General features: G+C 37.4%; 4 protein-coding genes across 5 annotated transcripts; 3 read left to right on the top strand and 1 right to left on the bottom strand.

The window, feature by feature from the left end:
* The first annotated feature begins 3079 nt into the window (after positions 1-3079).
* Positions 3080-3469, top strand: LOC132314738 (uncharacterized). Its single transcript, XM_059813561.1, has one exon. It carries the CDS (start codon positions 3080-3082, stop codon positions 3467-3469), a length of 390 nt encoding a protein of 129 aa, XP_059669544.1.
* Positions 3470-17413: 13944 nt separating this feature from the next.
* On the top strand, positions 17414-21986 carry LOC132313494 (uncharacterized). Its single transcript, XM_059812284.1, has 2 exons — positions 17414-17653; positions 17867-21986. Exon 2 carries the CDS (start codon positions 18038-18040, stop codon positions 21845-21847), a length of 3810 nt encoding a protein of 1269 aa, XP_059668267.1. The 5' UTR covers positions 17414-17653; positions 17867-18037; the 3' UTR covers positions 21848-21986.
* Positions 21987-24012: 2026 nt separating this feature from the next.
* Positions 24013-38498, top strand: LOC132313495 (protein sym-1). Of its 2 annotated transcripts, none has more exons than XM_059812286.1 (8): positions 24013-24755; positions 25776-25863; positions 29198-29292; positions 30044-30116; positions 30235-30327; positions 30461-30547; positions 33923-34003; positions 37945-38173. In XM_059812286.1, the coding sequence occupies exons 1-7, from the start codon at positions 24376-24378 to the stop codon at positions 34001-34003; spliced, it is 897 nt and encodes a 298-aa protein (XP_059668269.1). In that variant the 5' UTR covers positions 24013-24375; the 3' UTR covers positions 37945-38173. The 2 variants fall into 2 exon arrangements, with proteins under 2 accessions (XP_059668269.1, XP_059668268.1); XM_059812285.1 differs by lacking the exon at positions 37945-38173 and adding an exon at positions 38180-38498 and having other exon boundaries at positions 24018-24755.
* Positions 38499-39877: 1379 nt separating this feature from the next.
* On the bottom strand, positions 39878-40987 carry LOC132313496 (calmodulin-binding protein 25). The gene has a single exon (XM_059812287.1). The coding sequence runs from the start codon at positions 40715-40717 to the stop codon at positions 40124-40126; it is 594 nt and encodes a 197-aa protein (XP_059668270.1). The 5' UTR covers positions 40718-40987; the 3' UTR covers positions 39878-40123.
* Between the last annotated feature and the right edge of the window lie 13700 nt (positions 40988-54687).

Genomic DNA, 54687 nt, shown 5'->3' on the forward strand with positions numbered 1-54687 from the left:
TTATTGGAATGGATTAGTTCAAAACACTAAGTCCTACCCAAATTTGGATTAAGGTATGAATTAACCATAAATGTTAAGTCCATCACCTACTTGTGTCATGTCAATCAAATAAAGTGAATGACCTACTATGGTTTCAGGATGAATTTGTGCTACATATATCAGACCACTATACAGATGGATGATATTTTGTATTAGGAGTACGGACTTTATATATTTATTTTATGTGCCATGGTATGAGCTTGAGTCTCAAGACCATGGTTAGGGCGTGTATATCGCCTGGGATGGATAACTGGACATAGGTGTTGTTCCCTGGTAGGTCTAGGTAGTCATGCCCACCTTAGGGTGCGTATTTGCATGTTGCCTTCTATTCAGGCTGAGACAGACCTATTGGACTAGCGAGCGTCCTATTAATGTGCACTATATACATATATGGACTACTTTAGATATGGTTGAGTCTTTCTAGGATGTATCTGCGTATCGGATTACTGTTTGGATTGTAGTAGATCAGGACTTGCATGTGGGCCTGACCCATTCCTTTATTTTTCAGGTGTTCGTCAGTTCTAAGGTTAGAGCTTGGACGTGCAGAGCAGATACAGATATTCATTCCTCCAACTATGTAGGAATCTTCTTTATGTTAGCTGTAGAATTTATTTCTATGATTTAAACTCCTATTTGAGAATTTTATAAGGGGTCCAATAGATGGATTCCCGAGTTGTATAATTACAGAGGTTTTGAAGCTTAGATTTTTATAATTATATTTGGAGGATATTTACTTCTAGTTCCTTTTAGCTTTTAAATTTTTATTTCTTAAATCAATTTTGTATTCCGTGTTCGATTTAAAATACTTTAATTGTTTGATATCCCTCGGGTTTGGGCCTGGGCCTGATCAACCCGTGTCTCGGATCCGAGGGGTATCACATCAAGTAACATTAAAGATACCAAAGACGGATTGGACCAGACCCGACCAGCGAGTGAGGCATCAGATTGAATAGTAGGTCCGAGCCAAAGCAAAAAGGGTACTGCAATGGGCCCAACACCCACGAAAGAAGGATAGGACCGAACAGTTGAACTCAGCCCAAAGCACAACATTAAAAGTTAGGCCCAACATTTGAGGTTCACATAATGAAGTCAGGCCCAAAAGGAAGAAGGCCCTAGAATAAGAGCCCTATACAATAAGTTGGTTAGAATTTTGGTGATGGACTATAAATAGACCATACGAGCAGAGAGAAGGAGAGACTTTTTGGATTTTTTTATTCTGTTGAAGTGTAAGAATTTTAGAGAGAGAAAAATCGAAGAAAGCTCTTGCATCTTCAATTGGCGCCATTTGTGGGAATCGTGGAAGATTGATTCTTGTTTGATCAGCGTCGTGTTGATTCCGATTGATTGATGATGACGAAGCTTAATTTGTAGCAGTTTAGTCCGGATCTAAGAGATTGCGATTGGCTTCTGAAGAGATTCTGGATTCTTGATCGATTCTAAGAGATTGGCGTTAGGTTTACGCAGCCGTGATCCACTCTATCGCGACTCGATCCGGCAAGCTTAAACGCCGGAACAACTCTAATCTATCGAAAGGAAAGCAAAACTCGGAACATTTGAGTTCAGATCTGCCGTGATTCACATTGGCGAGGCTCCGATCTAGAGTAGAATTTACGATTCATGCCTTTGCTCCGTTCTGGAATGATGATTGGGGGTGAGAACTCCAATACGGTAGAGAATGTCCAGCAGGTGAAGCTTAATGAGTTGATGAGCATGATCGAAGCTCTCAAAAGAGAGAATGCAGAGTTAAGGACTGAAATGCAGCGTCAAGAAGTCCCGGTGATTCAGCGACCGCTCCCGGCTGGAGAATAAGTTGCACATACCGATGCGGCACATCACGGCGAGAAGGTAGGGAACAATCAGACAGATCTTCACCGCGAGGAAGTCCGGCCAAACGATTTACCGCCAAATCCCCGTCATATTGATGATCGTGAAGGATCAACTCACGTGGATCCACGATGTGAACAGATCAGGCGAAACGAAGCCATGACCTTAGATCCACATCAAGAAACGCTCAGCCGAAATGAAGCAATGGAGTTTGATCGTCATAAAGCTATACCTCCATGGCGCAGAGAGTTCGTAGAAGACAGATCATTCGATCCGACCTATCGACCTTCCATGACGACGTTCGACTATCGCGGCTCAGAAAGGAGATCTGTGGATCAGAGAGCAATTGCGGGGTTCCAGAGGGAAAATGAAGCCCTCCGTTCAGCAGCTCGAACTGTTGACTCACCATTCACTAATGAAATTCTGAATCCTCTGAGTCCGAGGAAATTTTCCATGCCCATCTTCATTCTGTTCGACGGAACGACCGATCTGATTGATCATGTGTATCACATCCAGTTGAAAATGGCTCTGAACACTGAGAATGATTCCTTGATGTGCAAGTGTTTCCCTACAAGTCTAGCTGGACCAGCCCTCAATTGGTTTAAGAACCTGCCTAGGGGCTCAGTAGATAGTTTTCGAAGCTTATGTGATCGGTTCATAAGCCAATATAATGGAAATAAGCGTCCGGCAAAGGACATTTCAAGCCTATTCACAATAAAGCAGCATGAGGATGAACGCCTCCAAGCTTTCCTAACCAGGTTTAACCTTATCAAGAGTATGGTAATTGAATGTCACCCTTCTACAGCGGTTCAAGCATTTATACTGGCCATGACTCGTGGCACTCCATTCCATACAAGCTTGGTAGTGAACACGCCGAAGACCATGGATGAACTAAATGAAAGAGCCGATGGATTTGTACGCTTGGAAGAAGAAGAGGCAGCAAACGTTCGGAAAACATCCGTCATATCAACAGAGGACAAAACCAAAGCAAAGATCAGACAAAAGCAGGTTCAGCCACAGCGTTCCTTGTGGAAATCTGAGAAGAGGCCCAGAGAGGAAGAACTGGTTACTCCATTGAAAGTCACCTTAGCAAGGCTGTACCAAGAAAATAAAGACTAACGAATACAGGAACTTAAGGAGACAGGTAGAGATGCTGATAGCCAGAGGGGAGTTTGCAAGTTATATTCAAGGCCCGGCGGCGGAACAGAACTGGCCAATGGAGCACGTGAAGAGGAGTCAGAAGTCGAACCCTTACAATACGCAACCAGTCCGAATAATCAATGCAATTCACGGTCGGCCTGAGCCTACTGAGGAGTCAGACGAACTACTTCGAACACGCCTTCGCCATGCACAGATGAAGAGAATGGTGGGCAGTGTAAACACTCTACACCAACAGAGCTCATCAACACAGATAAAGTTTGACAAAACAGATCTATTGCGTGTTCAGATCCCTCATGAGGACCCGTTGGTCGTTAGTTTGACAGTAGCCGAATGTTTGGTACGTAGAGTTCTGATTGATCCTGAAAGTAGTGCGAACGTCATGCCGAGGGATACCGGCTCGAAATCAAGCCGGACCGGCTTAAATTTACCGGGAATCCTCTACTAGGGTTTGATGGAAAACGAGTGGAACCCATCGGTACGATGGAGTTAGCGGTACGCGGTGCAGAGAGGGTTCTGATGGAGACCTTTGTGGTTGTCGAAATCCATCCCTCGTACAACCTTCTGATGGGTAGAGGATGGATCCACAGAGTTCAAGGTGTTCCTTCCACTTTGCATCAAGTAATGAAATGCCTGGGGCCAGACGGAGCCAAGGTAATCGACATCCATGGAGACCAGGTTGCAGCTAAGGAATGTTATTCAGTAACGCTGAAGCATGCTGGAAAAGGGAAAACACCCATCCGTTCGGCAAGCCCAATATAGCAATTACAGGAACCTCCTCCTTAGCCGAATGGGGAGGAGGAGCCACTGGACTTGACTGACCCGAACGAACAACCAGAGTGGGGGAATGACTTGCTATGGCAGAGAAACATGAGTTAGTTGATTTCTTGTCTCAGAACGCCGATGTATTTGCGTGGAGCCACCTAGACATGCCTGGAATCGATCCTTCTGTATCCTGTCACTCCTTGAACGTAAATTCCAATGCAAGACCTGTAAAGCAGAAGCAGCGAAGGTTTGCTCCAGAGCATAACTAGATCATAGCGGAGGAGGTTGACAGGCTACTTGACGCGGGATTTATAAGAGAAGTGTGTTATCCTGACTGGTTGTCAAATGTTGTTGTTGTGCAGAAGAAGAATGGGAAATGGCGGGTGTGTATCGATTTCACCAATTTAAACAAAGCTTGTCCCAAGGATAGCTTCCCGCTGCCGGAAATTGATCAAATGGTGGATGCTACTACTGGATATGAGCGTTTAACCTTCTTAGATGCTTATTCAGGTTATAATCAGATCCCCATGGACCCTGCTGATGAAGAGAAAACTTCTTTCGTTACCGAGCGCGGGACCTATTGCTACAAAGTTATGATACCCCTCGGATTCGAGACACGGGTTGATCAGGCCCAGGCCCAAATCCGAGGGATATCAGACAATTAATATTTTAAAAACGAACACGGAATACAAAGTGATTAAAGAAATAATATAATGAGCGAAAAGAAACTAAAATAAATCCTCAAATATAAATATTTAAATCTTGACAATCCAAACTCCATAAGTTTACAACTCGGGAATCCATCTCTAGTGGACCCCTAATAAAATCCCAAAATGCATGGAAGTAAAACTGAAGATAAAATCCAAATCTAATATCTGGAAAGAAGTCCTACGTTGTCGGTAGAATAGAAGTCTGTATCTGCTCTGCACAAACAAACTCTAACCTTGGAACTGACGAGTACCTGAAAAATATAAGGGTGGGTCAGACCCACATGCAAGTCCTGATCTACTACAATCCAAATAGGAATCCGATACGCAAATACATACTAGAAAGACTCAACAATATCTAGAGTAGTCCATATATGTATAAGTACACACTATAGGACGCTCACTAGTCCAAAAAGGTCTGTCTCAGCCTGAATAGAGATACCATGTGGTCATGTGTATCTAGACCTACCAGGGAACAACACCCCTATCCAGCTATCCATCCTAGGCAGTATACGTACCCTAACCATGGTCCTGAGACTCAAGCTCATACCATGGCACATATAATAAATATATAAAGTCCGTGTCCTCCTATTGCAAAATATCAACCATCTGAAAAGTGGTTTGATAAATGTAAAGCAAATCCATCCTGAAACCATATTAAGTCATTCAATTATTTGATTGATATGACACAAGTAGGTGATGGACTTAACTCATAGGGTTAATCCATACCTTAATCCAAATTAGGTAGGACTTAGTGTTTGAACTAGTTCATACCTAGTATGTCACCGTCCCATACCGATACATACAGTCCTCCAATTAACAAAGTTGACAAAACAGTATAACTATTTATCAACCACTTCCCAAAATAAGCATAAACACAATTTAACATATGTATAACTAAATTTTGTATCCAATAAAAGATTTACAATCCCAACTACAGTCCATTAAATTGATAAAGCAAGATTATGCAATTTACCTCTCCAACCAGTATCAAAACTGATGCAATGTATAGCAAGTTTTAACATCAGTTAATTCCATCTCAGCAGACATATACTTATACATTTATATGCACATATCCCAGCTGAAACATGGTTCATAATTTAAGACCATGCAGAGAAATAAAAATTGCTAAAACAGTAAGCAATTTTAATTATTTATCCAATCTATCATATATGGGATCACTGTTTAACCATATGTTAATTCCATCCTCCATAATTAAATGTAAGCATGCTTCCCAACATTTTTTTAAGTCTTTAGTAATGAAATACACCATCCAGTAGCCTTTAAACAGTTTTAGAAAAACCCAGTTTAGCCAAACAGAGCATAAAAACTCAATTTTACGTAATGCCAAGAGAAAGAGAAGGCTCTGCAAACAAAAGAGCCTTCTCCATTCAAAAAGAGCCTTCTCCCCTTTTAAAAAGAGCCTTCTCCATTTTAAATTCTACGTAATACCAAGATAAAGAGAAGGCTTTGCAAACAAAAGAGCCTTCTCCATTTAAAAAGAGCCTTCTCCCCTTTTAAAAAGAGCCTTCTCCATTTTAAATTCTACGTAATACCAAGAGAAAGAGAAGGCTTTGCAAACAAAAGAGCCTTCTCCATTTAAAAAGAGCCTTCTCCCCTTTTAAAAAGAGCCTTCTTCATTTTAAATTTTACGTCTGTTCTTCTGTTATCTTCTCCGACTCCGGTGGTTTCTAGTCATTAAACTTAATTTTATTTCAGGTTTTAAGATCCCCAGGGTTATGCAAACAAGAATGGAATTAAACATTAATTTGTAAAGCAACAACAATCAGCTTTTTTTTAAACTGAACTTGTAAACTATGATAAGCAGATTAAATTCAATGACGTTAGAAACTGTTTCAACATGTATAAATGATGTAATTAAGTCTTACTTTAATTCCTGGAGTATAACTAAGCATGCACAGAACACAAATTCCTGGGAAAGAGAAGATCAGAAACTTGCCTTGAGACTTTGGTTTAAAAACCCCCAACTGTTGTCTCTATCTTCTTTGGCTACCTTGGTTGTATCAAACAGCCTCTGCTGCTCCTAATTCAGTCCCAAACTCCTCCTTGAATCACTCAAGTTCACTATGTATTTCCTCTCAATCTTTCTATCTGTTTTCTCTCTATCACACTGTATACGTGATTATGGTGAATATGGTTTTTATTTGTAACCCTAAATCAACGTATAAACAATATATATATAGACTCTACAGAAACCCTAAGTCCATACAGATATCACTCGGCCCATAGGTAATCCTAGGTTATAACAATGTTGGCTATGATAAAACCTAAAACCCTAAGTTACAATTAATGCATTTAAAACACATTAAACCAATTAACATAAATAAATAAATAAACAATTAAAACAATTAAATTAAAACTAAAAATAAAACATTTAATTCAAATAAAATCAACTAATACCAATTAAATTAAACAATATCAAGTAGTTCAAATAAATTCAGATAAAATCAAATAATACACCAATTAATGAAAATACACACTTAAACAATTTTTAAAATGTAATAAAATAATTAATAAAAATATCAGAATTATCCTTTTGAATTTAGGGGTATTACAAAAGTCATGCCATTCGAACTGAAAACGCCGTAGCAACTTACCAAAGGCTTATTAGCAAAATTTTCAAGAGACAAATAGGGAAGACCGTGGAAGCTTACATTGATGACATGGTAGTAAAAGTAAGAAGAAAGCTGACCATCTGAAACATCTACATGACGTATTTAATGTGTTGAGGCACTACGGAATGAAACTCAATCCAACCAAATGCTCATTCGGCGTGAGTTCTGGTCAATTCCTAGGACACGTAGTTAATCATTGAGGCATAGAAGCTAGCCCAGCCCAAGTAGAAGCTCTGACTGAGAATGCCGAGCCGACAACAGTCAAGGAAGTGTAAACACTTACGGGACGGATCGCAGCATTGAGTCGATTCATTTCAAAACTGTCAGACCGTTGCAAACCATTCTTTGACACAATACGAAGCCAAGGAAGACAAGTTTAGGGGGATGAACAGCGCAAAGCATTAACAAGTTTGAAGGAATATATGCAAAACCTTTCGATCCTGTCAGCTCCAGAACCAGGAGAAAAGTTATTTCTATACCTCGGGGTATCCAGCATCGCGACAAGTGGCGTTCTGATCCGTTGTCCAGAAGGGAAGCAATATCCAGTGTTTTATGTTAGCAAAACGATGACTGAGGCCGAACGACGTTATTCAAAGGCCGAGCGAGTGATACTCTCGCTAGTGCATGCGAAAAGAAAGCTCAGGCATTATTTTGAATCCCATCCTATCATCGTTCTAACCACCTTCCCTATCAGAATAATCCTGCACAAGCCAGACCTCTCAGGAAGAATGACGAAGTGGGCCATAGAGTTAAGCTCATTTGACATAACATATGAACCCAGAACGGCAATCAAAGGGCAAGCAGTGGCAGATTTTCTACTGGAATGTGATTCAGAAGACATAGAGGAAGACCTTCGAGGTTGCTTGTGGAGACTCTTCGTCGATGGATCCTCAAATCAGATGGTGGCAGGCATTAGGATCAAATTGCAGACACCAGAAGGTACGTCCTTGAGTCAAGCGCTCCGGCTTGAATTCAAAGCCACCGACAATGAAGCGGAGTATGAAGCACTGCTGGCAGGACTTAAGCTTGCAAAGGAGTTGAAGGTCAGGAATTTAATTGTCTTTAGTGACTCGCAATTAGTTGTTCGGCAGGTGAATGGCGAGTATGAAACCAAAGATAAAACAATGGAGGCCTATCATTCTGCTGTTGTGCGGGAGGCCAAAAACTTTCAAAAAATTGAATTCATCCAAATACCGAGAGAGCATAACGAAGATGCCGATTGGCTAGCGTATAGTGCCTCGGGTTCTGGAGAAACATTGGCCAGGGTAATTCCAGTGGGAATATTAAACCAGCCATCCATTTTTGCAGAACCTTCGGATCCAGATCCTTGGCAAGTAAATGTTATTCCATATAAGCCAAGTTGGATCGATCCAATCATAACTTACATCAGGGGAGGTATTCTGCCCGAGCAAAAAGATGAAGCTAGGAAAATCAAATCGAATACTGCAAAGTACACCATAGTGCATGACCAGTTATACAAAAGATCTTTTTCTGGGCCGTACTTAAAGTGCGTTACTCCCACAGAGGCTCGGCAGGTGCTGTGAGCTATTCATGAAGGTGTATGTGAAAACCATTCAGGGGGGAGGTCTTTAGCGCACAAAGCAATGACGCAAGGGTACTTCTGGCCGAACATGTCGCGAGACGCGGAAGAATTTTCCAGAAGGTGCGATAAGTGTCAAAGGTTCGGACCACTGATTCACCAACCACCTGAGGACTTGCACGTAATGGCCACACCATGGCCTTTCGCGCAATGGGGGATGGATGTGGTCGGTCCTCTGCCAACTGCAAGAGCTCAGAACAAGTATGTGCTGCTGGCTACAGATTACTTTACTAAGTGGGTGGAAGCAGAGCCGTACCCGAGCGTACCCGAGCGTAACTCAAATTCATGTGAGACGGTTCATTTGGAGCAATATTATTTGTCGGTTTAGCGTTCCGAGGTCAATCGTCATGGATAATGGGACAAACCTTGACAGCAAGCAAGTAAGAGAGCTGTTGGAGGAATATGGAATTAATCAAAAGCTGGCGGCAGTAAGTCACTCCCAGGCCAATGGACAAGCGGAGATCACGAATAGAACAATCTTTGCTTGTATCAAGAAGAACCTTGAAGAGAAGAAAGGAAAATGGTTAGATGAACTGCCGAACGTCCTATGAGCCTACAGAACGACCCCGAGGCGACCGACCGGAGAAAGCCCATTCGCCATGGCATATGGTACCGAAGCAGTTATACCGGTCGAACACTTGGTTCCGACTGTTCGGAGTTTGGCATGGAGCCGAGAGCATAACGACAGTATGTTGAGCTTTAACCTCGATATGCTGGAGGAAAAGAGAGATGCAGCGGCAGTAAGGCTCGCATCTTACCAGTAAACGCTTGCGAATAGCCATAACAAAAAGGTAAAGCACAGAGACTTTATACCAGGTGATCTGGTTCTGAAAAAGAAGGTGGGGATAGTCAAAAAGATGATGCCACCATGGGAAGGTCCATACAAAATTGCAGAAGTCATAGGAAAGGGGGCATATACCCTAGAGACCATGGCCGGAAGGCTGGTTAACAAGCCTTGGAATGCTACGTCTCTAAAGAGGTATTATCAATAGAAAATTAAATATTTCAATGTTGAATTTTGTTCATTTTCAATTGAATACAAACGAATGTACAAGTTTTTGAGATTTATAAAAGTAATATTCCTCTTTAAGAGATTGATCAAGTAAAAATAGCAAAGTAAGTGGCAGCTGGCACTATGAGCCGAACGCCAAACTTTTGTTGAGAAATAAAAAGCCAAGTGGCAGGTGGCATTTTAGCCGAGCGCCAGGCACTTAAGCAAAGTAAGTGGCAGCTGGCACTATGAGCCGAACGCCAAACTCTTGCTAAGAAATAAAAAGTCAAGTGGCAAGTGGTATTCTAGGCGAGCGCCAGGCACTTAAGCAAGGTAAGTAGCAGCTGGCACTATGAGCCGAACGCCAAACTCTTGCTAAGAAATAAAAAGCCAAGTAGCAAGTGACATTTTAGCTGAGCGCCAGGCACTTAAGCAAGGTAAGTGGCAGCTGACACTATGAGCCGAACGCCAAACTTTTGCTAAGAAATAAAAAGCCAAGTGGCAAGTGGCATTCTAGCCGAGCGCCAAGCACTTAAGCAAGGTAAGTGGCAGCTGGCACTATGAGCCGAACGCCAAAATTTTGCTAAGAAATAAAAAGCCAAGTGGCATTCTGGCCGAGCGCCAGGCACTTGCTAAGCATTTGCTTAAAAACAAAAAGTAAGTGGCAGCTGGCATTGTAAGCCGAGCACCAGACATTGCAAAGTAGATGAATGTGAAGCTGGTTGTTACCGCCCATGCACAGATAAAGTCAATGTTTTTGTCATCTCATTCATGATATGATTTGAAGTTACAAAAGTAAAGCATACAGATGACATAACTACATAGAAGCAGGAAATTAAAATATCAAAAGAGTTCTAGCTAGCTGCCTTCGTTCTGTCAGCCTCTTGATTGTGTTGACTCGCCTCCTCATCTTCATTGGTCGTCCTATCCTCACGAGGTGGGGAGTCGAGATGAATAACTGAATCATTCTGTTGGGGCCCAATCTCAGTAGCGGTTGAAGAAGGGACCATAGTAGACAGAGGAAGAACATCCAGAGGCTGAACGATAGAGGGAACTGTAGTGACCCTGGAGGAAGCAATCTCCTGACACTCATCAAAAATGTGCTCAGCAAGAGTGGAGTCTGGATCAACATAGACTCTTGGAGGATCAATTTCTAGATCCTTATCAACTTCGTCCGGAGTGGAACTAGTCTGCCCGTCGGCAGGAGCACGGTCGGAGAAACCCTCTCTGTACCCCTGAGCATACCTGAGAGCCCTAACCCTTGAAAACCGGGTGTGAAGAGCCAGCATACCACCATTCACCTTGCTAATGGTGTTGAGCAGAACATCACGCTCCTCCAGGGCTCTCTTCTCGAAGGTCATCCGAGCGGACTGTTCGTCAGCCAGAAGGCGCTGGAGTTCAGATTTTTCGTCCTTGAGCGAGTTGCGCTCGGTCTGCCAAACGCTCTTCTCAAGGTGAAGGGCATCCCTTTCATCCTGAAGAGAATCGATTTCCCTTTTCAGAGCGTTTATCTCTTTTTTAACTTTTTCAAGCTGGACGAACAGTTCTGTGTTTTTGGTGGCGAGGATGTTATTTTCTTTGTGGGCCACCTCAAGGCTGTCAGAGAATTTTCGAGCCTTGGCGTTCCCTATTTCTACCTGCTTTTGCATGGCCATCATACCGAACAGGGTCTGCAGAGATATGCATGAACACTGGTTAAACCGATCGCATAGTCAGAGGGGGTTAAGCATAAAGATTTTTCTGATTGGGAGATAAAAATTACCTCTATGGCAGATAAAGGAAAGCGGCTAAACACCTCCTTCTGGGATAGACCTCTGGCGGTTTCAATGTCCTTGGGTGTAATACCCCTAATTTTAAAAGAATAGTCTCGGTATTTATTTATTTGTTTTAATTGTATTTTTTAATTATTTAATTAATTATTTGACTAATTGCTTATGTGTTTAATTGAATTAGGTATTACTTGATTATTTGATTATGTGTCTATGTATTATTTGTATTTGTCTATGTGTTAATTGTTTAATTAGATTATGTGCTTAAATGGTGTTTTGATTAATTGTAAATTAAATGTTTTCTTTTCTTTTATTATTTTATTTTATTTTTCTTTTATGGTTATGGTTAGTAGTAATGGGCCAACCAATTGGGTCCCATGGACTACTTGGATAGGAGGTTGGATGTGTATGGATTATTACCCATGGATAATGTATGTATATATATAGATATATATTATATACATATATAAAAAAGAAAGTAATTTATTAATTATTTTTATGGTAACTTGGGTAGTAATATTTAATCTGATGTATATGTTTTATATTTAAATAATAAAAATATACATAGATTTGATACGTGTTATGTTTTAAGTTACTTTATAATATTATGGTAACTTAAGTATTATTGGATAATCCATTAATAAATAATGGAATGTGTATAATTTATTTATTTAATAAACATATGCATAAATTATATATGTAACATATTTTACTTACCTTTTTAATATATATATAAAAGAGAAAGTAATTTATTAATTACTTTTATGGTAATTTGGGTAGTAATATTTAATCTGATGTATATGTTTATTTAAATAATAAAAATATACATAGATTTGATACGTGTTATGTTTTAAGTTACTTTATAATACTATGGTAACTTAAATATTATTGGATAATCCATTAATAAATAATGGAATGTGTATAATTTACTTATTTAATAAACATATACATAAATTATATACGTAACATATTTTGCTTACCTTTTTAATATTTTTATTTTCATTTTTTTTTAGTTGATTTGGATTGGGAAAAGGGTTAGGGTTATTTTATTTAGCCTATAAATATATACCTATAGGTTGTAAAAGGGGGTTAGAAATATTCACGTGACATATACTGGAGAGATAGTGTTAGAGAGGGAATGAGGAAAAGGAAGGAATGAGGAGAAAAACCCTATTGAGAGAAGATCAAGGAAGAAGAAGTTTAACTTTCGATCCGAAAGTTTAAGGCAAGTTCTTCTTCTATCTCTTTCCCTTTGATTCGTGTTTCTGTACATGCCTAGGAAATTCCAGAATTTATTAAACACATAAAATTAAATAATTATGCATGTTTAATTGGGTTAGAACATAGGTTTTATGAAATTGGTTCATATCTGTTCTTGTGTTATGAATTGATAAAATGCATGATTTTGATTTGATTTCTTATGTGAATTTTTACATGTTTAAATTATGTATTTTTCATATCTGTGGAATGATGGAACGTAGAAACATGCCTAGGATTCCTGAACATTAAATAGGGACTAGGTTTGGGTTTTAATAAATTTAAATAGACTCAATCATAATGATGCTTGCTATTTGAATGTTTTAAACAAACGAATGGATTTAATCTTTTAAAATATTTTAGCAATTGAGATTAAATGTGTAGGATGAATTAGATATAGAGAATCATTATTTAACGGTATAATAAAATATCATCATGTATAAGATTCAGTTTGTGTAAGACATATGATATAGGAAGTTTAAAGAAATAATAAGTCATTCCTATTATGTGATAACTTGATATCATATTTATCATAGTTATTTATAGAATGTTTGATGTATTTCCTTAATTGTTACATTAATTGTTGGTTTATGTGGTTTAATGTACCGGTATGGGACGGTGGCATTCTAGGGATGGATTAACTTATCAGTTAAGTGCTACCTATTTTATATAAGGGAATGGATTAACTAAAATGTTAAGTTCTACTTATATTTAAGTCAGGTCAGCTGAACAAGTTGAATGACTTATGGAGGATCAATTTATTATATAAGGGAATGGATTAACTAAAATGTTAAGTCCTACTTATATTCAAGTCAGGTCAGCTGAACAAGTTGAATGACTTATGGAGGATTAATTTATACTGGATTGGATGGTTACTAGATTTTATATATATAAGTATGGTGCCATGATATGAGCCTGAGTCTCAGGATCAATGGTTAGGGCGCGTATATCGCCTGGGATGTGTAGCTAGATATAGTGTAGTTGTGTACCCTGGTAGGTCTAGGTACTCATGCCCACTATATGTGCGTTTTGCATGTTACCTACTATTCAGGTTGAGACAACCCTATAGTCTAGTGAGGTCCTTTAGTGTGTGTATATATATATACGGACTACTAGTTACTGTTGGATTGACTAGGATGTATACGTGTATCGGATCTCTGTTTGGACTGTAGTAGAGTAGAACTTGTTTGTGGGCCTGACCCACCATTATTTTTCAGGTGTTCGTCACGAGTAGAGGTTGTTCGTGCTGAGCGGGGATCAGTCTACTTCATTCTTCCGATGCTACATAGGAGTTCCTTTATGATTCAGTTTTAGATTACTATCATTTGTTTAGTTTGGATTTTCTAGGGGTCCGCACAGTATGGATTCCCGAGTTGTATTTTGGAGGATCAGTTGTATCAGAAGACTTTATTAATTAATGGAAATATATTATGAGGTTTATTATTAGATTATCATTTTAATTTCTTGTCAGCATTTTATTTATTCTTCTTTATTCTTTTGTACTCTGTGTTCGTTTATTATCAATTTGTTTTGATATCCTCGGGTATTCGGGCGTGGGCCTGGCCAACCCGCATTTGGAAATTCGGGGGTATCACATTGGGAGTCCACATGCCCCTGTAATATGCCATAGCGGTCTGACCATCCTTGAACATGGTCTCGTTCGGCTTCACGAATGTCCCATCCGTTCGGGCGAATCGAGGAGTCCATGGTGCTGTTGTAGAGGCAGAGGCAGAGACAGAAGCTGAAGCAGAAGCCGCAGCTGTAGCAGGCCCAGAGAGGGTAGGAGACTTGACTGGGGCGATGCAAGAGTGTACCTGGCCCAGAAATTCGGATCCTTCTTGTATGAGATACATCATCAAGGTTGGCTGCACTGTCAGGATGAGGCCTTTTGCCTCGCTCTTTATCCTGAGCACCCGCAGTAACAGCAGAATTAATATTGACCTGATGAGGTGCGTTTTGATTGGTAGAAGGAACGCTAACGGCAGGATCAGCAGCCACTACGTTCGGAATGGTGTCAGAAATAGTGGCTGAAGAAGAAGCTGAGGCAGGAGAAGAGGTTGCCGCAGCAGCAACAGTAACTTGGGGAGGGTTCTTCCTTCTGCCAAATAAAGGAATCTGGAGCTGGCTCATTGCGCTGCCGAGGGCTGAAATGGCGAGAAGGTTGTCTGAGGTAAGGAGGTCTGAGCAGGAAGGAACGTCGTTCAGAACGTAATTCTTCAAGTAATTGTCCCTATCCCTGCAAACACAGTAGCTCAAATCGTCACAAGGAATGCCTAAGGAACGGCACAAGAAAGTATAAAAGCGAGGAACATAAATTTCGAAGGGACAATCGTTCTTATGGGTTTTGAATTTCTTATACGAAGAGACAGAACACACGCCAAAGGTGCTCGGGATTGGATAATCCTCTGCAGCTGGAGAAGACCAGGCCCCCCTAACCCCTATTATGTTGTTTTTCCAACCCTTTTCAGATTTGAGTGTGTCTTTGCATATGGACATGTTTTCAATCGGGTAGAGGTGGTAGAATGGTTCCTCAAGTCGGATCTTACTAAACTTGTAATAGAGAAGAAGATCTATGATATCAAGATCTAGACCTCTGTCATGGGTCAGTAGTAGCAGAACGGATAGGATCTTAAAAAAATTTGGATTTACTTGCAGAGGGGAGTTCCTTAGTTTGTTGAAAACATAATTAAAGAAAGGATGCAAAGGAAACCTAATGATGTTCAACTGAAGATGGGTAAACAAGACTTTGCCGGGAAGAAGGCCGGCACCAGTCCTGATATCCATGTCTTTAGGGCAGTTTCTAATTTCTATATCGATAGGGAGATGAAGTTTCATGCGAAGAACATCTAGATCTACAGGTATGGTGAAAATGAATGGGGTTTTTAAAGGAGAAAAAGTGATCTTCTAAAAGAAAAAGGCAAACGAAACTAACCTCAGAAGGAGAAAACGTAGATTACTGCAAGATCGCTGGAAAAAGGAGCTTTCGCAGAGGTTCGCCGGAGAAGATTTGATTTGACTAAAAATAGAGAGATGCAAGCAAAGATTTGGCCAACAGTGATGCAAGATGGAGACATAAAAAAGGTTTGAGGGAACGTCTCTGATACTTATAAGGACAGAGTGGGCCCGAAGATCGAAGCGTCAGGAAAACGAGGAGTTTCTTTGGAATCTCGAAGCATTGGTTTTAGATCCGATCGTCCATTTTCCCACGAGGTCTTCTTGAGCCGTCAGTGTCATGATTGGCCGCCGATAATAATTACCCCCTTATTTACTAGGGGGTAATTATGGGGGCAATTGAAGATACCAAAGACGGATTGGACCAGACCCAACCCACGAGTGAGGCATCAGATTGAATAGTAGGTCCTAGCCCAAGCAAAAAGGGTACCGCAATGGGCCCAACACCCATGAAAGAAGGATCGGACCGAACAGTTGAACTCAGCCCATAGCACAACACTGAGAGTTAGGCCCAACATCTGAGGCTCACATAATGAAGTCAGGCCCAAAAGGAAGAAGGCCCTAGAATAAGAGCCCTATACAATAAGTTGGTTAGAATTTTGGTGATGGACTATAAATAGACCATACGAGTAGAGAGAAGGAGAGGCTTTTTGGATTTTTTTATTCTGTTGAAATGTAAGAATTTTAGAGAGAGAAAAATCGAAGAAAGCTCTTGCATCTTCAAACATACACGTGGAAGTCGTAATATATCGGGTTTTTTTAAGTCGGGCGAAATAGCAGTACTAAAAAATATAATGCCAAAACTACCATTCCCTAATTTAAGTCATTTTAATTTGGACACAAATATCCACCTAAATTAACTTAGATATATAATTTTAATTTGGGCATAAATAATGAATCAAATAAGCGCAGATACCATATGTGTAAGAATATGGAATGCACCCATAATGGGGCATTTCATGGAAAATTAGAAAAACAATATCTAGTGTTTCTAATATGATTTCGTTCATAATTTCTTATTTAAATCAATCCAATGAAATTAAATAATATTATGAATATATATATTTAAATCAATCTAATGAAATTATTATGAAATTAATTTTGAGTCATGATACACAATTTAGCTGATTAAGCTAACAATATAAATCGACGATTACTTAATGTATTTTATATAATGTTCATTATACGATATCATCTTTTTTCTCTATTTATTTCCTCTTTTTTTTCCTTTGTCTTCATTCATTTTATGAATTGAATTGATTGGAAACGCTAAAATATTATTTAGCACGTAATTAACGAGTGGTTGTCAGAATATTTAATCTTTACTTATTAAAATTTTTATTTTCAAGGTAAGAATGTTAAGAATTAATTATTAAAGGAGAAAGGAACGAAGACGGAAACGGGAACGAGGACGGGAGAGTGTAAGGCTCCATCAAGGGCTTCCGGACATGAAAAACAATCCAACAACTTAGGTAGGGATGGACTATTATATATACATATTTTTTAATGGTAACTTAGAACCATGAATCATCTACTATCATGAAATCAATCCACTGTAATTTCTTATGCCAATAATGAGTAACGGGAGATTAAATATGGGTCGGGTATTTGATCCGAAAACAAAACCGACATTGGAGTCGGTGTTCGGGTAGGGCTCCAAATATTCAGCGTGCGGCGCCACACACATATATAGCCTATTTTATGAAGAATAAATGTAAAAAGTTGAGTAATAGTTTCTATCCCAAAAGTTGTAGCCAATTTGTCTGTCTAAGAAGCCTTCTTCGGAGGGGAAGATTGTTTCAGCGAAGGTTTTGAAAAGAAAATAGTCGGGCAAGTTCCCTCCGGGCTCTCCCCCGATCACGAGTGGCGTGTGAGGCAGCTGTCGCCAATCCAGGTAAGAAGAAATTCAATACAGATCTCACTATATTCGGCCGAGGCGAAGCATATCCCAACTGGTAAGCACCTGATAACCCTAGTTTAATTGATCTCCACACACACACACTGCGGTCTGTATATGTTGCATAATATGATTCTGTAAGAATTCAATTCTCCCCCCCCCCCCCCCCCCCTCCTGTCCTCATAGTATCAATATCTCCTTTTTTATTTTTTATTTTTTTATATAATTTATTTCTAATAATTTTAATTTGATTTTGAATTTTTGGATTTAGGTCTTTATTTTTCACGATTTGCTGGTGGGATATTCGATTGATTGTGTTTTGAAATTCATTGATTGGCAAAGAATATTGGAAGTGAGAATTAGGGTTAGGGTTCAGGATAGGTTTAGGTTTTGATATTCTGATTTGGGAGAAATCAGATTGGATTGAATTAAACCTATAGATATGGCGTCCGTGGATCCAGAGATTGCAAAGACCCAGGAAGAGAGGAAGAAGTTGGAGCAACAGCTCGCGTCGCTCACTTCAGTCACCTTCGATACTGATCTCTATGGTGGCAACAATCCCTTCGAGGGTTATGAGAAATCAATACCTGTTAACGATGATGAGGAGCACCTTGATGCTATGGACTCCGAAGTGGCGAGGAAATTGGCCTCGTACACGGCCCCGAAGTCAATTTTGAAGGATATGCCCAGGGGTGGGGATGAAGACGAGGCCATGGGTCTCAAGAAAACTCAGAGAATCATTGATAGGGAGGATGATTATAGACGAAGAAGGTTGAATAGGGTGATTTCGCCAGAGCGACACGATGCGTTTGCAATGGGAGACAAGACCCCGGATGTGTCAGTAAGAACTTATGCTGATGTGATGCGAGAAGAGGCCTTGAAGAGAGAAAAAGAGGAGACTTTGAGGTTAATCGCTAAGAAGAAGAAAGAGGAGGAGGAGAACAAGGCAGTGGAGAAGGAAAGGGAACCTGCAGCTGCACAGCCAACCCAAAAGAGGAGGAACAGGTGGGATCAGTCTCAGGAGGACTCAGGTGTGAAGAAAGCAAAGACTGCATCTGATTGGGATTTACCAGATTCTACTCCTGGGATTGGAAGGTGGGATGCAACCCCAACACCTGGGAGAGTTGGTGATGCGACACCCTCACTCTCAAGGAGGAACAGGTGGGATGAGACTCCCACCCCAGGTCGGCTGGCTGACTCAGATGCAACTCCGGCAGGTGGTGTTACTCCTGGTGCCACACCTGCTGGTATGACTTGGGATGCCACACCTAAACAGGCTGGGCTTGCAACGCCAACCCCAAAACGTCAGCGGTCAAGATGGGATGAGACTCCAGCTACTATGGGAAGCGCCACACCGATGGCGGGTGCTACACCTGCGGCAGCATACACTCCTGGTGTGACTCCTGTTGGAGGAGTTGAACTTGCTACGCCAACTCCTGGAGCTATTAATTTGCGTGGTGCCATAACGCCAGAGCAGTATAATTTATTGAGGTGGGAGAAGGATATTGAAGAGAGAAATCGCCCTTTAACAGATGAAGAGCTAGATGCAATGTTCCCGCAAGAGGGTTATAAGGTTTTGGATCCCCCAGCTTCTTATGTTCCGATTAGAACGCCTGCAAGGAAACTTCTTGCTACACCAACTCCAATAGGTACTCCTCTATATGCGATTCCTGAAGAAAATAGGGGTCAGCAGTTCGATGTTCCGAAAGAATTGCCAGGTGGGTTGCCATTCATGAAACCAGAGGATTACCAGTACTTTGGTGCATTATTGAATGAAGATGATGAGGAAGAGTTGTCTCCTGATGAACAGAAAGAGAGAAAGATTATGAAACTACTGCTAAAAGTTAAGAACGGGACACCACCACAGAGGAAAACAGCTTTAAGGCAGCTAACTGATAAGGCTCGGGAGTTTGGTGCTGGCCCACTATTTAACCGTATTTTGCCATTGCTCATGCAACCCACATTGGAAGATCAGGAGAGACATCTTTTGGTGAAGGTTATTGATAGGGTGCTATATAAGTTGGATGAGTTGGTGCGACCTTATGTGCACAAAATTTTGGTTGTGATTGAGCCTCTGTTGATTGATGAGGACTATTATGCCCGTGTGGAGGGTAGAGAGATCATTTCCAATCTCAGCAAAGCGGCTGGCTTGGCCACAATGATCGCTGCAATGCGTCCAGATATTGATAACATCGATGAATATGTGAGGAACACCACTGCTAGAGCCTTTAGTGTTGTTGCTTCTGCACTTGGAATCCCTGCACTGTTGCCATTCTTGAAAGCTGTGTGTCAGAGTAAGAAATCTTGGCAAGCTCGTCACACTGGCATCAAGATTGTTCAGCAGATTGCTATTTTGATAGGCTGTGCTGTTCTTCCACACTTGAGGTCTCTTGTAGAGATCATAGAACATGGTCTCAGTGATGAGAATCAGAAGGTCAGGACTATAACTGCATTGTCTCTGGCTGCTCTTGCTGAGGCTGCTGCCCCATATGGTATTGAAAGCTTCGATTCTGTTTTGAAACCTCTGTGGAAAGGTATTAGATCACATCGTGGGAAGGTTTTGGCTGCATTCTTGAAAGCAATTGGTTTTATCATTCCCCTGATGGATGCTATATATGCCAGCTACTATACCAAGGAAGTGATGTTTATTTTGATTCGTGAGTTTCAGTCTCCTGATGAAGAAATGAAGAAAATTGTGCTGAAAGTGGTTAAGCAGTGCGTGAGTACAGAAGGTGTGGAGGCTGATTACATCCGAAGTGATATTCTTCCCGAGTTCTTCCGAAACTTCTGGGTCAGAAGGATGGCATTGGATCGGAGAAACTATAGACAACTTGTTGATACCACTGTAGAGATAGCTAACAAAGTTGGCGTCGCTGATATAGTAGGTAGGATAGTTGAGGACCTGAAAGATGAGAGTGAACCATATAGAAGAATGGTTATGGAAACAATTGAGAAGGTGGTTGCCAATTTGGGTGCATCTGATATTGATGCTCGGTTGGAAGAGCTTCTGGTTGATGGAATCCTTTATGCCTTCCAAGAGCAGACCAGTGACGATGCGAATGTGATGCTTAATGGGTTTGGAGCAGTTGTGAATGCTTTTGGGCAGAGAGTGAAACCGTATCTCCCCCAGATATGTGGTACTATAAAGTGGCGCCTGAATAACAAGAGTGCGAAGGTTAGACAACAAGCAGCTGATCTCATATCCCGGATTGCAGTGGTCATGAAGCAATGCCAAGAAGAGCAATTGATGGGCCATCTTGGGGTTGTCTTGTATGAGTATTTGGGAGAGGAGTACCCAGAAGTTTTGGGATCAATACTGGGAGCTCTCAAGGCAATTGTCAATGTTATTGGTATGACAAAAATGACCCCTCCGATAAAGGATTTACTTCCTCGATTAACTCCAATCTTGAAGAACCGTCACGAGAAAGTTCAGGAGAATTGTATTGACCTTGTTGGTAGGATAGCTGATCGTGGGGCTGAGTTTGTACCTGCGAGGGAGTGGATGAGGATCTGCTTTGAGCTTCTTGAGATGCTTAAAGCCCACAAGAAGGGTATTCGCCGAGCAACAGTCAACACTTTTGGGTACATTGCCAAAGCCATCGGCCCTCAAGATGTGTTGGCAACGTTGTTGAACAACCTCAAGGTGCAGGAACGCCAGAACCGCGTTTGCACTACTGTGGCAATTGCAATTGTTGCAGAAACTTGTTCACCATTCACAGTTTTACCTGCCTTGATGAATGAATATCGAGTGCCAGAGCTTAACGTCCAGAATGGTGTTCTGAAATCCCTCTCCTTTCTATTTGAGTACATAGGTGAAATGGGAAAAGACTATATATATGCAGTGACTCCATTACTTGAGGATGCTCTCATGGACAGAGATTTGGTTCATAGGCAGACTGCTGCTTCTGCTGTTAAGCACATGGCTTTAGGAGTGGCTGGGTTGGGGTGTGAGGATGCTTTAGTACACTTGCTGAACTATGTTTGGCCAAACATTTTTGAGACATCCCCTCATGTTATAAATGCTGTCATGGAAGCCATTGAAGGGATGAGGGTGGCATTGGGCGCAGCTGTAGTGCTCAACTACTGTCTTCAGGGTTTGTTCCACCCGGCTAGGAAAGTTAGGGAGGTATATTGGAAGATTTACAACTCACTCTATATTGGCGCTCAAGATGCACTTGTGGCTGCTTATCCAGTGCTGGACGATGATGAGCAAAACATATATAGTAGGCCTGAATTGATGATGTTTGTGTGAGATGCAGTTCGTGACTGTTTGTCAAGGCTTCTTCTATCTGTTTTTCTCATTTCTCTCTGGCATTTGCTGTGAACCTTCAAATTTGTAGCCTTATTGAAGTAGATTGACTATCTGAGATATTATTTTGTTTTTGTAAAAATATCACTTTGCCTGCTTTATACTTGATATTGCTGCTCATATTTCTAAAACATTCCTATTGTGATATACAATATCTATTATATATTGTGGTGCATATTAAACTTCCTCCATGATTTTTTCTTTCTAAATAGTTTCTGGCTTTTACTGTGCCTTCAGATTTGTTTTCTTAATAAAGTAGATTGATCATGTCAGATATTTTCTGCTTTGTATTCCTATCCTCATTCCTACTATTGTGCAAATACTTTCTTAAATTCCCTCAATGACTTTTTACTTGAGAATCAGATTCTCTCTTTTCTTTCTGGCTTTTGTCGTGCCTTCAAATTTGTAGTCTTAAAGTAGACTCAGCTTGTACATCTAGTGACATTGATATTCATATTGTATTCCTATACTGGCAAGCTATGTTTATATATGGTGCAAGTGCTTTCATGAATATCCTCTGAATATATATTCGGATTATGAGGCATTTTAGGGGTTGTAGCCTCTCCTGGTAATATACCTTGGCTTCAGGTGAGGAAGTATTTTTGCTTTGATTGTCCGTGGGGCATGAATATGATTTCTGGTAATGCATGCTTTTGTATTTGAGGAGATGTTGCACCCTTTTTTCCCTCTAGTTTTTTTTTTTTTTTTTTTCACCTAATGAATGCTAGTTTACTCTGATAGATTTCTTGTGAAACCCAGTGTTATGAATTGCATGGACTAGGAATTGCATGGACTAGATGTACCTTGCAAAAGGGTTGTCCTTGGTGAAACTAATTTTGTTTGCAATACAGGAGGAGGTGGACATAGAGGGACTGGATGAATGACTCCAGCAATCCTCTTTGGCAGATCATACACCTTTATACTTGGATCCAAGGGGAGCTCTCTACCGGATTCTTCTGACAAGGCAGGGTTGTGTGCCCGCCTGCGTGTGCAGGTTGCCATGAAATGCACTTTGGTTGAGTGGATTTGTTTAACAGATAGAATTATGTGGACTAAATTTTCACTAATTCTATTTATGATATGCTCTGGGGTGGGGTTCTATTTTGCTGCATGTTCTCTTGCATTTGGTTTGATTGTGAATGAGGGCCAATACAAACCCATCAATTAAGAATCAATCCGAGGCAACTCGTGTAGAAGCCCTCATTCTCCTTGATCCCAACCCAAATTCATTAGGGATGTGATTATGGCAGTACAATTATGTACTATTACATATCCTTGAATTTTTTATGATACAAGATGACATAATTATTCCTTAAATAGCAGTCCAATTATTACTTTTGGAGGGAGAATCGTATAATTTTTTCTCCCAAAAGAAAAAAATGAGTTCAAAAGTCAAAAATATAGTGTGGATATCATCCTTTATTGGGTGTGGGCAAGCCTTTTTCAACTGCTAATACTAGTGTTGTTGAGGCTATTTGGTTTAGAAGAGCAATTGTCAAGACTTGTTATGTTTGAATATAACCCTTTGGTGGTTGCTAATGCAGGTTCAGAACTGGCTAAAGGTCCTTGTTCATGACATTTATTCAATTATGCAACTTATGTTGTATTTGGGAGCACGAATCAGTGCCTTTAAGGATTGGAAGATATTTAGTACAAATTTTGAATTAAAAATTTTCCAATCTCAAATACAAGGCATCAATTCGGTACAAATTTTGTATGTCTTTTGAGTTATGTTTTTTCTTGAAAAAATCCCGTATAGTACCTTGTTCTTTGCCGAGCACAAAGTGTCCGGTTCTGCTACGTAATTTCTTCGATTTAACAGTTCAAAAAAAAAAAAGGAAAAAAGAATGAAATGGTAGAAACATTCCTCATGTATTAAAAAATCACCCTCATGTTTATGGTTTAGTAATACTTTTTTCCTTCCGAAAATGGTTAACGATGATCAACTTCAAAAATTGTTTATGTCCAAAATATTATTTAGAAAGTCATGTTTACCCTTAAAAATTATGCAAAGACAAACAAAAAAATATGGCAAATATGAGGACAAGGCTTGACTTTTTTACTCATGTTTTTAGTATGTGTAATTATTTTAGTAGACTGTACAGCTAAATGGAAATTTTAATATAAAGTTTATTTTATAAAAAAGATATATTTTTTTCAAAAGTTAAAAGGCAAAAATTCAAGTAGACAACTGCCTAAAAAAAGAAAAAAAGAAAGGTAACATAGTTTGAAAAATACTGTAGATGATTTGTTATTTGTTAGGAAAAAAGAAAAAAAAGGTCGAAACAATCCGAGATCCAGAACTTACACGGAGTGAGGGTAAGTAAAAAAGCGTTCCGCAACCCAAACTTTACCAAAAGAACAGTAATACCCTTCAAAAACCTCATATACAGGACATAATGTACAACCCGCCACTTTGCGAAGGATAACAACACACCAAAGAAGCCGCTTCGAGTTCGAGCAGCCCAATAATGGTTTCGAACCCTGTAACTCTTTCCCGCAAAGCTCTACCCTTGTTCAGGGTTTTGGGATTCTCTCGCACACCCTTTTCACATTTTGCTAACCAGACCAAAATCCCCACAAATCCACTTCAGATAAGTGGTTTTAGGAGTTCTTCAACCAATTCTCATCTGTTTTCCTCAAATTTCATTTGTGGGCATGTGAGCAAAGATTTGGTTCATTTTGGAATTGGGTTTAGACGATTGGGTTTTGATCATCTTCGGTTCTCGGCTGTTTCAAGTGGTGGCTCTGGCGGAAGTGGGGGGTACGGGGGTTCAACTGGTGGAAATTCAGGTGGGAAAGGTGAAGGAGGTGGTGGTGGTGGTGGGAGTGACTGGTCCTTGCTTTCATGGTAAAGTGTAAATTGTATTTCTAATGGTTTTTGTTGGATTCATACCTTTCTCTTTTTTCTTCATTGTCCATTTAGATTTTGTGATAGTTATGAATTTTGGCTTTACACATATTGAAAGAGTGTTATTAGCATTGCCATATGATTCTCTAAAGTTCAATTATTATAACTTCAATGGATAATCTGAACATGAACTGGAAATGTAGCCAATAGAGTTCTGAAGTTCATTCCCGACCTTGAGTTCCTTGAAGTTGTCAAATTTTCTTCTTCTCTGGGTTCCAGAATATTTTGGTCCCTTAATGTTGACAATTTGCTTACATTACATGTCATTCCTTCTGTAGGTTCTTATCTTGTTGAGTGTCACTTTTCGGCATGATTATTTTGTCTCTTATAAGCATTGATAGAGTTAAAGACCATGCTATTTAATAGCTCTCGGAAAGGTAAATACTGGTTGTATGCCTAAATAAAGAAAAGTTACATGACCATCTGTTCGAACTCCTGTATCCTGTGCATAAGGGCAACACAATCTGTTGACACCAAATTCTACATGGTGAGATGGTTTTTCTCCATATAGTTGTACGGTCTTAACCTTTCATCTTGACATACATCAATTTGCCTCACTGGCAAAATTACATGTTTAACGGGATCCTGTTTCAGGGATTTATGTGTTCTCAACACAAGTGATTAGAAATTTGCTTTGACTAGAGTTGGCAATCTTGTTGTGCTGTGTTGTGTTCATGATGTATTGTTCTCTAGGCTTGTTCTACTAAGCACACACTCCCTTATTATGGTGAATGACATTTATCTGAAAATAATTTAAAATCCAACTAATGAAGGAACATTGTTTGTTCTGCTACATTTCTCTTTGTGATGGGACTTTTCATTTTTATTCTCTCATTTTTCAATGAAATGTTTCTGCCTTTTGCTGAAAAATAAATTACAATATGGTGCAAATAGGAAACTTTTATTACGTTAATCATGATACATTCTCTGCCATTTTAACTCGAGTTTACTTTATTTCAGGTATCTGACTCTTCTTGAGAAGTATCCTGTGTTAACAAAAGCAGTGACATCTGCATTTTTGACACTTATTGGAGATGTGATCTGCCAGGTAGACTTTTTCCGGTCCCTATACCTACAACTGTCTAAATATTAATTTTTTTTTTCCTTCTTGTTTGGACAGGACATTTTCTAATTGTTATATACCATTCTTCACTTTTCTGTGATTTATATATTGAAATAGTGAAAAGAAATCTTTTAGTATTAATAGTTTTTGGTTTGTTTTCCTTTTTGTTTATCCTGATTTTAGGAGATTTCCTGTGTTGAGAAGAATATAGGTTGATTTAGAGTTTCAGGATGATGATGTCTCAAGATTTCTTCAGATTGGAATTTCTTAAAAAAATTTGCAGCTTCTCTTCTGCCTTTAACAACATTGGCATCTTCCCATCTTTATTTTTGTCATTTTAACTTTGTTGGCAACTATAGTAATCTTTGTGTGGGTATCTGAAACCCACCCATAGCGATATAGGCACCATGGGAAACAAGAAGGCGTCATGATTTGGCTTCATTTTCTTCACGGGAGAGGCTTCAGGAAGACCTGGAGACCTTTACCTTGAGGACCATCACCTTGCGATCTCTACCTTGAGATTTCTAAACTATTCCTTTCTGAGCTCTAGACTTCTATATTAGGGTGTTAGACTTAGTTTGACTTTGGGTAAGGCCTTAGTCTGTGGAATCCATGATGACCTCTATGCTGCCACTTTATCCTTGACTTCTACCCTATTCCACTGTGCTTGGATCTCTGATAATTATAATAGATGACCTCTATACTACCACTCTCTCTCTCTCTCAATGAACCTTGACTTCCACCTTACTCCACTCTACTCGGATCTCTATGATATATTCTCTCTCCTAATCCTGTACAAATCCAAATTATGGCGCCTCCTTTAAAGGCGCGTCTGGGAGTCCCAATGGGGAGGTACTGCTCAAAATGGAATTTCCCCGCATCATTTATTTTGTTTGGCAGACCTCTTTCCTTGAGACCACTTTGCATGATGATATAGTTTTCTATTTTATTAAAATCTTATGTTACAGACATATGGGTAAATATCAGCATGGTATCAATGGTCTACATCGCGTGGTCCACATATTATTCATCGCTGTATGCGATTGTGGTTTAGTCAATTTGAGAAGTCGGCCTATTTGGTGGTCTCACTATATCTTTTTCCATATACATTTAGATGTTTATAATAAAGTAATAACTTAAGATAGAATTTGAAAGCAATTGGTAAAACAGCAATATTGGAAGTTTCAAGCAATAACCACAAAGAAAGTCCATAAATCTTACGCCAAACACTTCTTTTTATGTTAATCCAAGTGAAAAGTTCAGATAATGCCCAAAAAAAAAGAGGGGGTGGGGAGTAAAACTTGCCAATTGTTTGAAGTTTTGAAAGTCCTTGATCCAAAATAGAGGATTGAATATTGAGTTTTTAAGCTTATCTCGACTGTTGTGGTCCAAAAAGAAATAACAACATTTATGAAAGTTCTAGATAATTCCCCAACAACCAGGTGTTATGGACAGTTGTAGACATGAAATACAAATCCGACCGCTATAATGGATCGTAATGAGAAGACACTGGTTGCTCTTGTTACGTAACGGCTATTATGTCCTGTATAATCCGTTAATTGAAATTGTGTTCGGATCATACATTTTAGCTTGGTTCTTTTACATAAATTGTCTCTGTAATTGGATATGATTGATGTGCTAATCATTCCACCATATCTATATTGTGTCTCAGGTTCTCTCTATTTTGCTTTATTGGACGACAAGTATTTATAATTGGAACAATCTATGTGTATTTCTTGTGCTGCTTATTTAAATTGACTTGAAATCCTGTCTGTTTTCAGTTTTCAATTTACAAAGTCAATCTGTTTTGGAAGCGTCGAGCTATTCATGATGCTATTGCTGTTTTTTGCTTCCTTTTTATATGCAAGAGAGCGGAAATAGCAACCTGCCTGAGTTTGAAAAAACTAGTAGCTAAAATAAGATGTGAACATTTTGCGTATGGAATTCTCCATATTTAATGTTATGTAATTCTCCAGAGCTCCCTGCTAACAAGGTTTTCCAAAGAGGATGAAGTAAATAAGGACAATGATGGAAAGACAAGATGTAATTTAAAAGAAGCAAAGGAATGTGAAAGGAAGTGCTTCTAGAACGGAAAACATTAAGACTAAATCCAAGGAAATATGTGAACAAAGGGAAGATAAAGAGAAATTGCTACTCGAGAGGAAAAACAAACAAAATCTTAGGCTTAAGAAGTGGAGAAAAGCAATCACAAATCTATCTTGTATTCTAGGAGGTCATGTCTTCAACCAGGAAACAGGCTGCCTTAGCTTCTGAGATTGGCGCGTGCTCTTGTCCTGATTTGGGTTGTTTTTAGCTTTTTTTCTTTGATTAACTATTCTTATTGGGCTGTGACAAGTGGTTGGGTTTTTCTCACTAGAGTAGGTGTGACGTTTCCTTGGTTGTGAGAGGTTTGATCTCTTTGTTCGATACAGTCTTGTTTCTAGCTTCTTGTATATCCCTTTCAGTTAGTAAAATCTAATCCTGCTTGCAAAACAAATGGTTGTGCTTAATTTTTATGTGAATCTCAAGGCGTACTTGGGATTTATTCATCTGTGGTGAAATGATTCTGTACTTGAAAGAAAGCACAGAGGAAAGTAACAGCTATTCTCAAGCAAGGATTGAAGAACGTTAATTTCAATCAATTTGAATGTTCAAACAAAAATTCAAATTTCCAAATTTCTGACACAGGTCAAAGTTTTGCAGCCCAGATGTGTTCTTTTAACAATATCGTTGAAGTTCATGAATTCTGATCTTCGGAGAAAAAAATTGTTACATTCAAGTTGAGGAAATCCCCATGAAGTGTTTACTTGCTCAATTGATCAAGTGAGCCAGTAAAGATAAAGGCACTGCTGGTCAGCAGCACCTATCAACCCCAAATTTATCATAACTGAAGACCAGAAGGTTTCTGAAAGTTAAATTTTCCCATATAGATTCTAACAATTGGACGAGTATCTGATGATCTTATAGCTAATTTTAGAAGTCCAAATGAAAGCTAGGATTGCACAATTCCAAATAATATTCTCAAAGTATCCAATGAAGTCTGGTACTACTTTCCCTTTGTGTTATTTTTAGTTTTTTTAATGTGGTAGTCTTGAACCAACCAAAAGGAGAAAAAAGAAAAAGAAAAACTGAAGTGATTTGATGACGCAAGTTATTGCTACTGAATTTTCAAAACTACTGTGTTGTAGCATGTAGTTATCAATTAATATGTTAATGTTTCTATGCATGGACAAATAGGGTTAGATTGCGTACGCCACTTCTCTGTCATGATGTAACTTCTAGATTAAAATTGCTGAATTCTAGTAGTTATGTGTCTCAGGTTGCAATCGATCAAGCATCGTCACTCGACCTGAAGAGAACATTTCTATTCACTCTGTTGGGGCTGGTTTTGGTGGGCCCCACATTACACTTCTGGTAAAAGCTACAGAATCCAAGTTCTCCCTGAGTGTTGCATATCCATGATTATAGCAACTTTGTCTTTGTATTTTCTCATGTATGTGCTACATGTTTGTTAGTGTTGTTGTGTCTGTTTCACTCCGTAACTATGGTATAATTATAAGCTTCATATTTTCAATGCTGTGGTAACTTATAGCCTCATACTATCCTATTATTCAATAACTATGCTGTCAACAGTTATGCCAGTATTGAAATTGAGATTTTTTTTCTTTTCTTGGAAAGACCCTTCTAAAATGACATGTTTCTAAGATGGCTATGGTAATCTTGAAAATAATAAGAAATGTAATTATCATTTGGGTTTGAAATGAAATTTGAATGGTGTACATCAGATACATGATTCTTTTTTTGAAGGGTTTAATAAATTAAAATATAATTACTATGCAAATATTTATGCTTACTGATTGGGTTCTTTTGCTGTTTCCCTTGGATTAGCATGATCTAGTTAGATATACATCGTCATTGTTGTCGACGAGTGCTTTTAAATTTCTGATGACGCCATGGGCAATGTAGATCCTTTGACATTCAAAATTTGGCTACTTTTTCTTTAGTTTGTATGAGCTTTCAAAATCCTAACCTTAAAGGGATGATGCCAAATGCACTAAAACCTAACAACAAATTTGTTGACAAAATATCAAAGTATCTGCTTTTTACTTGAGTTTTTGTGGACAGTTTTTTGAAGTGCACTTCATACAAGTTGATTTATTTCTAGGTATTTATATCTGAGTAAATTGGTCACTCTGTCGGGAGCATCAGGTGCTTTCTTGCGCCTTATACTTGACCAGGTGACTTCTTCTTTTCCAGTTTGTTTTTATTGTCTGCTCTAAGTTGATTAAGCAACTTGGCATGTTTTCACTTTATTAGAAGAAGCATCTCTGAATGTAACCTGAATTTGATTTGCAGTTCCTTTTCTCACCGATATTCATCGGAGTTTTCTTATCTACATTGGTGACGCTTGAGGGGAGGCCATCGCAAGTGGTGCCAAAGCTTCAGCAGGTATTACACAGTGTTCTTTTTCTTCCTTCTATTTTTAGTTGTCCTTTAACCGACAACATGTCATTGAAAGGAACTAATCCTTTGTTTCGAGAGTCGATATTTTTTCATATCAATGTTGAACTCTGTTTTGTAGGAGTGGTTCTCTTCTGTTCTTGCAAACTGGCAACTTTGGATACCATTCCAATTTCTCAACTTCCGATTCGTACCACAGCAATTTCAGGTTTGAATGGCACAATCTAATTTACTTGGAGAGTTTTGTGCTTATGTGAGATAACCTCCCTCCCCGCTTCTGACATATAAAGAAACATCTGAGGTGCTGAGACCCATGTAATGTGGATTGGTGTGGCAACATTTAGAAAGTTCCATATTTGTATTATGAGTATATTAGCTCAGAAAAATAAAATAAGTGTCAAGTAAAATACTCAAGTGACATTTTAATGTTCAAAGTGATTGCATTAATTCTTAAATAGACAAATTTTCAATATATTATATAGTATGTATATATATGTACACTTCTACATATGGAAGGAAGCACTTGCAGATCCAAGTGAAAGGAGGCCATGGTAGATTTCATGAAAGCTCTCGGAAAGAATGAGATTTGGGAATTAGTACCTCTTCCAAATAGAAAGAAGCCGGTGGGATGTAAGTGGGTGTTAACTGTCAGATTAAAAGTAGATGGAGCGATTGACTGATATAAAGCAAGGTTGGTTGCCAAAGGATTCACTTCTACATATGGCATAGATTATTAGGAGACATTTACACCAGTTGCCAAGATGAACTCCCACATAGTCCTTTCTTATGTTTCCAACTTGGTGTGAAGTCTTCAACAGTTGGATGTGAAGAATGCAATTCTTCTTCACGGGGATCTAGAGGAGGAAGTGTATATGGAGATTCCTCAAGGTTTTTCTTCAAGACTGGAACTGAAGGGAAGGTGTGTAAATTGAAAGGTCGCTTTATTGGTTAAAGTGATTCTGCAAAGTCATGATCAGATTTGGGTACAAATAGTCACAAATATCACACTATGTTCATCATGAGCAAAAGACGAGATCAAAGTTCTTATTGTTTATGTTGATGACATCGTAGTGACTGGTGATGGTACTCATGAAGTTTTCAGATTAAAGGCTCTTCTAGATAGAGAATTTGAAATCAAAGACTTGGGATGGTTTACAATTTTTCCTGGGAGTTGAAGTTGCAAGACTTAACAAGAGCATTTTCATCTCCCAAGGGAAGTACATCATTCACCTAAGGTGACTGGTATGTTGGGTTGCAAGCCCACAAATTCTCCTATACAAGCCAATCATGAACTTAAAGGTGGTGTAGACTACCAATTAGGCAAGGGGAGATATCATAGACTTTTGGGGAGACTTAAATGTGTCTCATACGCGTCTAAATATAGCTTATGCAGCTCGTATTGCAAGCCAATTTATGCACGACCCTTCTACCATTCACTTATATATATCCTGAGGTACCTGAAGTACGCTCAGGGCAAAGGAACATTTCTTTTCTAATCATGGTCATCTAAAGCTAGGAGTTTTTATAGATGTAGATTGGGCAGGATCAGTTGATAGGGATCTAACTGAGGCTTTTGAATCTTCTGTTTTTTCTTGATAAATATTGAGCTATGGCACATAGAGTATGCGAGCTCATTTGATTTCAGACTTTGATGGGTGATTGGATTTTAGTTATAATGGACCTTAACACCATACAGTAATAAAAAGGCATCCATCAACATTGTTCAATAACTTGGTTCAAGATGACAAGACAAAACATATTGAGATTTGTTGGGGCAGCAGAAACGCGTGAACACAAAGATCTAACGAAAGCCAACAAAGCAATCACACACAAACACAAGATATAACGTGGTTCAACCAAAACCGGTTTACATCCACGGATGAGAAGATATATTCCACTATGATTCGTAGCGATATTACAATACCAGAATACCAACTCTGTTTACATGCCTTTTCACCGTGTATCACTCCACAATAGAAACCTAATTAGAATAGGCATTTGAAACACAATTCCCAACAATCTCCACCTTGACTCAAATCCCATCCTGCCAGTCATCGCTTCCCACAACATTGATCAAGGTAATTCATTGCAACTTCAATCTTGACGATCCTTCTACAAAACTACCGTTGTCCCTAGTGTATCCCGCTCGACCTGTCAAACCTCTAAGGTTCCACCTTGAATGCTCGAGCTCCATGCAATGTAACCCATCACGATTTTCTGACCATCGTGACCCACCAAGCCAATTGACTCCACCTACAACTGAAACCCGTTGTAGCACATGTTGAAACTTCTTGTATTTCCTGGATCTCTTCACCTTCGGCTTTGATACCAATTTGTTGGGGCAACGGAAGCGCCCGAATAACAAATCCAAAGAAAGCCAACAAAATAATCACACACAAACACAAGATATAACGTGGTTCAGCCAAAATCGGCCTACATCCACAGATGAGAAGAGATTTCACTATGATTCGTAGAGATATTACAGCAATTGAGTACCAACACCGCATACATGTCTTTTCATAGATTGATAACAATTTCATTAAGGAGAAGCTAAAAGAGTGAGTGATTTGTATACCTTTTGTGCAGTTGGAAAATCATTTAGCTGATGTTTTTACCAGGGGTCTTAGTATTTTCTTTCAACTGTATGCAAGTTGGGCATGAGAGATATCTGTGTGCCAACTTGAGGGAGAGTGGTAGAATAGAATAATGCAAGAGAAGGGGCTTTATGTAATTAGCAGTAATTTGAGTAATATAAATACGGCATAGAATAAGAAATAATCAACTCATTCTCCAAACCCTTTTTTCATCATCTCTCACATTCTTCTTTCCTCTCTTCTCCCAGAAATCCTAATCTCAGCCGTTATTGAGTTCCAACTGTTCTGATATGCTTCAACACCCACCCATTTGTATCTACAGGAGACATTGATTTTATTTAGCCACAGACAAAAGCATCAGACCATATCTCATCAAGTTTCTGTTAATATTTAGCTTCATTCTTGTCAATAACTCAATACTGCTGCTAAACCATGTAACAGTAGTTATCTCAGTGGTGGACACTTCTGTTAGTGTCGGAACAAGTTTTGGACATAATGTGGTGCGTTGTATTGGCAACTGTCTAACATCTATATACTCAAAAAAGGAAAAAAGAAAGAAAAAAAAAAAAAAAGGGTGTAAAAAAAATACTCCTATAAATAAAGAAAGAAACAAAAATCAAAAGGAAATGTTTAACACCGTCTCTGGGAGAAAAAAAATATCATAAATGATATTAAATAATGAACCAGTATCTTCAACAGTGCTTCCTGTTTATATCAGTCATCCAATAGTGACGTTTTGATAGATATTTCATAATCTAGGACAAGAGAACGACAAAATCCTACTATCTAGTCTCTATGATGTTGCATGATGCTGTCAACTATTGACCATTTCTAGAATGCATATGATTTACTCCTTACTTGTCTGTTTGAAAATGAATGGCCACCATAATTGTGCTTTGTATTGTCATTTAGTATAACTCTGCTTCTATTATATGATTTTACTTTTCAATATCAAAGTGTCGACTTTTTCTTCATGATTACAATTGCAGGTCCTTGCTGCAAATTTTATTGCTTTGATATGGAATGTAATTCTCTCGTACAAAGCTCACAAAGAGATCCTGCCAAAATAGGTGTGTTTTCTAAGAAAGATCTGAAAGTTCTGTCCCAATTACTTGTAATTGGTTGTAATATTATAGTGACATGATATAAATCTGGAAACTAGATAGTCAATGGATTGATAGAAGAGTGATAAGAATAAAGGAAAATTGCAAACATTGAACTTCCAAAAAACTTCAATTAAATAACCAAACTTTCATCTTGTCTTTTTAGTATGTAACTTCTTTCCACTGGATTCCATCCTTAGGTTAAAATCATTATCTTGATAATTTTACTTTCTATTTCTATCCAAAACCACAAGGTTGAAAAACAAGAACAAACCTTAAAAATAGGTAACAAAAATAATCATATTAATTTCTTTTAAATGATCATATTATTCTTTTATGCTTTATATTGTTATTGTTGGAAAAAATTACCAGTTTGATAACGGATAAATGAGGAATCAGACTGTAACCCTAGGCCCTGATAGTCAGAGTACGAAACGGCCGAAACTGAGCCTAGGGGGGTGAATAGTACGCAAAGGCCCGAGTGAAACCTAGGGGGGTGAATAGGTCTTCAAATCTGATTAACTACTTTTACAAATAAATTTGATTCAACTTTAACCAAATTTCAAATACCGAGTAACAATTAAGCACGTAAAAGTAGGCTGAATACAAAAATATAAAGCATAAAACAACACCATAAAGATGAACACCGATTTTTAAGTAGAAAATCTAATAGGTGAAGAACCATGGGATCTAATCCAGACAAATCAAATCATAAGAAGGTATAGAAAACTAGGTTATGAAACTCTAAATCCAAGAATCCTCTAGTTACTTTTGACCCAGACTCAATCCTGATGTTCTCCTTGAACTCTGGCGCTGCCTGTCAATGAACTCACTCCTTGCGCAGTTCTCTCTTAAATCGGTGTTTTGATCTCCATGACTAGTCACTTCCAAGCCTTTGGTGCTTGTGTGGAATTGGCTTGTGGTGTTGAAATCTGTTTAGCTCTAGGATCATTGATGATCAATACTTGAAACATTCTCACAATCAAAATTAATGGATGATGAATGAAACAAACAAAATCTAACAACTAAATTGCTAGAATGCGTGATTTCCTAGGTTTTTTTGAAAGCATAGGGTCTTTTGTAGACCTTCAAGCTGAAAGAGATTAGTGTTATTAGAGTTTAAAATTATTTGAAAACTCTTTGTTTGCAAGCTTCAAGTAGTTGAAGTTAGGTTCGTAGTCTAGTGAGCTTTGGGGGATCTTTCTATTGATTGAATTCATCTGTCCTACTTCAAATAGGATTTTAGTTTATAAAAACAATTTTATGCATTCTAAAACACTATTTTAAAGATCAAATTATGCAAATTTCAAATCATAGCATGTTTAATGTTATGAATGCATATATATGAACCCTAATTTGGTGAGTGGATAATATATATCCCTGTTCAAGATTTTGATTTACTGTTTACCTTTGGACAGAGGTAACTAAACCAACTACCTTAACTAAGTTTTGAAATCATAATCACAAACTAAAATAAAAGATATGATTCCCGTTTTGTACAAAGTTAGCCATCGGAAGTCCTATTGACCTAACAGATAAAATTGTCAATAGCAATGTTTTAAGCGACATGAAGGAGTTGCAAAGCCGAAATTTAGAGAAGATCGTCAATTTCCGTACTATATGGTGGCAGTTTGTCCTGCAAATTCCATTAGACCTATGAGCATCTCCAATGCTCTTCTATTTTGGGCTCTCAAACTCATAATTTGAGAGATGGGTAAAAAAAAGGCCCTCCAATGGCCTTTCATTTGGCCTCTCAAAATTTGAAAATCTCAAATTTTCTCTCATATTTGAGGGCTGCCAAATTTTTTTGGCAAGTTTGTTTAATGGCCCAACGACACCGTTTCTTCCTATCTCCCTCAATCCCTCAACTATTGCTATCTCTGTCCCTCAATATCGCTACGTCTGTCGCTCCCTCTCATCTGCAACGTCGTCCTACCTCCCTCAATCCCCTGTTGTTTTCTCTGTCCCTCGATATCGCTAACTCTGTTGTCTCTCTCTCCTTCTCATCTGCAACACTTGTTTCTTCCTCTGCCGTTACCGGATTCTGAACTTCGGCGGCGGATTCGACGATCTGGGCCCACTGGAGGAATCCAAGGTGCTGCTCAGCCGTGGTTCTGGGTTGTCCGATCGTGGCTCCCTCCGCCGTCGCCGTCGTTTTGGGTCATGGCATGAGTTCCGATGAAGAAGGCGGCGGCGATGATGATCAAAAATCGACCGGAGTTTGTTTGTGTCTGGGTCCCTCGATCGTGGCTCCCTCGACCGGCGATGATGATCAGCTTCTTTCTTTCTCTCTCATCAATTTGTTTGTTTCTGGGACTCTGAGGTAAAGAAATTCCCATATGTATATTGACTTCAATAATCATATTAATTGAATTTTCTTTCTACTGTTGTCATATTTAGTTGCTACATAGTCTGTCCATCTAATTTTATCAATGTTTTCATGATCTGAGACATAGGAAAGGCCATCGAAATCGTGGCCTCCACTTCGGATTCTTATCTGCAATTTATGCAATTTGGAGCAGATTATTGAGGCTTGGATGTGAGAAACATGTGTTGGGGCTATGATGAGTAGTGGTTTTGGGGTTGAAGATGAGATGAACCTGAGGTTTCTTATGTAGAATTGGAGGACTGATGGGTAGGAAGAATTGTTGGGTCTGTCTATGTTTCCTCTGTCCATCTCTATCTATATTTGCAATGGAAAAAGAATGGTGGTTGAAAATGGAAATTGGGAATAATTGTTGAAAAAAAAATGGTGGTTGTGTCAAAAAATAGCAACGCACCATTTGAGTAGAATTGCTAAAATATATCATTTTGATACTGTAGCACTCCTCAAAATATAGATTTAGCATGCACAAATAGCTTTATGCATTGGAGATGCTCTACGGTATAGTGGTCTGAAGTGAGGGTTAAAACTTGAAACAGTCAGTCTATTATTCAAATCTCTTTGGTATTGGTAAATTCCAGAGCATCCAAACAAAATGTTTGAGTCATCACAATATTCTAGAGCAAGTTGGAAAATATTGGAGGTGTACTAATGTAGAATTCATACAATGACATCATGTGTATGGTCATGCTGGGACTAAATTGACATAGGACTGATTTTTATTCCAAGACTTGTGGTAATCTGTATAAAAAAATTGAAGCTATTTGATAACACTTTTTTTTTTTAAATATTTATATATTTGGGGCTGTTTCCTTGAATATCTATATCTGTATATATATATATATATATATATATTCCTTTTTGGAGTGCTTGGGCTGAAACTTTTGGTTCAATTCAGTCTGATTGGTCCTCTTGGCCTGAATAGTAGTTTGGAAGGTTTTTGTGTTAAATACATGGTTTGGCTGTTCTCGGAAGGCAACTTTTGGGGTTTTTTCTTGCTGGATTATTCGATACAATTATGCTTATGATCTTTGGATGTGATTCGATGAGTTGTTGGTATGCCTATTAATGAATAATTAAAAAGTTGTTACAATTGTGGATTTTGGGGTTATACATAGCTTCAGGCTATTGTACTCTGTAGGTAATGTTTTTTTGTTTACTATTTTGCATATCAGAAATTAGTGCAGGTTCTACTGAGAGGGACTCTTGGAGTTAACCCCTCCCAATGGAAAAGGAATATTGGATGGAAGTAGTTTTTATTGGGTTGGTCAAAGTTGGACTACTATTATGAGTTCAGCTTTGTGGCTTGTATAGATTCTTGACTGGGGCAAGTAAGAAGTCAAAGTCATCTAGTCCTTTCTGTAAATGATGGGTCAGGAAATTCGTTGATAATGTCCTAGTATTACAATGCCATGCTACCATACATAAGCTGTGGTTATCTCTTTGACACACACATACAATTTGAATTACTATAGCTCAGAATTATTTGCATATAGATAATGATGCCTAAATATATGAATTGCAGGAAAAAAAGTTTTATGAAATAGAGGGATATGACTCTTATCGAGTGCTATCCCGAGCTTAATACTCTGTGGTTGGTGCAAGATTACTATTAAGACTTCGAGACAGATTGGGAAAGTGAAAAATATGCATAAATTCATGGATTTTGCATTCATTTACCTTGCCCTTTCTTATGTTAACATGGCGATCATGCTGGAGCGAACTCAATTTTATTTGACGGGATCAATATTTTTATGCAGTTTGGACGATTGATGTTGCTTAGAAGTCTGCCAACATGGTGATCATGCAGGAGTGAAGATAACTCAATTTTGTTTGACATAATCAATGTTTTTTTATGCAGTTTGGACAATTGATGTTTGCCTAGAGGTCTGCCACAACCCAAAAGGGTTGGACAAAGACACTGTCAATTACTTTTTGCATAAATGTTTGTGTTATAGGATTTTCTCAAGAGTTTGGCTGTGTGTTGCAAAAGTCAAGATGAAAAATTATATATGAGGAATTGAGGATGTTTGACTATGTATGCTGTGTTACTGTTATTAAGCTGTTATAGTTTCTTCATCTCTTGGTGCTTTTTTGTTTTTTTGTTTTTTATTTTATTTTTATGGTAACTTGTTTAATTGTTATATAGATTTTTGCCACTAATTTGAATCGTAAAATTTGTATGACATATTTGATGGTATATTAGCAACCTTTCCCAGATAAGGGTTTTTTTTAACATACAAGTTATATATTTGCAACAAGATTTAGGAATACTACTTAATATTTTATTATTTATTATATGTTCTCTATGATTTGTTCACCATATCCAATTTATAAGTTGATAAAATATTGAGAAAAAATTGAGAATATGTAAAAGAAAGTGAGAGGAACTTGTTATTTTGCTTTTGATTACAAAATTGTGGGGAATCACATAAACAAATGACATGGATTGAAAGGGAGATTACGATCAGGATCGCCTATGACTAAGAGATATTAAAGTCATTAGGTATAAATAATTTAGAATAATTTGTATATTTAATTTATTGAAAGGAACAAAAGGAAGACCCAAGTCAATCTGTGCTGTCACCTAACATGTTATATACTACTACTAGTATTTCTTTTAATAATCAATAATCATATCTTGACTCAGGTAAACACTTATACTAGTATTGAATAATAACATCTTGTTTATAGTTATATTTTATTGACAGTTGCGTTAATATATTAAAAAACAATTTGTTAAAAGTCATAAATTCCTTAGAAGAAGAAGAGGTACAAATAATGCTCTTTTAATTTTCTTACTCAATGGGTTTTTTTTTTTTCTTTAAAAAAAAAAAGTTCTATTTTACAGTACTAAAAATTATTTATTTGTTCAGACTTTTAAAATTGGTTAATAAATTGTCTTCATCTCGAATATATAACATGATAGATGATCTTTGAGTATATAACACGATAGCCTAAATTTGATTTTGAGTTTCGGAGGCAATGGACAATAACATTTTTTTCAAGACCACATTTTTTTTAACAAATTTTTTTGTGCAAAAAACATGACGTGAACACACACTTTTTCGGGAAACTGAGGGATCTAAAATGCTAATCCAACATATATACTAAAATTTTAATATATTTTTTTACTAATCTAAATTTATAGTAGTCCAGAATGCCAATTTAGCAAGTGTCCTAAGTTTTAATCAACCTGTAAAGTTGACCTATAGTCAATGGTAGCTTAAGCAGCTGAGTTATTACCAAGTTTTATGTCATTAATCCCAAATTTTCATGTAATAAAGTTATATTGGATCATCAAAATATTTGATCATATATATATATATATCTGTTAAGTACATCTCAAAATTATAAAATGCTAATGCTTTAGAAACCAAAACTCACAACCAAACCACAAATCTGTAAGGCGTAGTAATATCGCAAATGGTGAAGATAAACCATGCTAAGTCGGTCAATGCAAGTGACAAAAAAAGATAGATAGATAGATACATACATACATACATACATATAATTGTAGTCCATAGCCATAGCCAACATCGCTACTAATAGACAAAAAGAGTTCTAACCAAACACGCCTTCACAACTCTATAAACAGATCCCCCACCCTACATCAGACACCCCCACATAGTCCATCCACCACATCAGTACAAAGATCTTTTTTTTTTAAAAAAAACAATAATTTAATTTAAAAAACGAAAGTTTCACAACACCTTCCACGACTCAAGGGTGGGAAAGCCTGAAAAGGAGTCGAGGTTTAAACCGGCGCCACCGTCAGCCACCACAGACGGCGGCGGAATATTTAGAGTCGGCTCCATGGGACCCACCACCTGCTGCTGACGATCCAGCAGAGGAATTGAAGTGTCGAGAGTGGGCAGCCAACCCTGCATCCGGTTCACCGGTCGCTGTGGCTCCGGCTTCAACACGGGTACAACCGGCATCTGTCCGTTCCCGAACCTAACACCGGTCACCTGCTGCACCATCTGCCGGAAATTCGCCGGATCGGCCGCTATAAACGTCGTTGTCGTCCTCTTCGACGCACGTGACTTCCGCTTGGTCCTCTTCGTCACGAGATGAATCGTGTCTCGGCGTTTCGAACCCGCCGCTTCCACCTCCATGACCGTCCCGGTCGCCGGCCTTTCTGGCGCAATCGTCTCCGGTTGGTTGGACAGCGATTTCTGGAGGGCTTTGGTTAGGGTTTCGTTCTCTCCGGCGAACATTTGCGAGATCCACGAGTCCGGAAATGTCGAGCGAAACGTCCAGGGCTCCAAAGTCGCCAAACTCTCCGATGACGCCATTTCACAAACGTTTTTTTTTTAAGAATTGTAAACAGAAACACAAAAAAGATTGTAAAAATTTTCAATTAAATCATTCAGGAAAGAGAAGAGCTGTGATGGTTTTTGAGGACCGGAGCAAAATGGAAGGACTGTTGAGTACGGAATGGAGTTCGGACTAGGACTAGACCAGACTAGAGTGAAAGTGAGGAATCTATCAATGGAAGATAGAGAGATTTAAAAGAAGACCGGTGCTAGAGAGAGAGAGATGGGAGAGCAAGAAATGGGAAGAGTGAAGGTGAGAATGGAGGAGACTAAATAGGGCGGTGGAAGGAGGTGGGAAGATACCGCGTTGTCAGCCACGCGTCAGTTTCATGTACGGACGAATTTAACCATGGTTTACTATTTTTCTTCTCTTGTAAACTACTCAGAGAAATATAAATTAAAAAACAAAAGTCTCTCTCTCAAACACTGTTCTCACTTGTCACACACGCATTTTTTTCTTCTCGGCTTGGTGCTAACCATGGTTAGCATTACTTGACTGAAGTGTGGGTGGGTTTAATTAATTGTACTTTTCTTTTTTCTTTTTTCTTTTGATAGCAAGTGACACGTACCTTCTTTTGTAATGGGACAACATCTAAGTTGTTCTCTATCTCTATATGTGTGTAGTTTAGAAAATCTCTTCAAAATTATTTTTTCATACTCTTTTTATTAATTTTAAAAGAGACAACATTATATATATATATATATATATATATATATATAGATATATATATATTTTTTAACACACTACATTATATTATTATATATGTGTGTGTATATTTTCATACTCCTTTTATTAATTTTTTTTCATACTTCCTCTGGTATATAAGTTCTTCAAACAAGAAAATTGTCTCCAGGCTTTCTTTCTCTTCTTTTCTTTTCTTTTTTAATATCTCAAAATATATTTCTTATTTTGAGAAGTTCAATGTAATTTTTTTTTATTTAACTTTCAAAAATTATATCTAGATTTTGGAAATTCTTTTAAATTAACAATGTATATATATTTCATCTTGATAGGTTACTTTTGAGATTTCATAAAGAAACATGGATTAATAACATTAAAATTCTAAGATTTATTTTGGATTACAAAGTATTTTAAAGTAACGGGAAAAATAACCAACAAAAAATGTGGGAAACTTTTGTGGCCTCTACCCATTTTGGCATTCGGACGCAAGTCCTGCGTCCGGATGCGGGGTTAAACACTAACTCATCATTTTTTAAATTTTTCGTTAATGTATTCTTTATTTTTTAAAAAATTGACTATCAACCACTGACCTAAAGGATTACGCCTATCAGAACAAAAGCCTACTCCGTCCCAATGGTCCGTGTTCTCAAAATATACCATATGCAAAATCTGACATGTCCAAACTTCAAAATTTTCGAAAAAGTGCCTCAAAACTACATCTGCTAATTTATGGCTACAGTTATGGCCCACATTCATTTTGACCAAATTAAAACTTTGTAGAAAATTTTATTGATTTTAGAACCCATTTTGAGCAAAAATATCTTTCTAAGGCTTTTAGAAAAACTCAGGTTAACTGTGGAATGAAATTTGAATGATTGGGTTAAGCCGCACAAAATGTCTTTGCAAACTTTGCAAAACGACATGAAACACTAGAAGTAAAAAACTTTTACAAAGCCTCAATAATTGAAATAAAGTTATCATTTTCATTTGGGATGTTTAGTTGGAGAGAAGTTATAGGGAGGGATAGATGAGAGAGGGATAAAATAATTTCTTTGTGTTTGGGTGGAGGGAATGAAAGATAGGAAATAAGGCGAGATAAAACATTCCTACTTCAATTGTATTTTTCTATCCACTTAAAATTGGGAGAAGAAGAGAGAGAAAGAAGGATTAAATAACTAACAAATACAAAGAAATTATAACCTTCTCAAAATTTTAGAACCCATTTTAACCTTCTCAAAAGTTTGCTTGTCAAGGCTTACTGCATTAATGAGGGTACATTGGTAAAAATAAAATAAAAACTCTCTTCACTCCCTTCCAACCAAATTAAAAATTGAGTGTCACCCCATCTCTCCTTTAAACTATTCATTCTATCCGACCAAACAAAAATTGAGAGAGACACATTCTCTTCCTTAGGTATGTCTCATACATCCCTCCTCTTCTCCCTTCCATCCATTTTTTCATCCCTCCGCAAAACGAATTAAACTCCAAATAGAGTTATGACAATTTCACATATTGCTAGAAAATCCTATCAACGTGGAGATTGTTAGTTACAATTCTTGCAATTGTACCATCGCAACACTATCATTAGAAAACTCACGGGGTTACAATTCGTGTTCGCGGATCATAAATTCATAATCATGTCACGTCGTGTCAGCATATGGGTATTTTACTAAACAGGTAGACTAAAAAACAACTTGTTTAATAATCACGTAAGAGACTTTTAACACTAGCCCTACCTGTTTATTAAATAAGTTACACGGATTAACTTGTTTAATAACATGTTTACAAAAACTAGACATTTAATATTTAATTAAACAATAAAATACTAAAAAAATATGTCTCAATTAATCCAAATATTTAAAGTAAGAAGTAAAATATCACACCCTATAGCTAAGTACATATAATACAGATGTTTAAGTAAAAATAATAATGAGTAGTCAATGTTTATTTTGTGTGGGGATTCTTTATTACAATTGATTAATACAATAAGGAGGGATGATATCTAAATAAAAGATGAACAATAGTCTTCGTTTCTTTCTTGTTCCCCCTTTTCATAGCGCAAGGATGTTCTTATTTATAGTCTCAGCTTATGGCTTGATTCTCGAAAGTCTAGTTCTAGCCTGGACCTGGGCTGCAAGAGTAGTCATCATGACCCTATTGGGTCATGTAGGGCTATTTTGGTCCTTTTGCTCGAAAGTTGGTACTGTTGCATTGAATGCACATCCTTTCAAATGCAGCGGTAGCTGAGAGGTATTAAATGTAATTATAAGTGTTGTAGCCAAGGTACATGGGTCCATCGTTTCACTGGTTAGGCAAAATGGGTTAGGTGTATATGTTCTATGGACCCCAACAGGCTCGTCTTCAAGGTGTTTTGTTCGAGTGAAGGCAGAGCTTGCTGAGGGCGAGTGTCAGAGCACGCCAAATGTTATTAAAACGTGTGTTCTGCCCTTTGTTTACACCCTTATGTGCCATGTGTAAGCGTGGGATACGTCCCGTACATGTTGAAATAGCTTAATTGTGCATAATAATTAGGTCTAAACAGGTAATAGATTGCACATGTTATATTCACGATTATAACGTGTTGAGTTAAACATGTATAAACGAGTACACGGCTTGAACTCCTCACCCAAACACGACACGACTAAGTACACGAGTTAATTATGCCAACTCGTTGATGAGTTAAAATTGTTTAAGGTGAATCCAAACATGTTTATCTCATGTCGTGTTCTAATCGTGTTAAGGGGTCGTGTCAAAATTTAGCATCTCTAAGAAAATCCTATCAGTGAAGAAGGTACTGAATGCGCCAGACACACCCAGCTTATCTGAGCCGCACGTGTCATAATACGTACAACTCAAATGAGCTGATATATCATACACTCAACACACCTAATATCTATTCTTATCAACAAACAGTGGCCACTATATTATCTCTATCGCACCTGTAGAAATTTTTTTTTTAGGTGTGGGAGTATTCCATCTTCACGTTGAATAAAAAAAACGTAAATGAGTTAAGGTTGGGAGCTAACACTTGCAAAATTGTACTTGTTGGTAAACATATCTTCTAAGTTTAAAATTTTTATTTAACATTGTTTTTACAATTGTAATGTATCGGACACACACCAGATATTAATTAAATCAGAGTACTAATAACACTATTAATTAAAGTAATACGATTAATTTGATTCTCCAAACAATAGTGTTATCTATAGCTCTACAGTAATAGAAAGCGCGTACAGCAAAGATCCGTTTCCGTCTTCGATGTACATATCAACCTTTGTGTTTCCCGACCCTATTGTTTAATAAACAGCTCTCCTTTTGAGGCTACTTTTTATCCCATTGCATGTGTGGCAGTGTGGGTCCAGGAATCTTTTTCCAATTTAGTCTCCATTTACTCAAAGTATAATTACCCCACTAAATATCTTTAAAGATTGGGATAATTTGAAATTTGACTGTGACATTTGAACTTAGAAAATGTCTTTAATGCTCCATTTATTCAATTTAAATATTAAATAAAAAGATTTAATCTAAATTACATAAAGCAAGAGTGGAAGTGAGAACGAATTTAAGAGTGGGAGAACGAGAACGGCTTGAAACGTAAGAACGACGCTTGTTGAGAATAATTGTGTGACTTAAAATCTAATTACAAAACTTATTATTTTTATAACTAATAATAAGACATAAATTGAAGGACAACGGGAGATAGTTATACATAGAATTTTAATTTTGACCCGAATTTTAAAATCAAATCTAAAATCTTCATTAAAAAAATTCAATTGAGTAAACACTTGACTATGGTATCTAAGAAAACATCGGATACAAGTTTCTTACACGAATTTTTTCGAATTTTAATATAAATCATGACACAAAAATATAAAAATGAATTTTAGAGTAGAATTAATTTGAATATGTTTGAAATGGCTCATACACCTCACATGCGTCCAGTGTGTTTGAAAGGCAAATATAATGAAGATAAGAAAGTCAATTTAATTGAACAGAAGGCGCTCACATTCTAGAAGGAAAAATGGAATCCAGATTACATGAGGGCGCAATCAGTGACATAATTGATTGACGTGGCGTGACGATAGTGTGACGCGTTTGCTTTTAATAATATATATTAGTACTGCATAAAGACAGAGTCATTAAAAGACGTACATATAGAATTGACTTGATACTAGTCTGATGCTTACATCGAAAACTCTGGGTTTATTCTCGTGAGTCAAGCCGTTAACCTTGTTCCCAAACACTCCATTTTCCCGGGTTGGCTAGGCTAGGCTCAGCACGGCTCGGCTTGCTCTTTTAATTTGCTTTCGCTTTCTTGGAAGACTGACTCTTCTTTCTCCCTTCCAATTGTTGTATGTATCTCGGATTTCTTTTGTTGATATTTTACCTAATCTTTTTCTTCTCATTTTATGATTTCCTTTTTTTTAAATTTCAAATAGAAAAATGCTTTCCTCAACAACGTTTCAAAATATGTGTACTTAGATATATATATATATATATATATATATATACACACGTAAGTATAATTGGAAACAAAAGAACTGCAGAATACTTCATGAAAGTCGCAAGTTTGAAAACCGTACATGAAAATGGCCTCGTACACTGAATTGTTCTCTTCTTATCCAAGATAATTGTGTCGAGACCGTGGACTGATGGAAGGAAGAGTACTAATTTACATAGAAGGTATATAGAAGGTAAGAGGCAATAAAGCCTAGATTAAGGTGGAATGAAATAATAAAAAATAGGAATAATTTTACTGACATTTTTAATAATTTGGCCAAATATCAGTTTAAAATATTTTTCGAAAATAACTATTACTCACATTACAAACGTTTGTTCCGTTTTTCACTCACATCCCAAAAGTTAGTTTACAGAGGTGTCAGACCACTTTTTACATGTAAAAAGATATTTTTACCATTTGACTTTAGTTTGACCCTCACTTTAGTATACTCTCATTTTTTTAATTTATTTTTTTACAAAATATCAGTATTAAAAGACAATATGGCTCCTCAAAAATTTGTAAATTTACAAATTATATTATATATACAGGCAGACATATATATACTCCTATATACACACACAGACATACACACACACACACACACAAGCACAACACCACCACCAAATACAGCGGCGGAGTCGTCGTCGAATCCGACAACGGCCGCTCATTTGCCGTCAAAGTCGACTCTCCCACCTTCCAAACCAATGTCTCCCTCACCGCGACCTCATCTGCAAGGTCACTCGGATCCTCCAATCCTCATCATCGGACCCTTCCTCGACCTCTCCGACTACCTCCAAGACCCGGATCTGTCTCGCTGGATCTCTAAGACCCAGTCATCTCCCTCTTCGCAGAGCTCGTCTCCATTGGATCTGCCGCCACCGGATCTGTCTCACCGGCGCCATCAACATTCTCACAGCCGTCTTCACTCTCCATCTCCAAGCTCACCGTTGCCGCTACTCCACCGCCGAGCCGAGCTCTTCACTGCCGAATTGGAGTTGTCATCTCTCCCGCTAATCCACTCGCTACCAAGTCCCGCGAATCCTCTTCCAGTCGCCCCTCGCCGGTTCTCTCAAACCCAGATAATCAGTATATATATAGTTCTCACTGCCGATTCAGTCCATCGAGCTCGGCGGCTGGCGAGCAAAAGAAGCTTAGCTCATTCTCTCTCTCCCGGCGACAAGCACTCGTCCTCGCCGTCGCCGCCCTAAACCATGTTGCCGCTTCTGTCGCCTGAAGTTTTCCACAGTCGTCGGCGACACCACCACCACCATCACCCCATCATCACCAACCACCAACCACCAATCTCTCTATACACTTTCTCTCTCTTCTGCAACACACCACCCACCACCAAAAAAGCCTTAACTTTTGGAACAACCACCCACCACCACCACCACCACGGCCAACAGTTCCATCTACCCAATTGTCGGGATATAATTGTCTTTTAACTAATCTGATATTTTGAAATAAATGTTATTAAAAAAATAGGGACAAAGTTGTCTTTTCACATGTTTTTAACGGAGGCTGTAACGGAAAATAAAAAATGAACCTAAATGATAGTTATTTTCGAAAAATGTTTTAGATTGATATTTGGCCAAATTACTGGGGGTGTCAGTGAAATTATTCCTAAAAAATAATTTTAAAAATTAAATAAATTTAGTAGAAGACGAGACCTATGATAGAAAGTAAGAAAAAAAAAAAATTTCTTGTGGTTGATGAGCTTGTACGAAATAAGAATAAAAATGATGATAATACTCACATATACGAACAAAATCAAATAAAATTTAAAGTATTCACCTTCCACTCAAGTTTATACCAACTGAATTAATATTACCTTTATGAGTATATATTTGTTTCTCATCTAATCTCTCTAGATGCAAAGCAAAAACAGAATGAACCAATCTCATATATAACTAGTTTTGGACATGATTTTTGAACATTGAATTGATAGGAAATGTGATGTAATTAATAGAATGTATTGGGTATTCAATCAATTTACACATAAATGTGAAGTAATATGTAGTAACACGTACACTTGAATTGAAGTAGAGAGAGAGAGAGAGAGAGAGAGAGAGAGAGAGTGGCGATGATGATTAAGAGAAGTGGGAATTGATAGGATTAGATAAAGTTAGTTTAAGAGTGGGAGGGAATTTTCTAGTAAAGTGGGTCAAATTGTGATTGGATGGGATGAGTCCACATCCGTAGAGCTGTCAGTTTAATTTCGGCAAGCAAACAATAAAAGCTTGTGTTACCAAAAGCGTACACTTGTCGCAATTTTAGACGTTATCATTTGTCCAATTATATGGCGACTCCTAATAATTGAACAACTTATGAGCCAATAGTGTACCCTACCAGGTTTTATTATTATTATTATTTATTTTCATTGGTTATGGTCCTAAGGAGAGTGCACAAGTTGTGCGCGCGAGTGTTTATACATACATATATATATATATATATATATATATATACGTGGGTGTGTTAAATTGGTATGGATTTGGGAGTTGTAACTGGGTTGTGAGTCTTGTGACTGGTAACTGGGTTGTGACTGATTCCGTCTAATTAGGGTTTTCGTGAAAGAGATGATTTGTGAAGAACTGTGTTGTGATTGATGCTGTGTTGGGGTCTTCAGGGTAGATGGCATATAGGGAGAGATGAAAATACTGCTGAGATGGCACTTGGCAGGTGGTCAGTGATTTTCAGATTAAGAGATATATGTGTGTGATAAAATATACGGGTAATTATTGTTATTATTGTGTAAAGGTATTAATGACTTCTTACACTAAAAGTAATATTCCAGGGGCAAAGGCTATCAGGAGGTGAGAGTAACAAGGGTTAATGGGGGCTCTCTCTGTGATACTTGTCCAAATCTTTAGTGTAATTTTTTTGAAAAAAAAAAAAAAAAAAACTGAGACTAGGGGTGTGTTTGTCATTTAAGTTTTTTTTAAAAAAAGAGTACTATTTTAAGGATCAAATTCAACAATTATTGAATTTAATTTATGTTAAAGGGATGATGAGTATTATCACATGACGTAATATAATGAGACTCAGTATCCTACCTAGATAAATTGAATTCTGTAATTTTTGAATTCGATTTTTAAATTATTATTTTTTTTATAAAAAAGTATGTCTTTATCTTCCCTAATAAGGGAATGACTGTGAAGGTACAATGAAGTGAAACGATGCAAAAAAAAAAAAAAAAAAATTGTATTAATTTTATAAAATTGCTTCCTTTAAAAATTGTGACTCAAAAATTATTGCATGAAGATGTTGTTTTAGATTTTGACTTTGAGACCATTTGTTTAAAAATAGAATTTAATTCTAATAAGCTGACATGATATGAATCATATACGTTGGTTGATGAATTATAAGATATATATATATATGTTGATTTGTTATGATTATATTTTGTTTTTGTGTTTACTTGGGAACCAAGAGATGCCCCAAGACTTGTAGTCAGTCAACCTCACTAATGGCATTGGCCACGACGACCGAAGTTTTCAAAGTCTTGCATTGCAGAGAGTGACGTGTAAAATGGCTTCATCCATGGAAGAACTTTTCTTGGTAGGGCCCATATGACCTGACCTCACCAATTAATTTATGGAAGAGGCTGGCTAGTGGGGCCTCATTTTGATTCGTTAATACAATATGCTCTTGCTGATGACTTGATGCCATCGATATTTCCTCATCACTTGGCTTTCTTTTTTGTTGGCAGCTTCCTTGATTTTGCCATTCAAGTGCCACAATTCAAGGCAATCTCTCTTTTATATTAGAAGATGACACATGAGGAGGGGTCATTTGTGTCTCCCTTACTTACTTCTATGTGTCCACTGTCCACCAATGTGTCGTGTATCTATTTCACATTCTTTATATGGAATTGTTGACCAACTTTCATGCTTCTTCATTTTTTTATTCTATTAATATTTTGACAATTATTTTTCTATTCTTTACCTTATGTTAATCTTGTCTTATATTGACATTAAGGCTCATGTTTTTGACATAAAAATAAGAATATTATGTTTGGTGGCACAGATGCAGTATCTTGAATTTGTGATTAGAGAAAATTTAATACAATTTGTAAACTAAAGGTCTGCATGGTTTGCAAATATGAAAACAGTTTTCTTTTCAAAAAAAACCAAAAATTGTAGAAAAATCTCTATTTGGTTCAATTTTCACTATTTCTAATAACTCAATATAAAACTTTCTATTTTTAGATAATTATAAAAGATTATTCTTTGAATTTTTTAGAATTATTTTCAGAATTACAAACTAAGCAAGCCTTAAGTTTTTTCGAGTCTCAAAAGACATCAATTCGATGCTTTTAAACACAATATAATAGTAATAGCAAGTGGCTATGATTTTCGAAATTTGAGGAAGAACTTTCAAATTAATATGGATATATATTGAAAATCAGTCTAGAGTTATTTAATTGGGAAGAACTGGGCCGAGTCCCACTGAACTAGGCCTCTTTTACCATATAATGGATTGTATTTTTCTTGTGCTACCTTCATTTTAAAAAATCATATAGAATTATAGAATAGTGACATATTCCACATTACATAATATATTGACAGTTTTCAGTTCTAAAAATAATTGGACCCCAATCATTTACTCGTTATGCATGAGTGTTTATATAAAAATTCTGTTTGACTTTGTAGGAAGTGTTTCTCATATTTTATATAATTGGATTCTATTTTACAATTATTTTATTTTGGAAATTTTTGGCCTCTAAGAAATCTTTAGTAAGACAAATCTTGTCCATTAAAAAATTATAATCTTGTTCACTGAGGAATTGGGTTTGGGACTGAGATATGTGAGTTGAAGGTTATGTATCACATGAGGACAACCTCATGAGTGAATTGATGTGTAGAGATTAGGTTCGGTAGAGTGGACATTCAAGGTATGAGGGTGTCTCGTAGACAAACAGTGTAAGGCTCTAGTATCTCTCTAGTTCTGTCTTGGTAGCCCGTTGACACAGAAAACTCAAGGTGAGAGTGGGGAAACACTTTAATGCTCTCATTATTTTGATGACACATTATTACGAACTAATTGAATGCCCACAAGTAGTGATAGAACCGACTAAATAAATACATATTTTTCTTATGTGAAGCATACACCAGTACAAAAAAATCTTTCTTACGAGAGTGAGTGTACATATTGTTCCGGCATCAATTATCTGAAGCATAACAAGAAAATCTTTCTTACGAGAGTGAGTGTACATATTGTTCCGGCATCAATTATGTGAAGCGTACACCAGTACAAGAAAATCTTTCTTATGAGAGTGAGTGTACATTTTTTTCTTATGTAAAAAATATACCAGTATAAGAAAATCTTTCTTACGAGAGTGAGGATACATATTGTTCCAGCATCAATTATCACCTCACACTTTGTTTAGACCTAAATCCCTACACAATGGTCATTAATTTCATGGGGTAGGTGAACTGTAGGGGTGTATGCGTAAATTTGTATGGATACTCAATGCAACTCTGATCCTCTACCTAAACACCGAACAGATAAAAAAAAAATATCACCATACCTTGAAAGGAGACAAAATCAAATCATATACAACTTATAAATGTGGCTCGTTAAAACTGTAGATGACGGTAAATAAGTCACTCTAAGACGAGTTTGCATTTAGATTTTGGGTTTGAGTGGGCTTGGGCTAAGCTCAGGTTTCGGTGTTAACACATTGGGTCATCTTAAGTTTTTAAATTTTATTCAATTGGGCCAACCTGGAGCAAACTTCTGCTCAAAGCCTCAGCTCAAATTGAAAGATTCTCTATATTTTTCTCAAATAAATAATTAAAGTTTCATTCCTCTGTGTGATAGGACATACCCATACAAATGTTTCATTGGAATCATTCTTCTCCAGTTAGGCACTCTAGTTTTTCACCTGCAGTTATTACAACTAGCATGGAGTTTGATAGTATTGTACACTTCATTATGTGTGTAGTTTGGTAATAGGTCGCGAATAAAAAAAACTCCTATGGTATGCGTATAGTGTGTATAACTTTCTATACGATTTAAAAAGCCTCTAACATTCAATTTTTGAGCAAATAAGGGCCTGAATGCTGAAAAGACTAAAGTGTCCCTCTATAATTGAATAAAAAAAAAGAGGTAAAAAAAAACTAATTAAATGTGAAATGACTAAACTGTCCCTCTTTTTATATATATAATATAGGGTTGCGAGTAAAAAATACCTTTATGGTATGCATATAGAGTATACGTTCTAAATATCCTTAACATTCAATTTTGGTGCAAACAAAGACCTAAACACTGAAAAGACTAAAATATCCCTCTACAACTGAATAAAAAATAGGTAAAAAAACTAATTAAATGTGACAAGTATGTATGTATATATAAGGACATTATCGGAAGAGACAGTGATATTTTTAAAATTGTATATCTTAAAAATGTCATGTGCAATGCACATGAATCAATTTTTAACGAAACAATAGCATCAAGCCCTTCTTTGTGACATTTTTTCAAACTTAACGGACTTATATATTTAAAATAAATGATATAGGTGTTATTTGCACAAAATGTAAACATTATGGGTGTTTCTCTCACTTTGCCCTTATAAGGGCATTATAGAAAGAGATAAGGATATTTTTGAAATTTTATATCTTAATAGTGACTTCAAATTATTTTTTGTTCATTTTTCAAACTTAACGGACTTATATACACAACATAAACCCACCCTTGCTCATTTTTTCAAACTTAAGTGAGTTATATACTCAAAATAAATTATGGGTATTATTTGCCCAAAATTAAAACATTAAATATGTTTTTCCCACTTTACCCTTTGGTAATTTTACCCTTTATATGTATGCGGTGGTAGGCCACTATTCATTGATCTCTTGATATAATTTGACCCACTCCTGATTTGAGTGAGCCACAAAAATATTATATTTTGTTTATATTCTTAATTTCTTATTTAGTTCTTTATAATATTATTTTTGTACCTCACATATTTTATGCAGAGAGAAAATTTTCTTTGACACCCGTTGCACCATGCAACGAACACATTTAAACCGTTTATTGTCACGCGTGTAATATACGGACGGTTTGAATGCGCCCGCATCGTGAAACGAGTACAATGAAGCTTTTCTCCTAGGTTGGGATTGCTTTTTCAGACAAAACGAATTTCTCAAAATTTTATGTCTACTACGGATTCATAAAAAGAAGATAATTTTTTGGCACAGTGCAATGAAAACATCTAACCGTCTATTACCGCGCATGTGGTATTGCTAACCTTCCCATGGGTCGGCCTTTTGCTATGCTTACACTATTACAAATCCTAGCAATATTGACTACTAACTGACAAAAATCCCTCCTATACGGGCTGCTCCAAGCATAACTTCACATAAACATGTTATTGTTATTGTTGGATAGGCATTATCTAATGACGTAATTATAATTTAATAAATTTAAAAATAAATAAATATGAAGAAAAATTATATATTTGTTTCTCATAGTTAATTTTAAGACTAGTGATGGGAAATCCAATAATTATCTCTGAATTATCACCACGTCAAGTTTATTAAATAGGAAAAAGCTTGCCTTAGACCATATAAGTAGGCATTTCCTTCTTATGCTGATATTGTAATGCCTGTATCTTATATATTTATGTTAAAAGATTTTTTTTATTTTATGTTAGCTGTGGGGCCCACCTTATTTTAAGGCACATGTGGTTAATGGGATGAAGACCCATTTTGTTTTCATTACACTTTCTCTCTCGGCAGGTCTCTCTCTCTCTCTCGCTGCCTCTGTATTTCTTTTTTCTTTTTCTTTTGCAACTTCCACTCTTGATTTCTCCCTCATTTCTTGGTGTTTTTAAGAGCCGTTTGCGGCTATTCGAAGCCCACAACTGGATCAACACGTTGATAGGAGCAATTCTTTGATTGGTGCACTATAGGAGATTCGAAATCCTAGGGTTTGAGGTGAAGAAATTGGAGATTTTGCTTAAAAGTGAGGTAGGGGTCTCTAATTCTTACAATCTTGTTCCTTTGTGAGTTAATTGTTCTTGATTAGTGTCCTAGCATGCTAAATTGTGATGATTACCCCTTTGTGAATTATTTTTTTTCTTGATTAGTATCCTATTAGTATTCTAGCATGCTATATTGTGATAATTGTTCCTTAAAGTGACTTGATTATATATATGAAACATGTGAGAAGGTGTATTTAATTGAATTATAATGTGTATTTAATTGAATGGTATGAAAATAATAATAATAATAAAATGAAAGAAAATAAAATAAAAACATGCTTAATGTGTTAATTTTCTATGCCAATTAATTTGTCAGAAATTATGTAAAAGCTTGTAAATTGTGCGTTAAAAAAATTCTCTCCATTTCCATATATGCACACAAGCATTGGGCATGAAAGAAAAGGAAAAGTGTTTTGAAATAAAAGAAAAAGGGGATTTTGGAGAGAATTTGATGAAACGACTTTTGAGAAAAACCCGGTCGCCGCGGAGTCACCAAAGGACCGGTGTGTTAATATAGCCTAGAGGGAATTAGGGAGATTGCCCTAGCGTGGTTGAGCTACCTGGGCTCCAAATGACGCTGCGGGGGTACCAAAGGTCAGGGACAGTAGCCAATCCTTCTCTCGTGTTGCTGCGGAGTCACCAAAGGGTGGGTTATATTAACAGTTTGTGAAGTAATGATGTTTTCTGAAAATGGGGAAGTGACATGCATAACATTGCATTCATGGCACGAAATTTATTTGCTTTGAACTTAGAATTGATATTGTGTTTTCCCGACTTTGCAT

Source organism: Cornus florida, unplaced genomic scaffold, assembly GCF_030987335.1.
Source record: "Cornus florida cultivar Cherokee Brave unplaced genomic scaffold, ASM3098733v1 CherokeeBrave_3.0.0_Hap2_Chr06, whole genome shotgun sequence".
Lineage (NCBI taxonomy): Eukaryota > Viridiplantae > Streptophyta > Magnoliopsida > Cornales > Cornaceae > Cornus > Cornus florida.

Bases quoted from the DNA above. Each gene is read 5' to 3' on its own strand.
- LOC132313495 (XM_059812286.1), top strand. From the start codon at position 24,376: ATGGTTTCGAACCCTGTAACTCTTTCCCGCAAAGCTCTACCCTTGTTC. The intron at 30,117-30,234 runs GTGACTTCTTCT...TTTGATTTGCAG, and splicing joins TGCGCCTTATACTTGACCAG to TTCCTTTTCTCACCGATATT. The intron at 30,328-30,460 runs GTATTACACAGT...TCTGTTTTGTAG, and splicing joins TGGTGCCAAAGCTTCAGCAG to GAGTGGTTCTCTTCTGTTCT.
- LOC132313494 (XM_059812284.1), top strand. From the start codon at position 18,038: ATGGCGTCCGTGGATCCAGAGATTGCAAAGACCCAGGAAGAGAGGAAG.
- LOC132313496 (XM_059812287.1), bottom strand. From the start codon at position 40,717: ATGGCGTCATCGGAGAGTTTGGCGACTTTGGAGCCCTGGACGTTTCGC.
- LOC132314738 (XM_059813561.1), top strand. From the start codon at position 3,080: ATGGAGCACGTGAAGAGGAGTCAGAAGTCGAACCCTTACAATACGCAA.